Source organism: Tachypleus tridentatus, chromosome 1 (genome assembly GCF_004210375.1).
Source record: "Tachypleus tridentatus isolate NWPU-2018 chromosome 1, ASM421037v1, whole genome shotgun sequence".
Taxonomy (NCBI): Eukaryota; Metazoa; Arthropoda; class Merostomata; order Xiphosura; family Limulidae; genus Tachypleus; species Tachypleus tridentatus.
The window spans coordinates 27,904,190-27,976,278 of NC_134825.1; the positions used below are offsets into that span (position 1 = coordinate 27,904,190).

At 33.1% G+C, this 72,089-nt stretch overlaps 1 protein-coding gene and 1 pseudogene across 2 annotated transcripts; both read right to left on the minus strand.

Annotated features, from left to right (window-relative positions):
- Nucleotides 1–1,428: 1,428 nt before the first annotated feature.
- On the minus strand, nucleotides 1,429–26,338 carry LOC143244911 (tubulin beta-2 chain-like). Its single transcript, XM_076490436.1, has 8 exons — nucleotides 26,084–26,338; nucleotides 20,411–20,519; nucleotides 16,684–16,794; nucleotides 14,324–14,568; nucleotides 13,685–14,038; nucleotides 12,798–12,937; nucleotides 11,878–12,020; nucleotides 1,429–1,863 (listed from the first exon to the last, which is right to left on the minus strand). The coding sequence occupies exons 1-8, from the start codon at nucleotides 26,138–26,140 to the stop codon at nucleotides 1,682–1,684; spliced, it is 1,341 nt and encodes a 446-aa protein (XP_076346551.1). The 5' UTR covers nucleotides 26,141–26,338; the 3' UTR covers nucleotides 1,429–1,681.
- Nucleotides 26,339–48,077: 21,739 nt separating this feature from the next.
- Nucleotides 48,078–67,852, minus strand: LOC143244912 (tubulin beta-2 chain-like; annotated as a pseudogene). The gene is made up of 8 exons (XR_013025379.1): nucleotides 67,595–67,852; nucleotides 57,767–57,875; nucleotides 54,461–54,571; nucleotides 51,974–52,218; nucleotides 51,355–51,710; nucleotides 50,501–50,640; nucleotides 49,590–49,732; nucleotides 48,078–48,465 (listed from the first exon to the last, which is right to left on the minus strand). The product of XR_013025379.1 is annotated as a tubulin beta-2 chain-like (transcript).
- Between the last annotated feature and the right edge of the window lie 4,237 nt (nucleotides 67,853–72,089).

Sequence of the window (72,089 nt, forward strand, 5' to 3'; positions counted from 1 at the left end):
ACAAATAGTGCCAAATTCTTTGGAAATATTGATAGTCACTGTCAATGAAACGGTCTATATTTTAATGTCTTACTTCGTTATTCCCAATTACTGGCATCATACATTGTTAAAACATTTTCTGTTTCGTAGGGGTTGTCCTTAACTCTCATTAGCCATATTTAGTTTCTTTGGATATATCGGCCGGCAGAGACCCCAGTCCAAGCTTTACTAAGCATCTAAGTCATATACTTTGTTTTATAAAGAATGAAAACAAAATTATTTATAGTTTATTACCTTATATGATTATTATAGTTACTTTTCTTAGTTAACTAAATAAATACAGGTACACAACCCCAAATTAGAGCATGGGCTTAGCAGGCTGAAGCCCAGGGCCACAAGTTATGATTATAAATGTAGTGCACAAACAGGTTCTGTCTTGAGGGGGACCTCTAAGTTCTGATCTCACAATAACAATTTGGGAACACTGATGTCATGATCAATGCATCTGTATCAGATTACGGACACTTGATCCGTTAAAAATTTATTTCCCTAAAGGTACAAATGCTGTTTACAAGGAAGTTTTATAACAAGTTCGGTAATCCTTAGTTTTTGCCTATGTAATAAAATACCACAACTCTACATACATGTTCTGTTGAATGTTGATACATTCTAGTACTTCTAACAAAATAGCATAATTTTGGAAACAGATGTCTTCATCCATTGCACATAAATAAATATGCAGTAAACAATTAGATACATGTAAGGCCTACTAAAATTGACTATTATGAACGTTTATTTGTTTTTGAATTTTTTGCAAAGCTTCAGGAGGGCTATCTGCACTAGCCATCACTAATTTAGCAATGTAAGACTAGAGGGAAGGCAACTAGTAATCACCACCCACTGCCAACTCTTGGGCTACTCTTCTACCAACAAATAGGGGGATTAACTACTACATCATAAGGCTCCCACAGATGAAAAGGCCAGATGTTTGGTGTTACAGGGAATTAAATCCATGATCTTCAGATTACAAGTCAAGTGCCCTAACCATCTGGACATGCCAGGCCTTTATTATGAATGCATGTCAACTTGTGTGTGTATGCATTGTCAAAAATTTAACCAAAAACTTTCAACTAGTAAAATTTTAAATCAGTCTTCATTTAAACCTTGTTACATCAAAATAATTTTTGAACTAAATTGTTTACATATATTTTTTCATGCCTACAAAAGTTATGTTTTATATTTCAACATGTTTTTGGTTCTGAGTCTGAGACAAGTTTGCTGTATAATTTCCTAATGTCTCTGCAAATTAAATATTTTGCTGAATTCTTATAATTCTGTAAATAAGTGCAAAAAACAGGATAACTGAGTTTCCTGTTTTTAACAAATGTATAAAAAGAAATGACTAATGAAATGTTTTGAAGGTAACTTAAGCATTCAAAGTATCAACAATGCCAGAGATCAATTTTATTTAAAAAGAACTTCTAAACAGAACAGGATTTCACAGAGTTTATTTTACAAATAATTTTGACACCAGATTAGTACAGATTGTATTTTACTAAATTCAAAAAATTATATTTCCTGTACAAATAATCAGTACATCTTTAAAAATGAAATAAATGCATACCTTTGTTACCAGTTATAATCTGGATATAAGGTAATGCTACCAAATACATTAAACACCCAGTAAACTGTAAAACTAATATTACTCCATTTCTTCCACAGGATCTTCTTCGTCAAACTCTCCTTCATCATCAGCAGAAGCTTCCTGGTACTGTTGGTATTCAGATACCAGGTCATTCATGTTAGACTCAGCCTCAGTGAACTCCATCTCGTCCATCCCTTCTCCTGTGTACCAGTGCAAGAAGGCCTTGCGGCGAAACATGGCTAAGAGGAAACGAAGCAATCAACTTTTAATATTTTACAACACTGCACAACTCAATTCTGGTATAAAAATCAGTTGTGCCTAAAAACCGTCTTTAGATATGTCTCAACGACTGTAAAACTTTGAACAATTATATGTAAATAGCAGTTACTTTCTACAGCCACATGTTAGCTGTAAAAATATTTCTACATATTTGAATACAAAATATGTATTCATTGCATACAGTACAAAGATGTACTGTTTTCCACACAATGATACTTTTTAACCAGCAAACATACAAACCAATCAGTACAAACAAAAAGAGTTTTTACTTAGACTTAGTTGAACAAGTACTAAATAAACTGATTTATGGAAACACTACAAATGAATTTGGCAATTTAAAATTGGTTATGAAATTAACAAAAAAATATCATTAATTTCACTGATATACAAACATACATGACTGATGTGTGGAAAACAAGTCATGTTGCAACAGGAGTAAGCCTCACTACGTGTTTTCTAAGTAGGTATCAAAGAGTAATTTATTGTGTTACAGCAAGTTACTTCATTTTTATGATAAACTTAAAGATTTTTAGTAGTCTTTACACTTTAAACTTTACACCATCCCTATTTAAATATGTGAAACTTTAACCTCTTAAATAAATTTATCACTGATATTCTTCACTGAGAAGTCAGAATTTTGAGATGAAATAGATTTATTGAAATTTAAGTAATAAAACAAAATAACTAATAAAAAGCTAGAATATAATTACATAATACCAGCTATTTAAATGTGTTTTCATACTAAAAAATAAATATTTACAACATGGAGAAATAGCATGTTTGATCTACTTGGAAAGATAGATAACTTCAAATTACTTTGTAAAATGTTTACATAAAACCCCACACTAAATCAAAAGTCATACAAAAACACAATGTTACACTAATTAGCAACAGCTACAATTAATTCAGCTAGAGCATTGTGGAATATGGTAAAAAATTGCAGATATAAAGATGTTTATTTTGTGGACTTCATCTAGTGTGCTTTGACATGATTACATATTTGTCAAATGTGCTGTCATTTCTCTGATGCACAACTTTCTGCAAGTAACTTTTATAGTTGAAACAGACTAGATGTTGTATAATAAGTAATAATAATTTTGAAACATAATTAATCAACTTTAAGATAGGATACAAAATAAGAGAGTTATGCTTCAAATATGCCAAAGCCTCATCAATCCCAAAAAGATAATATAACATGGGAATGCAAACATCTCTCCAATGCGATGGCACTTAGCCAAGCCAACCGTTTCCAAGTATTGGCTCTACCACTGAGAGTATGTTAATTTGATAACTTCAAATTTATGTCCCTGAACTTGCAAATACTGAAAATGTGTATAAGGAAATTCTGTAAACAACTTTTTTAATATAAATTTAATAGTTCTTACTTTTAGAAACTCAGGTTAAAAATACCACAGCTCTCTCTACACATTATGATATATTTTAGTCAGTCCTACAAGCAGACTAATATCATATGGTAAAAATCTAAGTCCATACACACATTATATATGTAAATAAAGATACTGTAGAAAAAAAAAATTACATGTATAAGTGTAAAGCCTAAGAGGAACTGTTACATACATATATACTAAGTTTCATGTGTATGTGTTATTATTTATCAAAACTTTTACTTTATTGCACATGCTGTAAGTCATAATTTTCATATAACATTGTAGCATCAAAAGCATTTTCTAAAATCTAATTTTCAGAATGTTTATAATTTTATTCTGGTAAAAAAAAATGTACTTCCAATAAGAAAGTTTAAATATCCTTTATTTGTGTTTAAAATAAAGTTTTAGAAAATCACAGATGAAATACATTTAAAAGTTAGCCTGAAACTTCTGTTAACACAAAAAACATAGATGACTAATTAAAACCTTTAAAGTTGTGGTGGGTACTGGAAATATGAACATTGCCAAAGCCTGTTTTTAGTTTAAAAAAAAAAACTTTTCGAAATGGCTCGCTAGTTGACAAATATTTATTTTGTATGGTTGGTTGGTTTGGTGTTTTATGGTGCAAAGCAACTAGGCTATCTGTATCAAACATCTGGTAAAAAGTTAAAATTAAAATTACAAAAATTCATAAAAGGAAATTAAAATGAGACAAAACAAATTTTACTTTTTGAAATAAAAAGAAATAGCATTATATCCAATTTTTACACCTAGTGTACAGCAATAAGAGAAAAACTACAGTAATACAAGTTGTAAAGCATTTTCTGTAGCATAATTTTAATTATCATAACTTGCCAAGATGAATAACGAGTAATTCAAACAGCAGCATTAGACACTTGAAGTTGGCCTTTCCAATCCTGGTTTCAAATTATTTGACATTACAGCCATTTTTCTAATTTCAAATCTAACTAGATGTACTTTAATCCTTGAAAGGGAATCACATTAAAAAAGATCTAATGTATAAATTAAAAAAATTAAATAATATTAAAAACATTAATGGCCTTTAAAAAACTAAACTTCTCTTAGGTGGACAGTGTCACCATCGCCAATAACACTGACTAATGTTACAGATAAACCTTGGGACAAAGCATGTTTAAAATGGTGCTGTCATTGAAAATCATGACAGCAGCAAGATAGTAAAATGTGGCTTATTGAGACATGAGTGTAACACAAACAACATATTGGTGATTCATTCCCAGATGAAAGAAAACAATGAGTTAAAAAAATGTGGCCAATGTGTAGTCTAGTTAGAACAACTTCCTCTTCCTGATCCTCAAGGAAGCAAGACGACCAAAATCCAATGTAGGGCTTTATTTGTAAAAGTTTGTTTTCACACTGCTCACTCCAAGTCAACTGCCAGCTGGCACAGAGCTGAGCCTTGAATACAGGACCATAGTCCATGTAACGAACAGGCACAGTGGTGATAGTGCCAAAACAGAAAGTTGTAGCTGCAGTGTTGGTGAGCTCATTCCTGTGAATACCAATATGGCCCAGTATCCAAAAAAACTGGATACATATTAAAAAGAAATGGGCCAGTCAGTTTTGATTATTGGTGAGAACAGGGTGTGAACTAACGTAAAGCAATTCCAGAACCAGAAGAGAACTGAATCAGTATAAATAGTGCAGTTTGAGTACTGCTTAGCTTCAATGTGATCCAGGGCAAGAGAAACAGCAAATGGTATACAGTTCAGCAGTGAGCACAGTAGCTGTAGAGGAGATTCTACGTGCAACCACCAAACCAAAACAAACCATGGCAGAGCCCACAGTCACCTGATTTTGAACAATCTGTACAAATAGGAATGGAAGGATGGTTCAAAAGATGTTCAGCAAATAACAGACAGTATTTCCAATTGGGTGTGTCTGCTTTTCTCAGATGACTTAAAGCCAAGTCACATTTGGAGACTGTAAGAATCCATGGTGGGATGGGCTGACCAGTGGATACAGAAATGATATCCCAAGGCAGACCCAATTCATCCAACTGCACCTGGATACAAAAGCCAAAAGGAGCAATGGCAGATCATCCGTTCTGAATAAGTATGGCCCAACAAGTAAGGAAAACACAACCCCAGGTGGGATTGCTTTGGTAAGGAACAAAGTTTTGATTGATTGATTGATTTAATGTTTTATGGCACAAAGCAGCTAGGCTATCTGCGCCAAACGTCCGCCAAAAAGGCAAAAAACAAATTAAATGTAGAAAAGGAAATGAAGGTAAAATAAAACATCATTGAAAAACAGAAAAGCATAAAACCAATGTTGACACCGAGTTTACAACGTTAAGAGAGAAAGCAGAGTAAAAGAAGTTGTAAAGTACTTACTCTAGCAAAATGGTAATGATCATAACCTGCCAGGAAGACTAACAGGTAAGTTCAAGAACCACCATCAGTCACCTGAAGTTGGCCTTTCCAGTCCTGGTTCCGGGTTATGTGTCATAGCAGCCATTATCAAAATGTAAAATAATAGAAGTTTTAAAAGACATGTAGCAAAATCGTAATAATGAGTAGCCAAATGTTCAGTAAAAAGGTAAATGTAAAGTAAATGTAGTAAAATTTGTTAAAGTAAATAAAGGTAAAAACAAAACAGCAATTAAAAACAGAAAATTGCATAAAACCAATGTTGACATCCAGTCTATAAAGTTGTAAAGGACTTCCTGTAGCAGAATGGTAATGATCATAGCCCACCAGGAAGACTAACAGGCAAGTACTAGAACCACTGTCAGTCACCTGAAATTGGTCTTTCCAGTCCTGGTTCTGGGTTATGTGTCATTCTGGCCAGTACCAAAGGATAAAGTAATAAAAGTTTAAAAGACATGCAGCAAAATTGGAATAACAACTTGCCAGGACAACTAACGGGTAGTTCAAATGGATAGTTCAAACAGCAGCGTTAGTCACCTGAAGTTAGCCTTTCCAGTCCTGGTGTCAAGTTATTTAATGTTCTGGCCATTTTTCAATGTCAAATTGAACTAGAGAGATTGAAACTTTGAAAAGGGAACCATAATTAAAAAGGTGTAATGAATAAATATCCAACACTTAAATGAGATTAAAAAGATGAATGGCCATTAAAAAACTAAAAACATTATCAAGGTGGAGAGTGTCACCATCACCAATAACACTGTCCAATGTTACAGATAAACCCTGGGAAAAAACATGTTCAAAATAGTGCCGTCGTTGAGAGTTGTAACGATGGCAAGAAAGTAAAATGTGGCTTACAGTAATTTGAGTGTTACACAAACTACACATTGGTGCAACAGTTCCAGATAAAAGAAAACAATGAGTTAAAAACTGTGACCAATGCGAAGTCTAGTTAGAACAACTTCCTTCTTCCAAACCTTACAGAAGCTAGATGGCCAAAGCCCAATATAGGGTTTTATTTGAAAATGCTTGTTGTTGCATTGCTCACTCCAAGTGGACTGCCAGCTGGCATGGAACCGAGCCTTGAATACAGGACCATAGACCATGTACGGAATAGGCACAGTGGTGATAGTGCCTGAGCAGATACATTTAGCTGCTGTGCCTGCAAGCTCTTTCCTGCGAATACCAACATGGCCTGGTATCCAGAAAAACTGGATAGAAGTAGCAGTTAATGAGAAATGGGCCAGTCGATTTTGAACAGGGTGTGAGCCAACGTGTAGTGATTCCAGGGCCAGTAGAGAACTAAGCGAGTCAGTATAAATAGTGCAGTTGGAGTACTGCTCAGCTTCAATATGATCCATGGCAAGAGATATGGTGTACAGTTCAGTAGTAAGCACAGAAGCTGTAGAGGGGATTCTGCGTGTAACCACCGAACCGCAGCAAAGCATGGCAGAGCCCACTGAATTACCTGATTTGGAACCATCTGTATAAATTGGAATGGAATGATTATTTGAAAGATGTTCATTAAATAAAAGATGGTACTTCCAATCTGAAGTGTCTGCCTTTTTCAGATGACTGAAAGAAAGGTCACATTTGGGGGCTGTAATAAGCCATGGTGGGATGGGCTGATCAGTGGATTCTCCAATGTTATCCAAGGACAGACCCAATTCATCCAATTGCACCTGGATGTGAAGGCCAAAAGGAGCAATGACAGATCGTCTGTTCTGAAAAAGTATGGCCCACTGAGGAAGGAAAACACATCCCCAGGTGGGATGCTTTGGTAAGGAACGAAGTTTCTAAGAATGTAGTAAAGATAGTTGCAAACGGTGAAGGTGCAGAGAAGGTTCATGAGATTCAACGTATAAGCTTTGAACTGGAGAGGCGTGGAAAGCCCCAGTGCAGAATCGAAGTCCTTGGTGATGAATGGGGTCCAGCATCTTTAAGGTCGAGGGTCTGGCAGAGCCATAGACCATTGATCCATAGTTGAGTTTTGATCGAATAAGAGCACGATATAACTTTAACATACAACATCAATCTGCTCCCCAACTGGCAGCAGGGAGGACATGGAGGATGTTCAGTGCTCTTGTGCATTTGACCTGTAGCTGCTTTAAGTGTGGTATAAAGGTCAGCTTATGGTCAAAGATAAGCCACAAGAACTTGGTATCAGGGACCACTGGCAGCAAAACTTCACTGATATGAAGTTCAGGATCACGGTGAGTACCCCATTGGCGGCAAAAGTGCATGCAAACGGTTTTGGAGAGAGAAAAAATTGAAACCGTTTGCCATAGTCCACTTCAGTACACGATTGAGGGCAGTTTGTAGTTGCCGCTCAATATATCTCATGTTCGACGACTGACACGAGATGTGAAAGTCGTCGACATACAGACCATTTGCAACAGTGAGAGGGAGTTGTTCAGTGATGGCATTTACCTTTATACTGAAAAGTGAGACACTCAAAACATAACCATGGAGGACTCCAAGCTCCTGTAGAAAAGAATGGGGAAGTGCCAAACCCACGTGAACTTGGAATCTCCTGTCCGTTAAAAAATTAATAAAAATGGGCAAATTGCCACGTAACCCATATACATGGAGGTCTCACAAAATGTCAAACATCCATGTTGTATCATAAGCCTTCTCAATGTCAAAGAATATTGGTACAAGATGTTGTTTGAGAAAGGCTTCTCTGATCGATGTTTCAAGTCAAATCAGGTGGTCCATGGTGGAGCCCTGCCATCGGAACCCACACTGAGTAGGCAAAAGAAGGTTGTTTGAAGACAAATATTATGAGAAGAGCATTAACCATCCTCTCTAGGGTCTTACAGAGACAGCTTGTCAAAGCAATTTGGCAGTAGTTTCAAGGAATCTTGGGATCCTTCCCAGGCTTAACGAAAGGCAGGACAATAGTCTGGCACCAGGCATCAGAAAAAAAGCATTCTCCCACCAGATCTGGTTAAAAAACAATCAGAAAAATAGCAAGAGAAGCAGGAGACAGATGGCACAGCATTTCATAGTGTACATCATCAGGTTCAACTGATATACTGCCAGACCAATGAAGGGCCAGTTTGAGATCCAGCAGTGTAAAGAAACGATTATAGTCATTAAGACAATTAGCCCTAAAGGAAAGAGGTGATCGCTCTGCCCGAGTCTTGATGGCTAAGAAGGTGGAGGAAGAAGTGCTATATACCTTATAAAAGCTATCACCTAGAGTATCGGCAATGCTCCAGGTATCAGCTACTTCCTGGCCAGAGAGCAAGATCGAGAGGGGAACAGAATTATATTGCCCACTGACCTTTTGAATATTGTCCCATATGACTTTGGAACTGGTGACAGAAGATATGATTGCTGTGAACTTAATCCAAGATTCCTTCTGACTTTGATGTCTTACCCACCAAACATGTGCATGGGCCTGCTGGAAAGCGATATGATGCAAGAGTGTGGGGTATCTACGAAAAGTATCCTAGGCCCATTTTAGAGCCTTCAGTGCCATTGGTAGGAAGGATTCCACCAAGGATGAGGATATTATGGAAAACATGTCGAGATTTTAGGAATACACTGAGCAGCCGCTTGTATAATAGTCAGTTACTGCTGCCACACAGTCATCTACTGACGACTTATGGACGATTGCTGAATCAAGTTCTGCAAGAGCAGTGAATGAGGGCCAGTTTGCTTGATCCAGCTTTCATCAGGCCACGCTGATTGGATACCATCGACCATGGCCATTCTCTCTCAAAATTATAGGAAAATGATGGCTACCTCGTGGATTATTGTCAACCCTCCAATAAAAATGGGAAGAGGAGCAAGTTGAGAGATTAACAGCAGTAAAGGACTGAAAAGGTGCATTAAAATAAGTTGAAGAACCAGTATTGAAAAGAAAAAGGTTGTGATCAGAGAGCATGTGCTCTATGGAGCAACCTCTCCTATCAATATCGGCACTTCCTTAGAGGGGATGATGTCTATTAAAGTCCCCTAGGATTAAAAAGGGAGACAGCAGCTGTTCAATGAGACCATCAAGGTCTGATTGATCATATGTCTCTCCAGGAAACAGGTAGAGAGAACAAACAGTGATGGTATGACCCAAGGAAACACAGATGGCTATGACCTCCAAGGTTGTTTTAAGTGGCAAAGACAGGGTGGGCACATACTGATCAACCAACAGTGCCACCCCTCCATGCACTAGTCCATCACACAGCCTGTCATTTCTGTACAAAGAAACCATCAAAAGGTGACTGTATTTGCAGGTTTCAGAAATGTTTTCTGTAAGGAAAGATATACAGGATGGTAGGAAGCAATCAGTGTTTTGATGTTATACAGATTATAATGTAAACCTCAACAGTTCCATTGTATCAGGGTGGCCACTTTTATTTATGTGCAGGCAAACTGGGTAGAGAACCCTTCAGTTTATGATCACATCTTTTTTTTTTACTGTCTTTATTCAAGGGAGGTCTATCAACCTCCATGGACCCTGCACTGGGTCAATTGGGCAGGTCTTTGTTGTTGAAAGAGGATTCCAGTGACTGATAACTTGAATGATTGATAGTTTTGCTTATTGTGGTGGGAGAAGATGTCCAAGGAAATGACCTTAAAGTTTGCTGGAATGTATATTAGGAACAGATATGGCTGTTGACTTTGGTTAATCAACTTTTTTAACCATGGAGGTTGAAAGACTTTTCATTTAGTTTGAGAACGATTATTTTGGAGGCACAGAGTACACATCCGTCTGTACTCCCACTGTAACAGTGGAATGAAGTGCAGCAGCATATGTCTGATATGAAGTGGTGGACAGCAACTTTCAAGCCTTGGAGAAAAGTAATGTTTTGATTAATCTCCAAACACTGCACCTCTTTTTTTCCCAACTATTTAGGGCAAGAACAAAAGCAAGACGGGTGAAGGCTATTGCAATTGACAGAACGAGGGTCTGATTCGGACTCAGAGGCATTCTGGTCATTCCCACTGCAACGAACAAATAAGTAACCTAGAAATGATGTTATCGAGTGACCAAACCTTCAAGACTGGAAACATCTAAGAGGGTTTGAAATGTATGGCCATACCTTGCAATTAAGATAACCTGCCTTAATAGTGGCAGGTGGATGCAGTGATGAAAATGTTGGAATGAGAACACTGGTTGGCATCATACTTCCATCTTTGAGAGTGGAGATATGCCTCACTGCAGAAACTCCTTGTGTGGTGAAACAAGCAAAAATCTCTGACTCAGGGATGTTCTTCAAATCCCTCTCAACAATGATTACTTGTGACAAATTCAAATTTGCATGAGGCATAACCTCAATAGGTATATCCCCATTTGCCTTTGAATGTAAGAGGAGTTCATTGTGTTAAAATGTGGATGTTTCCATCAACATGTCGCCAGAGCAAAGCTTTGTGACTGACTTTGGAGAGCCAGCAAGTCCCTCTAGTCACTTCTGAATGAAAACAGGAGACATTTGCCCTAGAGGTTTGTCTAAAAGAGAATGTAGTTTAAAAAAATGAGGTACAGGTGTTACAGATGTTGAAGATTGCTGCTCAGAATCTTCTACACATGCTCGTTTACTGATGAACTATTTCACTATTTAAGTTTTTATTTGAAGGATTCATAATAAAAAAAGATTTCAATGTCCACTGACCCCACCCCACCATTGAGCCCTACAAGGAGATGCACTACAATGTTAAACAAGGACACTGCAGCAACGCCAGGGTTTTGTGAGCACTATACCCAAACACCAGCACCAGATACAATGTCCCCAACACCTGTTGAGAACATCAAAAATTCTGGTACTTGGTTGACCCCAGCCCCAGTGGACCAGCTGATTGACCCCAGGAGGAGCTACCCCAAGGTTACCCATCGATAGGAATTCAAGGCCAATGTGGTGTGTGAGGATTGGACTACTCAACCACCAAGATCCTCTCCTCCCCTTCCCAAGTCCCCCACACATGGCAAATACGTGAGTGGATGTTTAAATCCCAGAGGATGTAAACTAAAAGAACAAAACCTTCCCTTTGATCATACCACGTATTCAATCAAAGACTCTGAGATTGCTGGTCTGATATATTAACACTGAACAAACCTCAGGTCCAAGTATGGTCAGATAAAAATGCAAATTAAGTGAAAAATACTACAATTCCATATACATTGTCAAATTTTAACATATTCTACTAATTTAACTATATCCAAGGGCATCTTTACCTGTAAACTGTTCTGCTATTCTCTTGAAAATTTCTTGGATAGCTGTGGAGTTCCCAATGAAAGTAGCTGCCATCTTGAGGCCACGAGGTGGGATATCACAAACAGCCAGTTTAACATTGTTAGGGATCCACTCAACAAAGTAACTGTCGGGGAAATTTAACAGCTTAAGACAACTTAAATACCACATCATTTAAAATATCCAATGATGGGATCACAAGCTGTTACCATAATCTTGACATTAAACAGTTCTATCATCATCTCAAACCTTTCATAATTGACTAAAACCAAAATAACTAATGAAGAAAAATCTTAAAATTGAATACTTTCATTAAGAGTATCAATAATTAACACAAATTTCCATCCAAAATCAATATCACTATCAACATTAATATATAAAAACAGCATAATGTTAACAAACACCCTGGCTGTATAGAGTTAAGATTACATAGTTCACATATATTTATTGTCTTTAATTAATCAACAGTACACTGATGATGTCCTCCATCCTAAATTGTAGAACCTAAGCTCAATATTACTTATGCAAAAGTAATAGAATATAAAAAAACTTGAAACATGAGAAACTATATTATGCACAATAAATAACACAAGCATTATACAGAATCAGTTACTAAAATCATTCTAAGTTCACCACTATGGCAGTAAATTAGATTGATCTTAAACTTTATTGATTTAAAATGGAACCCGAGCACATTATAAAGGAAATGTTTTACTGTAAATATACATTTAAATTTAACATGTAACAAGAACTGGTACTTATATAAAATGTAGGATTACCTAAGAATAATATAAAACATACATTCACGAAACTAACTAATTAGCATGACCAACGAGTAGTACAGTGAAACTTGGGTGATAATAGCTGTTTAATACATTTTAAGCATACAGACAATTTACAATACCTGCTGTTTTTATTTTGAACATTCCACATCTGCTCATCAACTTCTTTCATGCTCATTTTCCCACGGAACATTGCAGCAACTGTCAGATATCTACCATGACGGGGATCACATGCTGTCATCATGTTTTTGGCATCAAACATCTGAAAGATGTATGAATATTAATAAGATTTGAAAAAAATCACAAAAAAAAAGTTTGATGTTGGTTGGCCAGTTGTTCTCTAAGGTTTTTTTCTTTTAATGTGAGTTTTTTTTCTAGACTGGTCCAGCAGCAAAAACAAGAAAACTATTAAAGTAACTTATTAATACTAAATATTGTTCCTTACAACAGTTTTACACAATTTTCAATGGTATGAATTTTGTGTTTGAAAATTTAAGTGAACTAAACAAAATTTCAAACACCACATAATTTAACTTTTAGTTTTGAGTTTTCGATACTTATTTTTAAACAAAAAGTAATACTGAAAAAAAATAGTTTTTTGACACCTTATATTATATTTTGGTTTTAAGTATTTTTAACTTAAATTCCCATGACAATATTTCCTTTTTGATGTATCAGATTTAGTTCCTAAGTCAAGTAAAAGTTAAACTATTGCTTAAGGAAATTAAAACATTTTACACACACAAGTAACATTTCAGAAACAAGTATAGCAATTTAAACTAAACAGATACACTTATTGTACACTGAAAAACTGAGTTAATCATAAAAAAAAATACCCAAAACTTGTTATATTTAAAGATATTATTAATGTTAGAATACAATAAGCATTAAACACGACATACATGAAATTAATTCAGTAACTACTTCACATGGCTTCACTTTAAAATTTATCAAAAAAACTCCATCAAATAATTGACAATAAATGTTTTTGCTTTTTTCAAATTCTAACCTGTTGAGTCAATTCTGGAACTGTTACAGCACGATACTGCTGGCTCCCTCTTGAAGTGAGGGGGGCAAACCCAGGCATAAAAAAGTGTAAACGTGGGAATGGTACCATATTTACAGCAAGTTTGCGAAGATCAGCATTCAACTGCCCAGGAAAACGAAGACATGTGGTAACTCCAGACATTGTAATAGACACAAGATGATTTAAGTCGCCATAGGAAGGAGAGGTTAACTTGAGTGTTCGAAAGCATATATCATAAAGGGCTTCATTGTCAATGCAGAAGGTTTCATCTGTGTTTTCAACAAGCTGGTGAACTGACAATGTGGCATTATATGGCTCTACTACTGTGTCCGAAACCTGAAGAACAAGACAGCATTTCAAGTTTTGCAATCCTTTTTAAATAATTTTTATTACTAAAATTTATTTTACTGAAGTTTGAAAGAGAAATGGATTCTTTCCAATACCAACTTCAAAAGAAAAACAAATTAAAAGGAAAAAAACAGAATTTCATTTCAGGAAACAAACATCTAGTTAGATTTGTTTTTAAACAACATAAAAGTATTTATGGGAAATTTAATATATTTTTGCAAGACAAAATATAAAAAAAATGTTTCATAGAAATAGAGTTCCTTCATTGCTCACCTTTGGGGATGGGAAAACAGAAAAAGTGGTCATGATACGATCAGGATACTCTTCTCTCATTTTGGATATAAGCAAAGTACCCATCCCAGAGCCAGTACCACCTCCAAGTGAGTGTGCAAGTTGAAATCCCTGTAAACAATCACAACTCTCAGATTCTTTTCTGACAACATCCATCACATTTTCTATGAGCTCTGCACCTTCAGTGTAGTGACCTTTTGCCCAGTTATTTCCTGCACCAGAATGACCTGTAACAATAATTTGGTAAATATGTAAAGAAATATTTCAAAAGAAAAGACTTCTCTGAACTTGAACTACAGATGCTTTTAATATATTTTACTTTTTATATAGATAAAAGAATGAATTGTTCTGAAACACAAAGTGTATTGATGTAAAAATGTATTTCAGAATAGCTGGTATGGGTATTATCACTCTTACAAATAAATCAGAGTACAGCATTTCAACATTACTACATTATCCTCGGATTACTCTTTGTTAACCTGAAGATGACCTAAGAAGGTTGAAACATTCTCTGCTTTATTAGCAGAAGTTTTAGTACTCATACCAGTCACAGAGTTCTATTTTTACTTCAAGTGGGTTTTTCATCATCAAGACTTGTGACTTATATTATTCAGAAAACAAATAAACCTGGAGTACAATAAGTTTCTAATCACTGAAAACTACAACTCCTGTTTTCAACACAAAAACATAAATTGTGTCAAATATATTAATCCTTTTGCTGCAGAATTGTGCAATTTGCAGAAATCAAGTCATGAATTTCACTTCTACAACAATAATTGCAGTAACTAATACATCTTAACACATCCAATCAAAAACTGGTAAGACGTGGATATGGGATCGCAAGTATTTTATAGACAAAAAATGATATTATAATAAAGTGTTATTAAAAAAGTAATTTCTCTATTGTAGTTACTTGCATTCAAGTTATTAACATAAAGTGCAAGGTGTTCTTCAATATAAGTATAAAAATACTTGTTCACATCTTATAATTTTCATATTTTATTTGCATAATCTCTAGAACCTCCTAACAGATTTTACCTATAATGTTTTTAAAGTAAATATTTATTTTTTTATTTTATACCATATCACCAATTCCAAGTATTATTAACAACATACAATGTAATGAAGTAATTAAAATTAGAAAATAGAAGAAAAACATACAAAATATACATTTTAATTTTTGTGTAGGAAAAAGATTTTTCCTTATGTTAAATTCATAATTTCAAGCATTTTTTTTTAACATGCAGTTAATCTTTATTGTTTAATTCTACTTTCTTATCCTTTACCATTTATTATTCATCTTGACATAAATCAATGGTGCCCTAGAGGGATAGTACAGTTTCTTTTTGAGACATGCAATCCTTCAGCAAAACTTTACTTCTGCATTTAATACTGTGAGCCTCGAGAACTGACACAAAGAATAATGTACATTTAAAAATATGTTTAAACCTTTTAATTATGCATTTTAAATCATAACGAAGATATAATTAACTATTGTAATAATAAGACCTAAATACAGTTTAAAATGTATCAATAACTATCAGTAAGAAACAGGTGTAAGTGCTATAGTCGATCATGAAGCCAACAAGATGTAGTCTGTGACAACACCTGCATCCCAATTTTAAAATTACCACTGATAAATTATTGTGCTGAGTCTTTCTAAAGATTATACATTTACATATATGCAATAAAGCTCAAAGAAACTTGTTGATGGTGGGAGTGTCTCCTGTCAGGGGTTGTATTTCAATTGTATTCATTAAGTGAGTTTTAAAATGAATAATTCAAATGTTAGTTAAGCAACTTATTGTATATATATAACTACCATCACATTATTCAAGTTACAGATAGCATGCTAGAAAATTTTAATAGCTCATTGGTCATGTGATCATATATCTAGAGTTTTAGGTGTTTTTTTTAAAGGTTTACTTTGAAATAAAGAATTTAAAACTTGGATCAAGTAAAACTTCAAATCATAACAGATTATTATATTAATTTCATTCATATATATTGATAGTAAAGATGTTAATTAAATTTCGAATGCAACACAGTGATGTGCCTAGAAAAGAATTTAAAGAGGATCCTTATGTGAAGTGGTTCACAAAGTTGTGTTTAGTGTGTTTAGTTGTTGTAGATAAATTCAGACCATGTGTTGAGAAGTAGAGCAAGAGGTACTTCATGTAGTATTGTGAGGGTTAAGATGATTTTCTGGGAAATTGATTTTTTTTCTACTTTTTACAACATAAATCAGAATTTTTTAAATTTATTTCCCAACATTGATTCAGGCAACTGGAATAAAATTATCTACCTAACAAATACCATAAATAGCATTAACACTAACTTACCAAAGATAAAGTTATCTGGTCTAAAGATCTGTCCAAAGGGTCCAGATCGAACAGAATCCATAGTTCCAGGTTCCAGATCAATTAAGATGGCTCTAGGAACATACCTGCCACCTTTAAAAAAAACAAATTAACGTCATGAGTAACGAACCTGTAACTGGATTTAACTGAGCATTACAAACAATAAAGTCACTAATATCTGAGACAGAAATCAGTTTAAAATCACATATAAATTGCTGTAATCAATAAATGTTTCCTTGTTTGTTTGGTTCCCAAGAAAATTAGTTACTGGATCAGTGAACTACTCTCACCAGTTCATGTCTAAAGTGCAGTTTTATGAGTAGCATGGTTACAAATTCAGTACCGAAAGTGGAACCTTATTTGATGTAATAATAAATTAGAAATCACTGCAAAATAAAATTAAAATATTAAATGTTTTGTAATCAATGCTTTACTAATACCACACAAATATATATGTACTGAAACTTGTTATATGAATAATACTGCTTTATTATTGGGATTGATTATTGTTTCTGTTTATGATTTACAGTTCATGATGCTGAATAAGCAGTAGTTTCAATTAGTAAACCTCATTATCGAGCACCACATCTAAATTGGTTCGGTTTAAACTAGTTCTTGTAAAAGCTACATCTAATTATGAAACAAGAACATCTTTGTGAAAACAAGAAAAAACATGCATGTCAACCACACTATGTATGCTATACACAATGGTAAAGAGGAATTTCATCCAGTACCAGGGCACTTCAAGATGGCTGGGATATGAAAAACATAGTAATGGTTAAAATATGATATAAATTAACAAATTACTTAACTGTTATTGTAGATTAAGTTATTAGTCTAATTTTTCATACATCTTATTGATGACACAGCAGAATTAGTGCAAGAAATAGCATATATAAAAAAAGTCACGTGGGTTACAGCAGACATAAATGAGCTTTGTTAAGAACATGCTTTTATTTATAATGCTAGGAAGAAACAATGAAAACAGAACTAAAGGAAGTATAAAATACAATGCGTCACATATACATTTATTAACTTTCAATAAACGAAATAATTAATTATAGCTAACATACTACTTTTGAAGAATAATGTTACTGATAACAGTCCCAATTCTACTACTAAGGAAAACAAACAGCTACCATTCACTAATATCTGCAAAAGTTAAGATCAAGGCCAGCAATTACAAATTACTTACAAATCATAAATAAACTTAACAGCCACTTTAGTAAATACACCTGCTCTTTAAGGCTTATAGTCAAACAGCAAATCATGTGGCTGCAACTAAATATATAAAGCATGCAGACATGATGAAGAGGTTCAGTTGTTATTCAACCAAACAGAATGGCGAATATGCATGATCTAAGCAATTTTGATTGTGGAATGATTGTTTGAACCAAACATGGTGGTTCCACTATCTTAAAATCCACTAACATCCTGGGATTTTAAAGTATTATGGTCTCATTTACAGAGAATGGTATGAAAAACAAACATCCAGCAAGTGGGAGTTCTGTGAGCAAAAACACCTTGTTAATGAGAATGGTCAGAGGAGAATGGCCAAACTTGTTCAAACTGACAGGAAGGCTACAAATTTCCAATAACTACTCCTTAAAACAGTGGTGTGAGGAAGGGGATTTCTGAATGTACAACGTGTTGAACCTTGAGGCAGATGGGCTACAGCAGCAGAATACCATACTGGTTTCCTCTGCTGTCAGTTAAGAACAGGAAGATGAGGCTACAGCAGGCATACAATCACTGAAACTGGAAGACTGAAGATTGGAAAAATATCACTTGGTCTGATGAATCTCTTTTCTGCTGGTTGGGTCAAATATCCAGATGGTTGGGTCAGAATTTAGCATAAACAGCATGGATCCATTCTGCTTTGTGTCAATGGTACAGCCTTGTGGTAGTTGTGTGAAAGTGTAGGGAATGTTTTCTTGGCACACATTAGGCCCCTTAATACTAACCGAGCATCATTTGAATGACACAGTGTACTTGAGCATTGTTTCTGACAACGTGCATCTTGTTATGGCCACAGTCTACCTGTTTTCAAATGGCTACTTCCAGCAGGACATGCACCATGTCATAAAGCAATCATCATCTCAAGCTGGTTCAATAAATATAACAGTGACTTTAGTATACTCCCAGTGGCCTGCACAGTCCCCAGCTCTCAATCTAATAGTACACCTTTTCAATAAGCTGGAACAGGAGGTTCACAGTATGAATGTATGGCCAAAAAATCTGCAGTAACTGCATGCTGATATCAAGATCAGCATAGATTAAAATTCCAAAAGGGGGGGGGGTCTTATCCAATACCAGAAAGGTGTACCTAATATAGTGGCCACTGAGTGTGTTTTAATTGTGAACACATACCAAGTTTATTTACAAAATACTAATACATAAAGATCTTTTTAATGATGCTATATGGCCAAATAAAAAAATTAACCTTTTAAACTCCTGCAAGGTACTGGCCTCCACTCTACTCTAACAACCCAAACACTATTTTCAAACAACCAAAAAAAAGATCATTTTGGCAATATTTTATTATTTTCAATTAATTTAAGTTTGATCAGTTTAATCAATTTGTCATAACTTATGAAAATAATCAACTAAGCATAATTTAAATGTTGTCACTCATTATTGTTAAACACAAAGCTACAGAATATGCTTTGCTCATCCTACATACTGAAACCTAATTTTTGTAATTGTCTTTCAGTTAACTCTTATCGGAATAATTTATTAATAAGCTATAGAATTAGTTTATTAGTAAATTTGACAAATCATCAAAGTGTAGTCCACGTCAATTCCTAGATAGGGAGACGAAAACTGTATGCATACACCAAGTGAAGACTAACAAGTGATTTGCATAGATTTGCATATTTTCACTCAAAGTTAATGCCTATAAATACACTAAAAGTTCTATTACCTTCAATAACAGCAACAACATACTTCTCTGATACCTTAAATAAATTATCCAACATTATCTTCCTCTGTTACACCATTAAGAGTTCCTCTCTATACCAAATGGATTTAAATTATAATACACTTATCAATCCAAAAACCTTTATTAATACTTCAACATCCTCAATATACTAGAAATATACAGATTTAATGTTTACCAGGAAACTTCACATTATTTTCATGAATAGTGATAGAGGTATATCAATAAGACTCAAGCAGTGACCCCTGAAGTACTACTAGTAACAAGAGTCCATGTTGAAATTAAGGTCAATGGATGACAATGATCTGTTGGAGAAACATAAGCACAGAACACTTGAAATGTCAGCTGCTTTTTGTCTTCAGAGGGAAGACTTCTGTCACATTGTTCTTTATGCATGTGTTTCTACAACAGGTAGTTGCCATTCTTTCAACTAAATTTTATCATGAATACTCTACCTAAACAATCTATTAAAGAACAAGGATCCAGTTTGACTGTATCCTATTATTAAATACCTACTGCTTCTTCCAATAACCATTCTATCCTTTTTTCCAATCCTTTCTAATGTGGTATTCTTTAATGTTTTGTGTAACCTCACAAAAATCTTTGAGAATTATGTATGCAAATAAAATTTCTTTTCCACCCTCCTTACAAGTAGCATGTTAATACATCTCTTTCCTTGATAATACTGTTCATTTAATTTTAGAAATATTACCTTATTATAATCAAGGTGTAATGTGATTATCCTTAAACTGGGTTATTAATGAACCTCACCTGAAGCTTCATTATAGTACACATTAATTCTCTCTAGTTGCAAGTCGGAATCTCCATGATAGGTTCCAGTTGGATCAATACCATGCTCATCAGATATCACGGACCAGAACTACAAAAAAGAATACATTTGTTGACTTTAAAGAAAATTTAAAAAATTTGTATTGTACACTCAATTTACTGACCGTAAGAACAGAAAACATGTTAAAAATACTTTGTTACACATACCGATAAGAAGGGAAAAACAATTTTCAAAATTCTCATATTATACTAAACACATCAAGTAATAAAGTTTTATCAGTATTTCTACTTCTAGACATAATAGCACTAAATTACACACACACACACACACAGCTATTGCAGAACACCAACAAAAGAAAACACCAAAATTTCAATTTCCAATAATTTGTTTTGTGTACAACACACAAAGACTTTTTAAAGCTCATATCATTTCATTGAATAATAACATAAGTACAGATAATCTCTCGTACATCATTATTATCAGTGACTCAAAAATATTATGGAATATATGCAGAGAGAGGGATAGACTGAGAGGTCAAAAGAAGACGTGTGTGATATACTAAGAAAAGTTTATTTAGGAGTATGAACCATTCCTACCAACTGTGGAACCCCCTGTAACATGGGGATCCTTTTTATTTAATTTTTTTGCTTAGGCTTTTTTTTTCACACACACACACAAATATGTACAATATCTAATTCTAACCCAATTATATCAAAACCCATATATCTATCATGTATACAAGTTTACTGCCAAAACAACATCAAATTCAGTTGATATCTTAATTTCTTTCCAGATTATTATACTTCATTAGTTATTGATATCGAAAATCCACAAAATGCTATATATTATCCATCTTTAATTGCTTTGGCCCTATCATAACTTACAGATAGGTTTCAATCTGTGGATCTCAGAAGCATATATCAACTACAGAAACAACACAAGTTATCAAAATAAAGAAGGAAACAGAACCAACAATATCATGTTTTGAGACAAATCAAACCATTATTAGAAAATATCAAGATACTATATTTCTTACAGTTTTTGGTCAGTTATAATAAACTTTACTCATAAAATTGTTTCCTTTAAAAGACTAATGCAACCAAATGTATGTTTATAATGAAAGGACAATAAGTCACAACTATAAAAAAGTATTCTTCACCACTATATTGGCTTTTCATTAGAGCTGACTGTTTACTCAATTAACTATAATGGTTGATTAGTGTCATGTAAAATAATTATACTAATCAATATTTGGGTTTCTAATTACTATTGCTTCAACTATCTATGTAATGAAAATTCTATTACTATTTATTTTTATCAACTCAAGAGTTGTTCAACTTAATCAGTTACTATCATAATTCATGAAAATAAATCAACAAACTGAAATTAGTTTCAAATTATTATGTTTTTGATTATTCATTCTATTCATATTTCATTAAGAATAATCAATTAACAATTTCAATGATCATTTATCAAATGTCAAATTATTTAGCTCTATTTTTCCTCATTATTTAACACAACAATGTTTAGGAACAATGATGGACTTACACCGTCACAATGACAGCCTTGTTGGGTCCATCTTGGCTGTCCCATCCTCTAAGCCAAACTAAAACTATTCAATAAAAAATACTTAAAGCCCTTACTATTCATATATCGATCAAGCTTTCTGTTTAAATTCTCAAATTTACTGCCTCTACAACATCTGAAGGAAACTATTCTTTTTTAAAAATAAAACTGTCTCAGGTGAAGACATCTTTCACCTTTCCTAAATCTATATTTGTCCCCCCTAGTTCTACAATTCTCACTGTTAAGCATGAAAAATTTTGATGCATCAACATTATCAATTCCCTTTAAAATCTTAACCACTTCATTAAGATCCTCACTGACTCCTTTTGTCAAGAGAACAATTTTAAGGATCTTAATCTCTCCTCATATAACATTGCTTCATAATCCAATTAACCACAACACCAATATCATTTTCTCTCATGACAATGTTAGGGTTATTCCCATACAAGTTATACTTTATAATTCAAATTATGATAACCCACATGCATTGTCTTGCATTTATTATAAATAAAACCAATCTGTCATTTATTGCACAGATCAATAAATGATCCAAATCCGTATGTGAAATCAGCCACATCCTCTTCACAACAAGCAACATCCAAGAACTTGATATCATCTGGCAAATTTAAGTAATTTGTTAACTATTCCTCCATCTATGTCATTGATATAAATCAAAAATAGAAATGGTCCTAAGACTGAACTCTAAGGTAAAATCCACTTGCAACATTAATCCAGTTTGAATGAACTCCATTTATAACCTTCTGCTTTCTTCAATCAAGCCAATTTTATATTTAGTTACCTTATCCCCCACACCTAAAAATGTTTCTTTAAGTCTTATGTAGCACTTTGTCAAATGCTTTCTGACAATACAGATACACCAAATCCACAACCTTCAGCATTGTCTACATATGCAGTAGCATTTTCAAAGCATGTCAAAAGAAATTCCCTCAGTGAAACCATGTTGACTATTCGATAAAACTCGAAACTTTATATAAATTACTTTGTAAACTATCTTATTAGGTTTCCAAAAAGTTTCCCACAACTTATGTAAGAATAATAGGCCTATAATTACTGGGACAACTTCCATTATCTTCTTTGCAGATAGGAGTGGCATTAGCTAATTTCCAATCGGTTAGTACTTGTCCACTATTCAAGAACTTGTAAAACAATTATGCCAAGTAGCTCACATATCCAATCCTTAACCTCCCTTACTTCCATTAGGAATATATTATCTGGCCCAGTAACCTTATCATTCCTTAACATTCCCAACTTTATTTTAACAGTCAAAAAACTTAAGGCGTGTGACTCGTAATCTGAGGGTAGCAGGTTTGCATCCCCGTCGTGCCAAACATGCTTGCCCTTTCAGCCGTGGGGGCATTATAATGTTACGGTCAATCCCACTATTCGTTGGTAAAAGAGTAGCCCAAGAGTTGGCAGTGGGTGGTGATGACTAGCTGCTTTTCCTCTTAGTCTTATCTTACACTGCTAAATTAGGGATGGCTAGCACAGATAGCCCTTGAGTAGCTTTGTGCAAAATTCAAAAACAAACAAAATACTTAAAAATTGTTTACTGTTAATTTTATGTTTTCAACAAATTTTTTCATAAATTCATTTGTATGTTGTGTTGACCAACTTTTTGATCTTCTACAATACCAGACAATTTAAACTTTTTACATTTGTGATGTTGTTATTTAATTTTATCTCTTATACCCTTTGTGAGCCAACCCAGTTCTTTCACTTGTAACTACCATCTTATTTAAGGAATTATTTCTTTTGAATATTGAAAAGGTTTTCTTTAAAAGTTTTCCACACTTACTCAGCTGCCCAATTCACAATAACTAATTCTTGTTGCATAACTACAAAATTTTTTTTCAAACATCAAGCTTAATATGTACATACCTGTTTCCCAATTCCCACCCTCTCAACCGTTTCTAAGAAGTTAACAATAAATCTAAAATAGCATTATTTCTAGTAGGTTCCTTGATAACTTAAACTTTACAGTGGCAAAAATTTTAAACAAAGTATTTCAAAGCCCTCAAAACACACACACACTCAAAAATAAAAGACTGCTAAATATTTAGTTATTCTCTAAAGTACTTAAATAAATCTTATGTAATGCAGATATCCAGAAAATATATGCAACAGTTCATGTAAATTAAAAATAGGTCAACAAAACCAGTTTTTCTCACATCACAGGCTAAAGTGCTTGAGTACAGACTTAAAAGGACATAGAATGCAGTTGAATGCCTCTCATAAAAACAAGTCTTGTCTTCAGATTGTATCAGGACATTCACCAGATCCCACATCAAAAATGTTTTAGTTACATGTATTTGGCTAAAAGAACTTGAAATACAGTGTACTTGCAAGCTCCCAACTCAGCATGAACATGATGTGCACAGATTATGTAATATTACACAAAACAAAATAAACTACTCTTAAAATCTACATCAAATCTTTTAATGAGAATTATAAAAACTATTTGCAAATTTATGTACAAATTACAGTAGTGATAATTTCAATGTTAAAACAATAAGGAAAAGTACTTTGAAAGAATGATTTTGAAAATAAATCTCTAGCTAATAAACATTATACATACATTTTTCAAACTACAGCACTGCACACAAATGGAATAAGCACAAAATGAAATTGGAAAGAGATTTCACCTCTTGATAGCCACAAAGAACTTACCTTTGTTGCAGGAAGGAATAGAAAAAGCGAGGGAAAGCAGGTAGGCTAACACCATGTAAAAAACATAGGCTTACACCATAAATCTGTTCATAAAAATAGCAAGATCACACAGTCACTTCACATAAAAAGACACAGAACAAGTTAAAAATTTAAACCACTAATTGATATTTCAGGAAAATAAAAGCCTACAGGAAATCCTTTGTTAGTTAAAAATCTTTCTTGCATAAAGTTACTAATTAAGTAAACACCACAATTAATTACTTTTGTGAATGTAATCATAGTTACTTAATATAGATAAATTCCTTTATTTTCAGGTTCTTATTTAGCAGGAACTGGTATAAAAATATTTAAAATACACCAGGAATACACTAATATATAGATACAGGTGGACTATAGTTTCTTTATGCATTCAGTTATTTATAACTCTCAAACCATAACATGGATATTTATAAAAATACAGATGTAATCAAATGGGGTAGATAACTTGCCAGCTTGAGGTACTCATTAATTCTTAGTGATGTTACTTCTGATGTTAATTTCTTTGTGTCTAAGCTCAAACAATTGTCAGATGTATCAGTTCACTCTTGAAACTTCTCTCCAAGATAGAGTAGCTCTTGTAGAGTTTTGTATCGTGATGAGTGTAAAGTATTCATGACAGAGGTTTTCCTGGTTCATGTAGTATTAGGACTTTGCTTATTCACATATACAAATTTCATACGAAGCTCCACAAGGACTATCTGCACTAGCCGTTTCTAATAAAGGCTTGAGCCAAGGGAAGACATCTGACACCAACTCTTGGGCTACATTTTACCAACAAATAGTGGGATTGGCCATTGTTTATAATACCTCTTTATTTGGTGGGATGGGGATTCACACTTGCCACTCTCACACTGCAAGTCAAATGCCCTAACAACCTGAACTTACTGGACCAGGACTTATTTGCTGTGTTTTGTCATTTTAGGTTTTTTCTCTTTCAAAAATAGGTTCACTTCACCCTCTAGTTTTATTGAGGGATATTTCACACCTATTCCTTAGAGGTTACCGTGAGTTTTAGTTTTGTATTTCATTCCTCATCTCTATAACTATAACGAAAAGTTATTTAAATTTTAATCAGCTATACTCAACCAGTAACACTTTCAAAGTTTCCGTTTAAGCCGAACTTCAACTTATATGACTTTAGTTAAATAGCATATCAAGCTCTCATACTTTTAACCATAATAATTAAGATTTACTACTCAAAAATAATTAAAAGCAATGGTAGTTAATATTCATCTGAACAGTTGGGGCTAATAATGGTACAATTTACAACTTAAGTTCAACAGCCTAAGTAACGCCAGTTCATACTAAGATGTGTTTTCGGATTAGAGAATATTTTTAATCCAGAATATAACTATAATTACCTTTGATCCTATCTGGTTCCCGCACTGTCCAGCTTGTACGTGCACAATTTCCCTCATTATACGTGTGTAGTATTACTGTTAAGAATTTAGAACTAGCACTTAAAAAGTATTACTTATTATCTGTTATGCTTTCGATCCACCATTAACACAGCAAGTGAAAAATGGTTCATACAGCGGTTTGTAACGTTCAGGTTACGTCATCATCAGCGTCGTTTAATCTGTGTACGTCTAACCAATTGCGTTTCTCGTTACGAAGCAAAATGAAACCGGTTCGCATACTGAAATCATGCTTGAGAACCTGGATAAACACTTCATAGATTCTTCACTCAAGTTTCTACGTTATTGTTATTTTTCTCTAATGATTATTACCTTTGAAATTCGATATTTGCAAAATAATCCACATTATGAATAGGTTTATCAATTATTGTAAGCGTGTAAATTAACAAAGGAACACGTTTCTGGATGAAACATTTTCTTTTAAATTACTAAACAATTAATAATGACATATAAGTAATGGTAGGTTATTATGAATATATAATTATGACTTATGACGAGAAAAACACTGAACACAAGTATTCTAGCTTTTTAACATCTTTAGTTCTTAGAGAATAAATAATAACTCTCACACAGTTCCTGGAGCCAGACCTAGCCTTCAAGATTTGTTTTATTAATTAATCAAATAGAAAATGGTAATTTTCATTTTACCTGGTTGACTTTTTTCGGATAAATGTGTTCTAATATATAAATGTGTAGAGAATACATGTTTAAATTATCGCAAATCTTCTATTATTGAGCGAAATTTTTGTTCTCTTCACTGACTCTTATTTGATGTTCTGATACGCGTGTGAAAGTATCGTCACTTTGTCGAGAAAACCCACTTGTAGAGAAATATATATGCAAAAACGGCTCGTTTGGGTTGAGAAAATATTTTACATAGAATAACAACATTCATATCAATACAATTTAAGATGCATTCTTGGAGATTATTTCTTGAATTGTAAGTTCGTAAACCTGCCGCTGTGCTACTGGAGGTAACTGTTTATTTGTTGTAGATGGGGCTTGATGTGCAGAGATTACTCTCAGATTTTACATATGTTTTGTGACGGATATTTTTATCATATATTTATTTTTTTAATATCGATATTTGTTTTAGATCAATATATATTGAGAAATGCATGTAACTTATAGTGTTAAATATATATTGCAAAATTCCCGCCTATTCTCTGAATCTGTAGAAGATTCTCGCGTCTAAAATTCAAAAATGTATTCTGTGCGTAAGTAAAATGTTGTTGCCGACTGAACTTTCGAGAACTTCACATAAATATCATATATCGATATGCCAAGAGACAGTTTAATATTGTTGGTTTGCTACAATCAGTATACTACAAACCTTGGAAGCTATTATTGTCATTAACACTTATTAATCGGAAAAGTGCACTACTTGACCACGAACATTTATAGATTTCAAACATTACAAACAGTTCAACTTCAGAGAATTAACTTCTAATGATAGTATTTCTACGAAGACATCGCGTAACTTCAGCAGAAAAACTTATGTGTCAGCAGCGAGAGATAACTTAACTGTTATTAAAACAGAATTATTCGTTCGTCGTGAACCGTCGATAAAATATTCTGTACCAGACCAGATAGAAGACTCAGAATTGTTTGTAAATGTATATAACTTTTGTATATAAATCATTATTTGTAATAACCATTGTTATAAATTTTATTGTTGTTTCTATATCAAAGTATATTTGTGTTGAGGAAGAAAATTGTGTGTATCAATCTTGTGGCAAATATCATAGGTTTCATACATATTGACATTCAATTAACTTCTAATTTAAATTAAAATTTCTGGCTGTTTGAAATTCTAATAAGTAACAGTTTTAATAAATATACATATTTTTTTAAATAAAAGAATTAGTTTCATAACCGAACATCTTTTCTTTTTTTCTCTGTTTAGGCTGAGTCATGAAAAAAGTTGAAATTTTGTTAAATACTAGAGGAAAAAACTTTTTCTGTATTCTTATAAAGAAATAAATACTTTTATCCGTAAAAACCAGTATTCTTTGTGAGCACTAAAAAAACAACAAAAATTTACTAATTTTTTGGTTTGTAATTAAATGTATATTAAAGAACCCTGAGAAGACAAAACAAAGTTGTTAAAAATGTAAATCCTTGCAAATTTAATCTATTATGCTCTGGTGGTGTAATACCTGAATTTTTAAATATGCTTAGATCTGACATGATAGCTGAAATGCAAATAAATGTATATATACCTGTGTTGTAACATGTATAACAGGAAATGACTTAAACATAATTTTGAAACTGTGAACTTTTGAAACTTATACTCAAATACACATGGACAGCGCTAGAATCTTCCGTGACGATCTGCACTCAACAATTTTGGAGCACACATACTTTAGTATTTAGAAAGTAAGATAACTTAAGGCTAAACACTTAAATTTGGGCCTGGCATGGCCAGGTGGTTAGGGCACTCGACTCGTAATCTGAGATCCGCGAGTTCGAATCCCCTTTCAGCCGTTATAATCTTACGGTCAATTCCACTAGTCGTTAATAAAAGAGTTGGCGGAGGGTGATGATGATTAGCTACCTTCCCTCTAATCTTACACTGCTAAATTAGGGACGGCTAGCACAGATAGCTTTCGTTAAAAAAACAAACCCCTCTTTCTTTCTTTTTTCTCTTACACCGGAAATAGTTGTACTTTGCGCGAAATTCAGCAAAGAATCTTAAACTTGTGTCAAACACCATCCAAATAAAAGTAAAATAATAAAATTTGAAATGTTCATTGGATTCGTTGAGGCTGTGACAGCTTCAGTCCTTATTATTGCACCTGCTGTTGAAATACGTAAAAGAAAAACAAGCATTCTATAGAAGAAATAAATCATCTTTGTTAACCACATCTAGCATCAGAAATTTTTAACTGAATGCCATATTTCATTATAACCAAACACTAGCTTCATTAAAACTGTTTTTGTCAATGTTGAATCATGTGAGATAATAATCATAAACATTATCTGTTATTTGAAAGAAACCCATCACTGACACTCAAAATGTACAGATCAAATCATTGATAAACGTTATGCTGCTGTATCTCCAGATAATCGTTAGCTTTCTTTTTTTTAAAAAGAATACTTCATTACATTCAAAGGACATCACGTAATAACCTTACTAAATATATTCTTCCTTACCACAACACTTTTCGCTGATTTAGTTCTTAAAAATGTACCAAATTCTATACTTTTTACATTTTCTTCAGTTTTGTTTTGTTGTTGGTGGGTTTATTACTTTCAGTTAAATAATGTTATTTGTTATATCTACAAGTCATAAACATAGTCTCTGTAAGGATTGTTTCATGTTATCAACACAAGTCACAAACATAATTGATCTCTGTAAAAATATTATTGTCAACCGGAAATCTTTGTGATGATAGCGTGCCACAACAGTCCTCAATTGAAACATTTTTTTAAAGCATTAGCTATACATGTACTTTTATCAAGTATAAACAAATTATATATAAACAGCTGCTCAACTTATAAATGAATGCTACACAGTTTTAGCTTACACAGCTAAAATATACACAGGCGCTTAAAGTATTCATAACTAAATTAAACTTTTTACGGGCGTATTATATATACAAAAGTCTTGCTATCTATGATTAAAAACATAATAAGGCTTATAAAACTATTATTTTTTCATAGTTTTTCACATTTAAAATTGTAGTTTAATATACTGTCACAGTAATCAGAAAAAAAGCTTAATTCAGAAAATAGCAAATTAAGGAAAAATGGCAATATCGTCAAAAGATTTCTTTATGATAAAATACGAATTTGTTTCATGTAGTTAAGCACAAAGCTTAACATAGGCTAATGTTCTGTATCCACTACGCGTATCGAAACACCGTTTCCACCATTCTAAGTTCGCATTGTAAATTTACAAACATTATTTTTTCTTCGAACTTACAACAATTATTTTTTTATGTTTTTTCCAGAAAAACACTGATTTGTTAATCTAACAATGGTACAAGTTGTGGTTTTGGCACAAATATCTTGACCAATAACCATGAAATGAGATCACGTATTTGAGATGAATATATTTGGCAAAAGGCCTCGTTATCACTGGAAATAGCAAATATAATGTGGTTGGAATATCATAATGTACTCTCTTTTGCTTTCACTCATGGGTTCTTATTAAAACTTGTTTATATGGTTTCTAACGTGAGGTAGGAGGCATGATGTGATTGATACCACACACGTATAACATTGCAAAACAGAACCCACGCGTAATAAACTATTTATTGTCTTCGTGTATCCTAAAACGATTTCATAAATGTACATTGGAAGATTTCCCGGCTACAGTCCAGACGTTGCGAAGCTACTCTGACATCTGAAGTAACATAACATAAAGGTATCGCGGACAGACGCTCAGTACGGGTTTTTTCACTCCAGTACTGAAAGCTAACTAGTTTAGGTATATAGGTCTGTAATATTAAAAAAAATAAACGGCACGAGTTTCAGAAAATAAATGTATATTACCAAACATTAAAAGACATGCGCGCGATAACTATACAACAATGCAGGATTGGATAACATTCCAATCTAAACAAAGATATCTATAAGAAACTTTTTTTTAATTGTTAGTTCAATGTTTCATATACATGAGATAAGCTAAGGTTAATACAGCATTAATAGAAAAATATAGAAGATATATATATATATTGTTTGTTTGTTTTTGGAATTTCGCACAAAGCTACTCGAGGGCTATCTGTGTTAGCCGTCCCTAATTTTGCAGTGTAAGACTAGAGGGAAGGCAGCTAGTCATCACCACCCACCGCCAACTCTTGAGCTACTCTTTTACCAACGAATAGTGGGATTGACCGTCACATTATACTCCCCCACGGCTGGGAGAGCGAGCATGTTTAGCGCGACGAGGGCGCAAACCCGCGACTCTCGGATTACGAGTCGCACGCCTTACGCGCTTGGCCATGCCAGGCCCATATATATATATACATTATCATTAAACTAATTTGTCTTTAGTATAATATAGCAGGTATAATCAGTATATTTAATTCGGTAGTATTCTTTAAAAAGTTAGATGTTATTTTCAGATAAAAATTTAATTGTAGTGAAAATAAATATTTGTCAACATTAAATGTAAAAAAAACAAAAGAAAATGATAAGAAAGCGTAAATCTTTATAGTAATTGAAAGCAAATTTTGAGGTACATAACTACATTCTTTACGTAATATTATAGGGTTTGATTTGTTATGACGACTGGTTGTTTGCAGGTATTAATTACTCTTTGCTAACACCACATGTTATTTCTCGGTCTTGTGACAAGCAAACCATAAACACTTCTGTAGGGGCAAGATAAGGGTACTTAGGAAACTGATACAATAACTGCACTGTAAACTACTCGATAACAAAAACAAAACGTACTTTAGTAAACCGTTTAATAGAAATATACTCCATAATGACGCACACAACAAGTAACATACGCAGGTTAACTTTGAGGAGGAAGAGCATATACTATGAACGTACTCCATATAAGGCGGGTTAAAAGGCGTAGCAACTGTCACGAGGCAGAATGCAGTTGCCACACCGATAATTGAGCGTGTGATTAAATGCTTATAAACAAATATTTTTTTCTCTTAAACATGGCTGCTTCAGACATACAATAGAAAGTCGTTTGGGATACTTTGCTAAACTATTTGTTTTATTCAAGTGAAATTACCTCTACAAAAGTAAAAAAGAAAGTATTTAAAGCTATTGAGAAGATATTTATTATCTTTTGGCAATAGTTGTAAAAACTTAGCACACAAATTATTTTAATGAATGAAATGCTTATTTGATCTCTATTTCATTGCACCCTCGTGTGTATGTGTTATCTTAAATATTATTGACATATTGCAAAGTGTATTTGTTTCTCCCGCTAAAAAATTATGGATTGTCGTCTTCCTATATGAACCTATTTTTCTATAAGTATGAGACAGATTCACTGATAAAAGTAGGATGGAAAAGGAAACTTGCTATGTTACGTAAAGCTGCAAACTCTACAGTTTTTACATTTTCTGTGAAATAAAGAAATTCGACAAATTTTAAGAACATTGAATAAAATCTTCATTACAAACACAACAAAAGACAAGGGTTCGTAGCGGTTTTAATAAGTGGATAACCACCGCTACGGGATTAATGTCTAGATCTGTAATTTTTTATCTCTCGAGTTTAATTTTTGCACAACCAGCCACAATGAAACATGAATAGAAAAGATCGTGGAAACTAGATTTCATTCTCGCACGCAACCATCGGTTTTTCTGTTTTATTGGTGTTCACTACGTGACATATTACACTCACTTAACATTTGCAGTCGTGGACATAGAATGTCATCGTACCAACAAAATGACGCGTTTATCTTTTAACTAAAACAGGAAGTGACATTTGATTCGAAAAATAGTGAGGTATGAATCTAAAGTCCATATCATGTGAAAAACTATACTGACAAAACAACACCAACATAATTTATAAAATATAATGCAATAACTGCCACTACTTCTGTGTTGAAGAAACAAACAGAAAAAATGTAATCTAGATTCCAAGAACAGAAAAGAACATCTTCGCACATTTTGAACACTGCAAATCAAATAAACACAACATAACCATAGAAGAAACCCAGCTACTAAGTCGGGTAACAAATACAAACAAACACAACATCAAAGAAGCGCTACTTATACAACAACGAAAACCAAAATTAAACCAATGTAAAGAAACACCTTAATATCTATACTAATTAATATCCTAACATCCAACTCCAACTGTTAACCTGAAGATGACCTAGGGAGGTCAAAACGTTGTTCTCTTCTTATTAATAAAAGTGTTACTACCCATACCAGTCGTTCTGAAATACATTTTTATTTCAAGTAGGTTTCTTGTTATCATTGTTTGTTTGTTTGTTTTTGGAATTTCGCACAAAGCTACTCGAGGGCTATCTGTGCTAGCCGTCCCTAATTTAGCAGTGTAAGACTAGAGGGAAGGCAGCTAGTCATCACCACCCACCGCCAACTCTTGGGATACTCTTTTACCAACGAATAGTGGGATTGACCGTCACATTATAACGCTTCCACGGCTGGGAGGGCAAGCATGTTTGGCGCGACGCAGGCGCGAACCCGCGACCCACGGATTACGAGTCGCACGCCTTACGCGCTTGGCCATGCCAGGCCATCTTCTTGTTATCATGACCCCGAGTAATACTTCGGAAATACTGTCAGAAGCGTTGTAAAGTTAGAAAGTTAACACGTTTCCTTTTTTTGTGAAATCCGTCATAAAATGTTTTTTTGCGTATTTGAGAACTAGCCGATCCTAATTTAAAAACGATAGACAAGAAACGAGGGTGAAAGTAAACAATACCCACCGCTAACTCTTAGCTGACAAGTGGTAAGATTTGACGTCATTCTTATAAAATGCGAACGAGTTGTTTTTGTTCATAGAAATCAGAATTTTTACAAACTTAAAATGATATGGTGTGTAATGATGTGTGTATATAAGTATTTGACACGGTCAACATTTATTTGATGTGTTTATCACACATTATTGATACATTTCATAAATACACAAGTCGTATGGTTGGAGAGAACTAAAAGTGCCCATGTCGTTCGTGTGTGTACGTATATATTAAAAAACTGGCAGATTGTGTAATATAATAACGAGGAATACGTAATATTTGATAGTAATTCTGGCCACAATATGTCTAATACACCAGCTTTGCAGTAGGAATAATTAGATTTGACGTTTTTTCATGAAATATTTCTTTGCAGTAGATATTCATGATGCATTCACATTTCATGTGTAGAGGGCTTTCGCAGAGATGTTGACATAATTAAATACTTCAGTGTAATATTATCTGCATATAAACAAAAAATAAGGCGTTTATATTACGCTATGCACACCTTGTGAATCACGTGAGAAAGGTTTTACAGGTGAAACCAATAGAAATGTTATCACGAGATTTACTGGACATATATAAAAAAACAACTCTAGATATATAAATAAAAAAATGCTATTTTTCTTCTCATGGAAGATTCTAGCCATCATATCGATTGGAAGTCATCACGAGCTTTATGTAAGACAGATCATTAGATGAAATAAAAGAGAATTGTCGAAAAAATCCACAATCAAAAGTCTGCAAAATTTCAACACCTCCCAAGGTCTCCTTAAGCTAAACAGTTTCTCAAACTTCTAGCAATTTCAAATTCCAATATCATGTAGGCAGTTTTCCAGCCAAGTGATAACGTGAGAATGAACGTTTCGAAACTATTTTCTTTGTCTCTCGCTTGTACAGCGGTTAAGTCTACGGATTTATAACGCTAAAATCAGGGATTCAATTCCCCTCGGTGGACTCAGCATGTGGCTTTTTATAAGAAACACATACACACACTATTTTCTTTAGTCTTAAGATTACTGACTGTTTGTTCCATTTACTGTGGTTTTTTCACTAATCATGCTGCTATTCGAACCACGTGACTTCCATACATACGTTACTACAGCAATTCGCGGAAGTTGTTGGCATCGCAATGATTCGACATCTCTTATATAATCAATACAACAGCATTATGCATCTAGAATTTATTTTGGGGTAATATGCTCTGGAATTAATATTACCGGGTCAAATACTCCCGTTCCTTTTGCTTTCTCAAATTTGAGTATTGTGATTAGGATTTCATTCTGTGTAATGGCTGAACTAATTGTCCTATCTTACTTACTGGTATCGAGATACATGGCAGTGTGTCTTGCGGCTATAGAACAACAACTTGTATGATACAGTGTGTTATTAACAAGAGTGCTAGGCTGGCAAATTTCCACATTTTTGTATCTCAGACTATAGTGATCAAAACTATCACATATTTTTCACTGTATGTGCTCTACTCGATTCTTACATGATATACCAAATTTCAAGGGAATCCACTAAGAAATACACGATATATAAAATTTAATTTCGTACAATGATAAATCCTTAGAACCTAAGTAGGATTTCCATTTGGTATAAAACGCACGTGCAAAGTTAAAAAAACAAAAATCGCTCAAATTTAACAAAAATATTTGTACAATCATACGCAAAAAGTCATCAGAGCTGTCGGTTTGACAATTTTTACTACAATTTCACATAAGAGCAAAAGTTGACCGTTTTGATATCATTGTAATTAATTAATTAATACGGTTGATTTAGAACATCAAACCTGTATGGTGAAAGCACATGCAGATAGGTAAGTATTGATGAGACCAAGAAAATTATATTAGCAATTTCTAGATCACGTTTTCAAAAGAATCATACGAGTGGACGGTTATTATTCATTGCTAATCTTTCAACATGTATTAGCTTAATCATGATGTTTGATAAAGCTGTACCGAGAGCATGTGGGCAATGACAAGAAACTGTTAAAATCTAGCTTCCATAAAGGAAGTTATTAATATTGTTTTAAAGAGGAAAACTACCTACATACATTTTAAAGAATCTGGTTGGTTATGTAAAGCAAAGGTTTGTTCGGAATAACATGGTTGCGATTCTGAAGGTAATGTGGGTTACTATCGAGTGTCACTTTTTTACTTGCTGTGGTAAGTTGGTGTGTATTGACAAAAGGCCATTATATCTAATCTAAAACACCTTTGGCGTGAAAAAAGGTGCGACACAAAATTGGTTGAACGTGTGACTTTACAGGATTGAAATCAAAATCTGCGACCAAACTTATAGCTACACCAATAGCATTGATAAAAATTTTACAATAAATTCATTCATTAGTTAGCTCGGCCACGATTGTGTTCTATATACATCCATGCACTAAACTGAACAGAAAAACTGGCTAACTAATGAATGAATATTTACTATAAATTTTTTTCAAAACTATAAGTGTAACTTCCAGTTTGACCACCAATTTTTGATTTCCTTTTTGTTGCTCGCTGAATCCTTTTTCGAACGAACATTTTTTTTTTTTTTTTTACATCTAAGGTGATTTTGATTCGATTTCTTTTTCAGATATGGATTGCGTTTGGTGCGATGAAACATACAACATTGTGTCAGGCAACCCCATTTATATGCGTGACACATATTTAAAACTGTTTACAACATCGTGAATAATGAAAATTTAGTTTTTCTAATTTTCTAACTCATTTTCCATGATGGTGTAAGGACGGTTTTGATTGTATCCTTTGCAATGCTGCTCGTTTTTGATAAGTACTTTTAGATCTTGTCAGACACAAGGTCAATGTTGGTAGTCAATAAATTCTATTTTGAAAATGGTTAGATTACTGGTTTCTGAAAAACCTAAAAATATACAAAAATCGACTCATCGTTTATGTTAATTAAGCATAGAATAGATACTGCTTTATTATAAAAATAAGTGATTTTTTACACACTTTAATAATTACTTACAAAATAACGATTTAAATAATTATATAAAGGTACGTTTGTGGTTTTCCTTCCCAAGATCCAGTGCTTTATTTGTATTTTATAAGCACACATCTGCTTAATGGACTATGTATGCAGAGCTTATGGCAGGAATCGATCTCTGAAATGTGGTGTTAGAAGCCTATGAGCTTACCGTTAAGCCACCAAATTACATTCAGTGGTTAAAAACAATATAATATTTTTTTATCAAAGTTCAGAATATTAATAGAACATAATCTTGTGAGTCAGACGGTTGGAAGTACGTAATCTTTTGGTTCAGATAACTGTAAAGGCATAATCTTATGATTTAAATTACTTGGGGTTCAGGGTCACGAGTGTGTGTGTGTATATTTTTCTTATAGCAAAGCCACATTGGGCTATCTGCTGAACCCACAGAGGGGAATCGAACCCCTGATTTTAGCGTTGTAAATCCGGAGACTTACCGCTGTAGTAGTGGGGTGCAGGGTCACGAGACCCCATTAATTGGTATTACAGTTTGAGGCACCTCTGTTGGTTGGAGATACTATATCAATACGAACAGTTAAATTGATTAAAAGACTCGACAGATTCAAAAAACTAGAAATATGATAGAGGTGATCTTTCGGTGAAGAAATAAAAGATCACATTATTGAAATGAAATGAAATCTTACATTAAAATATTGAAAAATATAAGATTATTAAATTCTGATATTGATAGGTTCAGGTTCATATTATTTGCTAACCACATATCTCAACTGATGTACAGTTTTTAATTAGGTGGTTTAAACAAGATAACTAAACGAAACAACAACAAAAATTATCCATCATACATGGTAAGATACTTTTCAGTAAAATGTGGCTCAGACAGTTGATTCACACATTCCTCATTCTTTGGACGAACTGTTCTTGGTTCTGAATATCTAGAGTATTTAGCTGTTCAAAATCCACGAGTTACAGCAGTTACTTACACAGATGGTAATATTCCAGTTAAGGTCAAGAATTCATATTTGAAAACTGTATCAGTGATTAAAGCATTGCCTGTAGCATATGAAATAGACAACTAATGAATTGGCGTATTTAAATATAAAGTTTTTATACTAAGACAAGTGATAATGAAATACAATTAACATTAAAAAATCGAAGAAATGTATTCTGGTTTAGGCTGTTTAAGACTTTAGCCTCAAAACAATGCGGATAGCCTCTCATCTTTGAGTAAAATTCAATTATTCTGATCAGCGTAAAATATTTTGCATCAAAGTATAATTATTAAATATAGAAACAGAGTATATTTTTACACAAATCATTCTCCTTTGAAATTTTAGAACGGATTAAAAATGTTCTGGGGAAGGAAATGCGTTGTGTATTCATATACTTTCTTTGTAGATCTACTGAGTATTGAAGTCAAATGTTTCAGAAATGTAATTCTTCTCATACTTTAAACAAGTTTTTGAGTATATTTCTCTTAAAGACTACTCTTTCCTTTGTTTAGTAAAGGTTATAAATTCACATATTTAAAATATTAGACATTGATTTTGATATTATTATTATAATGTAGAGAGGGTCTAAATTACAGGTCAAAAGCAAGCATTCTTTTTGAATGAAAATTCTATGATATTATCACAAAATAACATTCTGGATTTCATATTTTCAAGAGGTAAGTCAATATTATATTTTGCATACATAAATTCGACTTCAGATTTTCATACCATATAATCTGAGTAAGGTAAAATCATTCAAGAATTATTCCCGGTGGCTTCTTTAGTCTGTGTTGCTATTTCCCGGTTTGCCCCTGTTTCTTGTTCAGTATCATTATGTGAGAACTGAAGTGGACAGTAACCATGTCCAGTGGGTCGCTTCAAGGTAGAATGTGTTCCATGGCAGCAACACATCGAACTCTTGTGCCGTTGAGGACAATGTTTTGTTGGGGATGAACTATGGCGAGAGAATTCCTCACCACAGTGATGTACAGAGGAATTCATGCAAGATCGCTTTTCATGTTTCCAAGAATCAATAGACGGCCCCAAACAATATCTATGGCACTTATTCGGTTTTTTCCAAATATGACGTCTTGAATGTGGACCTCGTCTGAAACATCCGAAACTATGTCTAGAGCCACGATGAGAGAATACCTTCCCTCATTCTGTGAAAGTTTTGATGTCGAGAAATCGGCATTCACTTCAGAATTGGAGTATGAATAGTAACGATGCATAAAACAGTGTCTAGTATTTATATTGGTCGTGTTTAGACTTTCCCAATGTTGTGCAACTCTACATGACTGGGCCCAACGATCGCGTGACACGTATATAAATTCTCGCTAATATGACGTCTTGAATGTGGACCTCGTCTGAAACATCCGAAACTATGTCTAGAGCCACGATGAGAGAATACCTTCCCTCATTCTGTGAAAGTTTTGATGTCGAGAAATCGGCATTCACTTCAGAATTGGAGTCTGAATAGTAACGATGCATAAAACAGTGTCTAGTATTTATATTGGTCGTGTTTAGACTTTCCCAATGTTGTGCAACTCTACATGACTGGGCCCAACGATCGCGTGACACGTATATAAATTCTCGCTAAACTGGAGGTGATGCAATACGTATTGTTACTAGCATGCAACATTTCTGAGTCATTACTTGAAAACATTACATTATAAATCAAGATGATACTCATGCCTTGTTCATTGTTATGTAACAAATAATATCATGTAAAAATAAAAATAAGTACTTTAAAATCATATTTCTTTTATTTTTATTAAGTTATAGGAACCGATTATTATAAAAGCCTTCCAACATTATAATTTTCGAATTATGAACAAAAAAATTAAACACATGACTGACTTACTCTCCAATTGTGATGCAGCATTCATTATCCGGATTGTTGTATTGATTGCTTAAGAATAACGAAACGTTGAGTTTGTCACTTGAGTTCAGTCTCATGAAAGATGATTCAGTTATTACCAAAGTATGAGTATTTGCGCCGCATGATTAATGACGTGTTTTGCTTAACTTTAATAGCAGTAGCTGATACATTCTCCATTTGTTTGCAGTAATTTGGTTTAATACAAATTAGCAAAACATTAATTTCTAATTCATAATGGATGATTTCATGAATAACTATTTACGCTGCTCTCAATTCTTTCTTCCGTTTGGGCCCGGCATGGTCAAGCGTGTTAAGGCGTTCGACGCGTAATCCGACGTTTGCGGGTTCAAATCCTGGTCGCACCAAACATGCTCATCCTTTCAGGTGTGGGGGCGTTATAAATTACGCTAAATCCCATAAAAAGAGTAGCCCAAGAGTTAGGGGTGGGTGGTGATGTCCAGCTGCCTTCCTTCTAGTCTTACACTGCTAAATTACGGACGGCTTGTGCAGATAGCCCTCGAGTAGCTTTGCGTGAAATTCAAAAAAACGAACAAACAAATCCTTCCGTTTACAAAATAGAGACCTTCTAGATGCTAAAAATTTGACCATCGTAGGTATTGCCATCTATTACCCATTGAAAAAACTATATATCCTATATGGCTTTTTTTTAGATAATATTAAAATTGTAGATCTCGTACGAAAATAGTCGACGTTTAATAGAATTGTAAGGAGTAAATAAACTGTAATAGTACTTAGGTATATAATATAAAATTTGAGATAGATTTGGACAAGAATTGTTCGCAATAGAGATAATGCCATAATGATCCAGTTGAATGCCACAAAATGAGGTGATCTAGGGGAGAAAGAATTGGACAAAAACTACACAGTTAGTTAATTATCACTTCAAATAAGCATTACAAAAATTCTCTTTCTATTACAATCTGCAACATTAATTTAACAATACATTTTGTACATTGTTTTGTTACAACTTTATTCTCTCGAAAACAAATACATTAAAGTAAGACGAGATAGGATCCCTTTCGGAAACTTGTGCCTTGAATATGAACGTGGAATTAACTGCACTTTGTCTTTGAGAGAATTGTACGAGTTCAGAATAGTTTTGCAAAATTTCGCTGAAACTAAATCCTTTTGTCCTAATAAATTGACTACGTTGTAGTAAACATTTCTTCTCAAGGCTACATAATATTGGTAGTATTGTCGAAATAAGCGTCAGAAGGTAATGTTTCAAAACAGAATATAACAAAGCCACTTTCTGAATAAGTTTCTTTTTCTATCGGTCAGTAAATGCACCTTTATTCAATGTAGCATGAAATTAAATTTGATGGTCGATGTAGACTAACTATTAACTTGTTTTTTGTCGTCACTTGAACACAAATCAGCAAATAATGAACGTTAGGATAAGGTTTATCTTACATTTTCATTTATTCATAGAAATATAAAATTAATTTGTTATCGGAAACACTTCTACAAATTAATTATTAGTTAACGTATGTAAAGTTAAATATTGCATTTCTAGCTGTTCCTTTGAAACGACAATTGGCAGTAAAAGTTTAATACAATAAGCTCAAACAATAATATCACAATACAGTTTGGTATTCGTTCTTTGATCGGTTTTTAGTATTACGTGACACTACTAAAAAGTCTGTTTTATTGATGTTAAAGATTATAATGGTAAAGGTGAGCACCCTATGCTCCCTTAAATATTAATACACTGTAAATTTAATTACTCGATTAATAAGTCACTAATTACACAAATATTAACGTTATCTTTGCATAAAAGAAATATTAAGAATAAACTGAGAATGTAAGAGAAAAGTGGACTTCATGTTAAACTAACAACATCTGATGATTTGGTAGATATAACTGCATCAGGGGTTTTAAGATGAGGAAAAGTATATTTATTGAGTGGCGAAAAATGTGGTCACCATATACAAATTACTACTTTTAGGACGTTATTATCGTTCGTTCCCCACCCCTTCTATTAGTGGTTGTGATTATCTTTACCAGTTCAGTGTGTATTTTACCCAACCCTATTTTTTAGAACAAGAAAAAGTTTATTAGGTTATTTTTTTGTTATTAACTGTTATTCATATCCCAGCACGAGGTTAAACATTATTTTATTTTTAACGTGCAAGGGGTGTCTGGTACAAATACTGTGAATGACTAAGTGAAACTAATGCTTTAAAATTTGCAAAGATTTGTGCATAATAATATAAATAACTTGTTATTTAAACTGTATTTGAGAACTCAGGTGTTCTCACGCTTTTTATAAGATTATATAAACTGTTACGTATGACTTTGTTCAAATTTATGTGGTAGTCAAGTATGATACAGTGAGATCCAACAGAAAAGTCAAAAGTTTCTGAAAAAATGTAGATTCTAAATAAGCTAAACATGGATAGCAAGGGAGCAAAAATAAACGCAAGCGAACTAACAAACAAAATCCTTAATCACACCAATGTTTGTAATAGCATAAAATCGCTGGCCTGCTTCTGCTACTGTGTGGCTATTGTATGATTGCTGATCTTGAGAATCAAAACAAAAGATGCAAGAGAAAACAAGAGTCAAAATAAAAAGATACAGGAATGTAGAAATACCTTACGTTTATGTACAAGTTCACAGGTTACATGATACAATAATGGTGTGCAATCACAGTTCCTAGAAATCCATATTGACAGGCGTACACCTTACCCTGATACTCGTAGTACCATTAACTATGTAAAAGAAGATTACCACATGCTTACCAACGTAAATATACGCAATACCTACACAAGACTACAAAATTCAGTAAACACAAGAAAACAACAAAATAACTGAACGTTGTACACTAGACTTAAAATAGTGTGATCAAAATCACAATACATATCAAAATAAACCAAGTTAGATTAAATCGTAAGGATAAAATAACCAGCTAATTACATCATATAATAAATCTATGACTATCAAAAATATTCAAAAAATAATTTAAGCAAATTACACGCCAAAAGTCAAAATACTAAATGGAACTGAACAGATAGCATATCAAGAATCAAACATGCAAAATGAAATCCTTATACATTTCAGATACGAAAACAATCACAATAGGTCAAACACAGATCATACCAACATTTTGTGTTGTTGTATAGAACAAAATTTACAGAAAAGACAACTTTTGCTTCCGTCACCACATATATCGAAAATCGATTTTTAACGGTGGATTAACCCTGAGTTTCTTGGAGGCTGAAATTGGAGAATATATAATAATAATACTGTCTGCTGTATGCCATTATAACTACTTCGCAAGATTTGGATCTTCATCAAAATTGATATGGAAGTCCATGCGAGAATACATACAAATTTTTCAATTTTCATTTTAGGTTTTAACGGGTATTTTTTCGCGCTTTTTAGTACAAATTTGTTCCTTGTAGACGGATCTTTGGAAAACTTGGTTTGGTGGTTCATTAGGTCCATGGAGAGATACATATATAAATACTCAGTTTTTCGTCCTTTGTTGGCGTTTTTGTGATTACACGTTTTTTAACACAACTTGTCGATGGATTTTCATTTGGTGTTTTGCAGTTTGTATGGACGATTTTTTATTTTTCTACAATTACATATAACGGAAACAGCCTTTCTTGTTGCTGAGATAACCTTTTATTAAAGATTAGTTTATACAACTTGTTTCGAGGGGGAGGGGTTTATTTGTTTTGATTTTTTTGCGCAAATCTACACGAGGACTATCTACACTAGCCGTTCCTAATTTAACAATGTAAGACTAGAGGGAAGACAGCTAGTTAACACTAGCCAGAATCAACTTTAGTACTATTCGTTTTACAGACAATTAGTGGAATGGATTGAAAGGATTAGCATATTTCATGTTATTTGGACTCGAATTCCCGACCATCTGAGTGTCATGCCAGGTTCTACGGGATAGGTTACTTCAACTAGTATGTAATAAGTACATTGTCTAGCAGCTTTGACCTTTCTTCTTTCTGATGTCCCTGTGGATCAAATGGCATTTTGAAGAATCGCTTTTTAGATAACCCTGGTTTCGTTATCCCCTTTGTCAATAACGTAGTGGCATACCGATAATATCAGAAACACTTGATAAAACAGACACTAGGATGACATGTCATTGGTCTGGTTTGTTTTGAATTTCGCACAAAGCTACTCTTGGGCTATCTGCGCTTGCCGTCCTAATATAGCAGTGCAAGACAAGAGGGAATGCAGCTAGCTAGTCACCCACCACCAACTCTTGGGCTGTTCTTTTACCAACGATTGACCATCACATTATAACGCTCCCAAGGTTGAAAGGGCGAGCATGTTTGATGTGACGGGGATTCGAATCCGCGACCCTCAAATTACGAGTCTAGTGCCTTAACCATCTGGCCAATAGTCATAGGCTTTTATTTACTAAGTCACTTTGAACAGCGACATATATTTCTGAGTATGAGGTTAAGGTCTTCATATCTCATGAACAATTTACTGTATTCCTTTTACATGTAAGATACGGCCAGAAACCTCAGAAAGTTCTTCGTTCTACTAAATTCACATGTTAGGATTTCAAACTTCAAGTTAACCTGTGAAGCAGTGTAAGGTTAAAATGTACGATCAACTAGGCCATGATCAAACCGTTTTTCAGAAATGATCGTCTAGAAACGGATGGAGCACACGTTCTGCGCCTTACGTCTATCATGGAAATAGAAGATTTTTCCAAGCACAACCGAGTATGTAATATACACACCTTTTCATGGAACAAGGAAAATACAGCTGACCGTATTAAATCAATGAAATAGTCACCAGTCAGTGAGTTGAGTTATCTCACGTACGCCTGCATTTTTCTACCATTGACTAGCTTTTACAGGGACAGAGCCCAGGTTCTACTAGGAAGGGAATTTAAAACTGCAAGAACACAACTAACACTAGTAGCTAAAATTATGTCAACTATTTTACAAACAGCAACCAGTATCTTTAAGCTAGAAGGTGTCATAACGTGAATGTTCATAATTCCAGCCTGCCTTCCGATACTAGCCAAACGTAGTCTTAATGAGAGGATGAAGTCATATCTGGATTCATAGATAATTCAAGAAGAATGTTTGTACTCGTACAGTCCGCACAAAAGTTATGCCATAAAGCTACAGGTAAATATTGCCCCCCCTCCCGCTGGTACAGAGGCAATTCTACGGATTTACATCGCTAAAATTAGGTATTTGATTCCTTTCTGTGGACTCGGCAGATAGTCCGATGTGGCTTTGCTATAAGAAAAACACTTACTTGAGTAATTCCTTAGTAACTGTGTATTTTCTTCTATAATTCTATAGCAGCTCTGTGTATTTCTTTCAGTGATTCTATGGTATTCTAGATATTTTCTTCACTGATTCAATAATAACCGTGCATTTTGTAAGCCAAAATGGTTTATTTGCCTAAACAAACTGTACTCTTAGTGTGTGCGTGAAAACAATTTATATACACAAGTTGTTTGTGTAACGGAAAACGCAGGGACTTCTATTTTCGTATCATATATCATCCTGTGCATAATATGAAATTCATATAGCGTCACTGTTCCCTAGTTCATGGTTTCTAAAGCAACCAACAACTGCTAGTAGTTTACTGTTTATTTTGGGATTTTGAAAAGCATGATTAGATGAAACCCACAAATGACACGCATTGAATTTGAATTACCAGAATGCAAACAATACCACGAAAATACATATTGCAAATGGAAAATTGTCATAAATGGATCGTTCTGCTATCAGCATCTATACAAGACACAGTACACCTTGTCATGCACCAAATATGCCTATTTAAACGCTTTGCAGTATAATAGATGTGAAATAACCGATGACCAAATTACCTTCACTGTCGTAAATTACATCACATCTGCCTGAGTTTATCCTCGTCAGCACTGCCATCTAACTGTGATAAAGATCTCTACGTTAGATAAATTGTATTGTGTTTTCTTACAACAAAGCCACATCAGACTCTCTGTTGAGTTTACCGAGTGGAATGGAATCCCTAATTTTAGCGTTAAGAATCCGAAGACTTATCGTTGTACCAGCGAGAATTACTGAAGAAAATATAGTGTTACCATGGAATTGTAACATCGGCAAAATTAAATGTCATTTTGCCACATGAAGCTGTGAACACCTCCAAACACGAATTTTTACTATCAAATCCGGGCCCATTCATAACTTCGTAATCAAAAATATTACACTGATATAGCTTTGTATGATCCAAAAAGTCTCAAATAAAATGTTTATTCGTTATCATGTTAATATTTTTATTCATTCTATTTTGTTTCCAGGTTAAACCCTTGTAAATTTTATTCTTTCTGTAGACTTTCACTCTGTAACTGGCGCAGTATTAAATATTTTAGAAACTATTAATAAAAATGTTAGCTTTACTTAAGTAAATGTTTTTGAATACATATTGAAGGATAAAATTTAAATCAGAAAATATAAATTTCATATTGTTTATTTATTAATAAATTATTGTACATTTAACAAAAAATTGCACTTATATTGTTTGTTTGAGACCCAAGCCATATTTGACTATCTGCTGTGTCGGTTCTAGATTTTAGTGTATTAATTTCGCAGACTCACTGGTGTCCCCAGTGTACTTATAAGATTGCAAACGAGAGGTAGAATTTTTTGAAATGCGAAAGTTTCACCATATATGTTTAACTAACTGTAATTCTGCATATATTATACCAGTTAACTACATTCTGAAGATCTGTACATTACATAATTTTAAGTGAGCTAACGATTAAACTATATTGAATAAACTAACTGAAAATAGGTGAAATAAGTATTCTTATTTACGACATAAGTATTAATTATAAACTGTCTTCTTTTAACCTTATTTGTGTCTAATTTTAAGGGGTTTAAACTGTGAATAAAAGTATTTGTGGTTCGTGGCTTGTTACCTCAAAAACACCCTTTCAATTCTGAGGCATATTTTAATGATCTGTCAGACAAAAGCAGACTAAGTGTTGCCAATGGTTGCAGTTGGTCAGTTGTCTTCTCTTTACCCTATCAGTTCAAAAGTATGGACGATTGTTCACAGTTAACCCTCGCATGTAATATGTAACAGTTTGGCGCAAAACTTCTTGAACTACCAACTTTAGACAAATAACAAAAACATCAACGACCAATGTGAAGGAAGTATAATTTTTTTAAAAATATTTCTCCACATCAGTATGTATTTCACAAATTGTAACTGATATAACAATAATGAATCCAGTTTTATTCCCCTGTCCATGTAACACTTGTGGTATGCAGACGTATCTTAAATTATTTTACATGCTTTAGCTACACAAAGAATTATTAATTTTGTAATTGTTTCTTTATTCTCTAAATCCTAATTTGATATTTTACATCCAGTGCAACTGTGCTAAAGATAATTTAAACACGTCAGTTTGTAAGAACCTTAGGTGCCAAGGAGAATTCTTGAAAGACTTTTCTATTCATCATATTTTGATGGGGTTTTCACAAAGTTTATTGATTGTTTGTGAATTCAGCAAAACTACGAGGGCCATCTGTGCTTGCTATCCCTAACTTAGCAGTATAAGACTAGAGGGAAGGAAACAAGTCATCATAACTCATCGTCGACTCTTTTACCGATGTATCATGGGATTGACCACCACGTTATAACACCCCCACAGCTTGAAAAGCGAGCATATGACAAGGAATCGAACACAGATACAATATACACCCAACTCCTTTGAGGCTGTTTTATTAAAGCACTAAAACTTGTGAGATGAGAATAACTTAATCGAAATAGCCCATCTCTGAAGTTATTTCTTAAAGGATTTTATACGTTGTAGTAAAATAACCTTTCTTTATGTTGTTTTAAAAAGACAACATGAAGCCTTTCCTAGAGCTATTAGATTCCATTTAGACAGAAACCTAGCCACCCTTTACAGGTACTTTCATACCCAATGACAATTAAAGGTGCAAGCAAAACTATCTATATATATTAAACGTTTAATTACAAAATTTGCATGTTGAAATGCTGAATTTGCCATAATTACTTTGCTATTTTTTAACGCAAATGTTTTTTTTTGCTATCTGCATCATAAAAGCATCATTGAATCACATGAAATTCACTTAATTTTTTACTGCTTTTTTCTGTGAAAAAAATTGCCTGACATTTCCTACACCAGAAACAGGATGTAAAATTCACCAACTTTTCCCAGTTTCCCAATACATGGAAACCACTTGAATACGAAGTTTCTTCAAACCTAAGATGTATAGAACAGTTGAGTAAAACCTAATATTAGGTAACAATAAAGATTTTGAAGGCTTGTAATTGACAGCTTGATTGAACCTATTTCTAAATCCAATGACTATCCATGCAGATAAAAGTAAACACCATTTTAGTATTGAGCTCCTTAATAAAAATGTTCATTATTAATTTGTCCTTTTTCTCTATTTCATTAAAAACAGTGTGTTACTAGAAATTGTTAGTATTATTACACAAATCCTTACCTTCCTTGAATATCAAGTTTTGTGAATTTATAAGGTGAAACTCAAATCTACATTAAGTGTTATTGTGGGTGTGCTAAAGCAATATTTAAATTTATTTATTAAAACGTAGTTCTTGTAATTCAAAAGGTATTTTTGACATTTTAATAGCTTTTTAATAAAAAATAAATTATTTATAGTACTGCAGCACAGTACAAAGTAAACAACAACAGAATTTCACAGATAGTTTATTTTGCAGAATTTTGACACCAGATAGTACAGATCTGTATTTTGCTTAATTCAAAAAATTATATTTCCTGTACAAATAATCAGTACATCTTTAAAAATGAAATAAATGCATACCTTTGTTACCAGTTATAATCTGGATATAAGGTAATGCTAACAAATGCATTAAACACCCAGTAAACTGTAAAACTAATATTACTCCATTTCTTCCACAGGTTCTTCTTCGTCAAACTCTCCTTCATCGTCAACAGAAGCTTCCTGGTACTGTTGGTATTCAGATACCAGGTCATTCATGTTAGACTCAGCCTCAGTAAACTCCATCTCATCCATCCCTTCTCCTGTGTACCAGTGCAAGAAGGCCTTGCGGCGGAACATGGCTAAGAGGAAACGAAGTAATCAACTTTAAATATTTCACAACACTGCACAACTCAATTCTGGTATAAAAATCAGTTGTGCCTAAAAACTGTCTTTAGATACGTCTCAACGACCGTAAAACTTTGAACAATTATATGTAAATAGCAGTTACTTTCTACAGCCACATGTTAGCTGAATTAAGTACAGTTGTTTCCCACACAATGATACTTTTTAGCCAGCAAACATACAAACCAATCAGTACAAACAAGAAGAGTTTTTACTCAGACTTAGTTAAACAAGTACTAAATATACTGATTTATGAAAACACCAATTGTTTAAGTATTGGCTCTACTATTGAGAGTATGTTAATTTGATAACTTTAAATTTATGTCTCTGAAGGTGCAAATACTGAAAATGTGTATAAGGAAATTCTGTAAACAAGTTTTTCAATATAAATTCAATAGTTCTTACTTTTAGAAACTAAGGTTAGAAATACCACAGCTCTCTCTACACATTGACATTTTAATCAGTCCGTACACACATTATATATAAAGGTAGGTAATATCAGAAAAGCAATTATATGTATAGGTGTAAGGCCTACTAAGAGCAACTGTTACATATATATACTAAGTTTCATATGTATGTGTTGTTAAGATTTAACAAAATGTACTTTATTGCACATGTTGTAAGTCAATTTTGATATAACATTGTAGCATCAAAAGCATTTTATAAACTCTAATTTTCAGAATGTTTATCATTTTATTCCAGTAAAAAATGTTACATTTTTCTATTTTAAAGAAAATGTACCTCCAATAAGAAAGTTTCAATATTCTTTTTTGTTCTTAAATATTTTTCTTGTGATTTTGTAAAATTTTATTATCCAAATAGTCCTGAACCTTCTGTTAAAACAAAAAAAAACACAGATGACTAAAACCTTTAAAGTCATGGCAGGTACTGGAAGTATGAACATTGCCAAAGTCTGTTCTTAGTTTTAAAGAAAAAACTTTTAAAAATATCTTATTGACAAACATTTTATTTTGTATGGATGGATGAATATGCAAACTGAATGAAAAATCCCACAATTCCATTTTTATAATCAAATTTTAACATATTCTACTAATTTAACTATATCCAAGGGCATCTTTACCTGTAAACTGTTCTGCTATTCTCTTGAAAATTTCTTGGATAGCTGTGGAGTTCCCAATGAACGTAGCTGCCATCTTGAGGCCACGAGGTGGGATATCACAAACAGCCAGTTTAACATTGTTAGGGATCCACTCAACAAAGTAACTGTCAGGGAAATTTAACAGCTTAAGACAACTTAAATACCACATCATTTAAAATATCCAATGATGGGATCACAAGCTGTTACCATAATCTTGACATTAAACAGTTCTATCATCATCTCAAACCTTTCATAATTGACTAAAACCAAAATAACTAATGAAGAAAAATCTTAAAATTGAATACTTTCATTAAGAGTATCAATAATTAACACAAATTTCCATCCAAAATCAATATCAACATTAATATATAAAAACAGCATAATATTAACAAACACCCTGGCTGTATAGAGTTAAGATTACATAGTTCACATATATTTATTGTCTTTAATTAATCAACAGTACACTGATGATGTCCTCCATCCTAAATTGTAGAACCTAAGCTCAATTTTACTTATGCAAAAGTAGAATATAAAAAAACTTGAAACATGAGAAACTATATTATGAACAATAAATAACACTAGCATTATACAGAATCAGTTACTAAAATCATTCTAAGTTCACCACTATGGCAGTAAATTAGATTGATCTTAAACTTTATTGATTTAAAATGGAACCCGAGCACATTATAAAGGAAATGTTTTACTGTAAATATACATTTAAATTTAACATGTAACAAGAACTGGTACTTATATAAAATGTAGGATTACCTAAGAATAATATAAAACATACATTCACGAAACTAACTAATTAGCATGACCAACGAGTAGTACAGTGAAACTTGGGTGATAATAGCTGTTTAATACATTTTAAGCATACAGACAATTTACAATACCTGCTGTTTTTATTTTGAACATTCCACATCTGCTCATCAACTTCTTTCATGCTCATTTTCCCACGGAACATTGCAGCAACTGTCAGATATCTACCATGACGGGGATCACATGCTGTCATCATGTTTTTGGCATCAAACATCTGAAAGATGTATGAATATTAATAAGATTTGAAAAAAATCACAAAAAAAAGTTTGATGTTGGTTGGCCAGTTGTTCTCTAAGGTTTTTTTCTTTTAATGTGAGTTTTTTTTCTAGATTGGACCAGCAGCAAAAACAAGAAAACTATTAAAGTAACTTATTAATACTCAATATTGTTCCTTACAACAGTTTTACACAATTTTTCTCTATTTTTGGATTCAAAATGGTATGCATTTTGTTTTTGAGAATTCAAGTGAGCTAAATAAAATTTCAAACACAATATAATTTGTTTTTAGTTTTAAGTTTCAAATACTTATTTTTAAAGAAAAACAAGAAAAAGTTATACTGCAAAGTTTTTTGGTAGCTTTTTATATCTTCACTAAAAGTTGTAAGTAGAGTTAAACTTTAAAGTTTAACTTGCAGTAATTTAAAGAAATTAAAATATTTCACACAAGTAACATTTCAGATACAAATATAGCAATTTAAACTAAACAGATACACTTATTGTAAACTGAAAAACTGAGTTAATCATAAAAAAAATACCCAAAACTTGTTATATTTAAAGATATTATTAATGTTAGAATACAATAAGCATTAAACATGACATACATGAAATTAATCCAGTAACTACTTTACAAGGCTTCACTTTAAAATTTATCAAAAAAACTCCATCAAATAATTGACAACAAATGTTTTTGCTTTTTTCAAATTCTAACCTGTTGAGTCAATTCTGGAACTGTTACAGCACGATACTGCTGGCTCCCTCTTGAAGTGAGGGGGGGGCAAACCCAGGCATAAAAAAGTGTAAACGTGGGAATGGTACCATATTTACAGCAAGTTTGCGAAGATCAGCATTCAACTGCCCAGGAAAACGAAGACATGTGGTAACTCCAGACATTGTAATAGACACAAGATGATTTAAGTCGCCATAGGAAGGAGAGGTTAACTTGAGTGTTCGAAAGCATATATCATAAAGGGCTTCGTTGTCAATGCAGAATGTTTCATCCGTGTTTTCAACAAGCTGGTGAACTGACAATGTGGCATTATATGGTTCTACTACTGTGTCCGAAACCTGAAGAACAAGACAGCATTTCAAGTTTTGCAATTCTTTTTAAATAATTTTTATTATTAAAAATTAAATTTAAGTTTATTTTTTTAAAGTTTCAAGGAAAATGGATTCTTTCCAATACCAACTTCACAACAAAAACAAATTAAAAGGAAAAAAACAGAATTTCATTTCAGGAAACAAAGTTTATGGGAAATTTAGTATATATTTTTAGAAGACAAAATATATTATAAAAAGTTTCATAGAAATAGAATTCCTTCATTACTAACCTTTGGGGATGGGAAAACAGAAAAAGTGGTCATGATACGATCAGGATACTCTTCTCTCATTTTGGATATAAGTAAAGTACCCATGCCAGAGCCAGTACCACCCCCAAGTGAGTGTGCAAGCTGAAATCCCTGTAAACAATCACAACTCTCAGATTCTTTTCTGACAACATCCATCACATTTTCTATGAGCTCTGCACCTTCAGTGTAGTGACCTTTTGCCCAGTTATTTCCTGCACCAGACTGACCTGCAGCAATAATTTGGTAAATACGTACAGAAACATTTCAAAAGAAAAGACTTCTCTGAACTTGAACTACAGATGCTTTTAATATATTTTACTTTTTATATAGATAAAAGAATGAATTGTTCTGAAACACAGAAGTGTATTGATGTAAAAATATATCTCAGAACGGCTGGTATGGGTATTTTAACTTTTACTAATAAAGCAGAGAACAGCATTTCAAGCTTCCTAGGTTTTCTGTAGGTTACTCTTTGTTAACCTGAAGATAACCTAAGAAGATTAAAATGTTCTCTGCTTAATTAGTGAAAGTGCTGATACTCATACCAGCCATTCTGACATATTTTTACCTCAAGTTCGTTTTTCATCATCAAGAAAAGTCTACTGAACTTTGTACCTTATATTATTCAGAAAACAAAGAAACCTGGAGTACAATAAGTTTCTAATCACTGAAAACTACAACTCCTGTTTTCAACACATAAACATAAATTGTGTCAAATATATCAATCTTTTTGCAGCAGAATTGTGCAATTTGCAGAAATCAAGTAATGAATTTCATTTCTACAACAATCCCTGCAGAAACTAATATCTTAACACATCCTCTCAAAAACTGGTAAGATTTTGTTAAGAATCACAAGTATTTTATAGACAAAGAATGATGTTATTATAATAAAGTGTTATTAAAAATGTAATTTTTCTATTGTAGTTACTTGCATTCAAGTTATTAACATGAAGTACAAGGTGTTCTTCAATTTAAGTATAAAAATACTTGTTCACATCTTATAAATTTCATATTTTATTTGCATAATCTCTAGAACCTACTAACAGATTATATCTGTTTCTAAAGTAAATATTTATTTTTTATTTTATACCATATCACCATTTCCAAGTATTATTAACAACATACAATGTAATGAAGTAATTAAAAAATTAGAAGAAAAACAAACAAAATATACATTTTAATTTTTGTGTAAAATATCTTCAAAGGTTTTTACTGATGCTAAATTCATAATTTCAAGCATATTTTTTTCACATATAGTTAATCTTTAATTCTACTTTCTTATCCTTTACCATTTATAATTCATCTTAACATAAATCAATGGTGCCTAGAGGGATAGTATAGTTTCTTTTTGAGACATGCAATCCTTCAGCAAAAGTTTAGTTTTGCATTTAATACTGTGAGCCTTGAGAACTGACACAAAGAATAATGTACATTTAAAAATATGATTAAACCTTTTAATTATGCATTTTAAATTATAACTAAGATATAATTAACTATTGTAATAATAAGAACTAAATACAATTTTAAATGTATCAATAACTATCAGTAAGAAACAGGTGTCAGTGCATCCCAATTTTAAAATTACCACTGGTAAATTCTTGTGCTGCGAGTCTTTCTAAAGATTATACATTTACATATATGCAATAAAGCTCAAAGAAACTTGTTGATAGTGGGAGTGTCTCCTATCAGGGGGTTGTATTTCAATTGTATTCATTAAGTGAGTTTTAAAATGAACAATTCAAATGTTATATATATGCAAAAACAGCTCGTATGGGTTGAGAAAATATTTTGCATAGAAGAGCAAACAACGTTTCGACCTTCTATGTAAAATATTTTCTCAACCCAAATGAGCCGTTTTTGCATATATATTTCTCTACAAGTGGGTTTTCTCGACATCACTGATTATTAATTCAAATGTTAATTAAGCAACTTATTGTATATATAACTACTATCACATTATTCAAGTTACAAAAAGCAAACTAGAAAATTTTAATCTTTCATTGGGCATGTGACCATACATATAAAGTTGTAGGTGGTTCTTTTTTAAGTTTACATTGAAATAAAGAACTTAAAACTTGGATAAAGTAAAACTTCAAATCATAACATGGATTATTATATTAATTTCATTCATATATATTGATAGTAAAGTTGTTAATTAATTTTTGAATGCAACACAGTGCTGTGCTTGGAAAAGAATTTAAAGAGGATCCTTATGTGAAGTGGTTCACAAAGTTGTGTTTAGTGTGTTTAGTTGTTGTAGATAAATTCAGACCATGTGTTGAGAAGTAGAGCAAGAGGTACTTCATGTAGTATTGTGAGGGTTAAGATGAATTTCTGGGAAATTGATTTTTTCTACATTTTACAACATAAATCAGAAATTTTTTAATTTATTTCCCAACATTGATTTAAGCAACTGGAATAAAATTACCTACCTAACAAATACCATAAAGAGCATTAACACTTACTTACCAAAGATAAAGTTATCTGGTCGAAAGATCTGCCCAAAGGGTCCAGATCGAACAGAGTCCATAGTTCCAGGTTCCAGATCAATTAAAATGGCTCTAGGAACATACCTGCCACCTTTGAAAAAAATAAAAGTGTCATAACTAACAAACCTGTAATTGGGTTTAACTGAGCATTACAAACAATAAAATCACTAATGTCCGAGTCACAAATCAGCTTAAAAGCACATATAAATTGCTGTAATCAATAAATGCTTCGTTTGTTTGGTTCCCAAGAAAATGAGTAAAAACTAGTTCTTGTAAAAGCTACATCTAATTATGAAACAAGAACATATTTGTGAAAACAAGAAAAAACTTGTATGTCAAAGGGAAAAAAAATGTATTGGGAAAGTCAATGATTTATAATTCTTGAGCAGTTTGTGATTTAAAATCTATAAAACTTCATATTTTCAACAAAATCTACCACAACTAGAACTGTATTCAGTCTTATTCTTAAAAATAAAAAAGTCCAGAATTCTAACATTTTTAGCATTACCATGTTCATAACCACAAAATCTATATATATAAGAACCTGAAAAATACATTAATGTTTATCACTATTTTATATGATTGCACACTTACTTACAGATAAACAAATACAAGCCTTTACATTAACTCAAAACATCATCTATACAGTTAAATAATTAACAAAATGAAACTAGGAATACTCACTAAATACACATGTATATGCAAAAATGTATACTTACAAATCATAAATTCACTCAGCAGCCACTTTATTAAATACACCTGCTCTTTAAGGCTTATAGCCAAACAGCAAATCATGTGGCTGCAACTAAATATATAAGGTATGCAGACATGATCAAGAGGTTCAGCTGTTGTTCAACAAAACATTGTAATGGAGAAGATGCATGATCTAAGCAATTTTTACTGTGGAATGATTGTTTGAACCAAATGTGGTGGTTCCACTATCTTAGAATCCACTAACATCCTGGGCTTTTAAAGCATTATGGTCTCATTTACAGAGAATGGTATGAAAAACAAAACATCCAGCAGGTGAGAGTTCTGTAGGCAAAAACACCTTGTTAATGAGAATAGTCAGAGGAGAATGGCCAAACTTGTTCAAACTGACAGGAAGGCCACAAATATTTTATAAACACTCTTTAAAACAGTGTGTAGAGAAGGGGATTTCTGAATGCAAAACATGTTGAACCTTGAAGCAGATGGGCTACAGCAGCAGAATACCATACCGGTTTCCTCTTCTGTCAGTTAAGAACAGGAAGATGAGGCTACAGTGGGCATGCAATCACCAAAACTGGAAGATTGAAGATTGGAAAAATGTCACCTTGTCTGATGAATCTCTTTTCTGCTGTAACATGCAGGTGGTTGGGTCAGAATTTAGCATAAACAGCATGAACCTATGGATCCATCCTCCTTTGTGTCAATGGACAGCCTCATGGTAGTTGTGTGAAAGTATAGGGAATGTTTTCTTGGCACACATTAGGCCCCTCACTACTAACTGCATCATTTTCAAATGGCTACTTCCAAGTAGAATATGCACCATGTCATAAAGCAAACATCATCTCAAGCTGGTTCAATAAACATAATAGTGACTCTAATATACTCAAGTGGCCTGCAAAGTCCCCAGCTCTCAATCATATAATATACCTTTTGGATGAGGTGGAACAGGAGGTTCACAGTATGAATGTATGGCCAACAAATCTGCAGTAACTGTGTGCTGATAAAGATTAGTATAAACCAAAATTCCTAAGGAATATATACAGCACCTTCTTGAATCCATGCCATGAATAATTCAAGCTGTTCTTAAAGCAAAGGGGGTCTTACCCAGTACCAGATAGGTGTACCTAATATAGTGGCCACTGAGTGTTTTAATAGTGAAGCACACACTAAGTTTATTTATAAAATAACAATACATAAAGATCTTTTTAATGATGCTATATGACCAAATAAAAAATTACCCTTTTAAATTCCTGCAAGGTACTGGCCTCCACTCTACTCTAACAACCCAAACACCATTTTCAAACAACCAAAAAAAGATCATATTGGCAATATTTTATTATTTTCAATTAATTAAAGTTTGTTCAGTTTAATCAATTTGTCATAACTCATGAAAATTAATCAACTAAGCATAATTTAAATTTCCTATTATTACTATTTTGATAATTCTAACTATTCAAGTAATTTAAATGTTGTCACTCATTGTTAAACACAGAGCTACAGAATGTGCTTTGCTCATTCTATGTACTGAAACCTGATTTTTGTAATTGTCGTTCAGTTAACTCTTATCAGAATAATTTATTAATAAGCTATAAAATTAATTTATTAGTAAATTCCACATATAGTCAAGGTGTAGTTCACATCAATTTCTAGATAGGAAGACGAAAAGTGTATACATACGCCAAGTGAAGACTAACGAGTGATTTGCATAGAAATATATTAACCTATTTTCACCCAAAGATAATGCCTATAAATACACTAAAAGTTCTATTACCTTCAATAACAGCAACAACATGCTTCATTGATACCTTAAATAAATTATCCAACATAGCAAGATCATTTTCCTCTGTTACACCAATAAGAGTTCCTCTGTATACCAAATGGATTTAAATGATAATGCACTTACTAATCCAAAACCTTTACTAATACTTTAACATCCTCAACACATGAGAAATACACAGATTTAATTTACCAGTAAACTTCACATTATTTTCATGAATAGTGATAGAGACATATCAATAAGACCCATGTACTAATCCCTGAAATACTACTAGTAAAAAGGGTCCATGATAAAATTAAGGTCAATGGATGACAACAACCTGTTGAAAAAACATAAGCACAGAGAAAAACACCTGAAATATCATCTGCTTTTTGTCTTAAAAGGGAAGACTTTTGAAACATTACCCTTTATGCTTGTGTTTCTACAACAGGTAGTGGTCATTCATTCAACTAAATTTTATCATGAATACTCTACCTAAACAATCTATTAAAGAACAAGGGTGCAGTTTAAATGTATCCTATTATTAAAAACCTACTGCTTCTTCTAATACAACCATTCTATCCTTTTCTCTAATTCTTTCTGTTGTGGTATTATTTACCAATATTTTGCATAACCTTATCAAACTCTTTGAGAATCTATGTATGCAAATAAAATTCCTTTTCCACCCTCCTGATAACAAGTAATATGTTATAGATATAGCTTTTTTCTTGATAATACTGTTCATTTAATTTTAGAAATATTATCTTACAATCAAGGTGCAATGTGATTATTCTTAAACTGGGTTATTATGAACCTCACCTGAAGCTTCATTATAGTACACATTAATTCTCTCTAGTTGCAAGTCAGAATCTCCATGATAGGTTCCAGTTGGATCAATACCATGTTCATCAGATATCACGGACCAGAACTACAAAAAAGAATACATTTGTTGGCTTTAAAGAAAGAAAATTTAAAAAAATTCTATTGTATCTCAATTTACAGACAATAAGGACAGAAAAAAAATTTTAAGAATACTTTGTTATGCATATTTATCAATTGGTTGATTGGTTTGGTGTTTTATGGCACAAAGCAACTAGGCTATCAGTGCCAAACATCCATTAAAAAGTTAAAATTAAAGTAAAAATCATAAAAGGGAAATATAAAACACAAAGTTTAAGAAAAACAAACAAATAACATTAAAACCAATGTCTACATCTAGTCTGCAGCAGTAAGAGAAAATTACAGTAACACAAGTTGTAAAGGACTTTCTGTAGCATAACTGTAATTATCATAACTTGCCAAGAAGACTAACAGGAAAGATTAAAAATCACTATCAGTTAACTAAGTTGGCCTTTCCAGTCATTGATTCTGAGTTACTTGACATGGCCATTTTCAGAAAGTAAATATAATTAAAAGTTTAAAACTTTTCTTAAACTTGCCAGGAATACTAACGGGTAGTTCAAACAGTAGCGTTAGTCACCTGTAATTGGCCTTTCTAGTCTTGGTTTTGAGATATTTGACGTTACGGCCATTTTCAAATTGAACTAGATGGACTTTGATTCTTTAAAGGGATCACATTAAAAAAAGGTCTAATGTATAAATTAAAAAACGTAAATAGCATTAAAAAGATAAAATGCCTTTAAAAAAGTAAAAACAATTCCAAGGTAGACAGTGTCGCCATCACCAATAACACTGTCTAATGTTTTGGATAAAACTTGCGACAGAACATGTTTAAAATGGTGCCGTCATTGGATAGAAGTAGATGTGAAAAGTAAAATGGGCCAGTCGGTTTTGCATATTGGTGAGAATAGGGTGTGAAGTAATTCCAGGGCCAGTAGAGAAATAAGCGAGTCAGTATAAATAGTGCAGTTTGAGTACTGCTTAGCTTGTATGTGATCTAGAGCAAGAAAAATATCATACAGTTCAGCAATGAACACAGAAGCTGTAGAGGGGATTCTGCAAGCAACCACTGAACCAAAACAAACCATGGCAGAGCCCACACAGTCACCTGATTTTGAACCATCTGTACAAATAGGAATGGAAGGATGGTTCAAAAGATGTTCAGCAAATAACAGACAGTACTTCCAATTGGGAGTGTCTGCTTTTCTCAGATGACTTAAAGATAAGTCACATTTGGAGACTGTAAGAATCCATGGTGGGACGGGCTGACCAGTGGATACAGAAATGATATCCCAGAACAGACCCAATTCATCCAACTGCACCTGGATACAAAAGCCAAAAAGAGCAATGGTAGATCATCTGTTCTGAATAAGTATAGCCCACCAAGTAAGGAAAACACAACCCCAGGTAGGATTGCTTTGGTAAGGAACAAAGTTTCAAAGCATGTAGTAAAGACAGTTGCAAATGGCAGAGGTGCAAAGAACGTTCATGAGATTATGTATAAGCTCTGAACTGGGAAGGTGCAGAAAGCCCCAGTGCAGAGCCAAAGTGCTTGATGATAAATGGGGTCCAGCATCTTTAAGGCTGAGGGCCTGGCAGAGCCATTACACCAGTGATCCATAGTCGAGTTTTGATCATATAAGAGCACAATATATCTTTAGCATAGAACATCAATCTGCTCCCGAAGTGGTAGAAGAGAAGATATGGAGGATGTTCAGTGCTCTTGTACATTTGACCAGTAGCTGCTTAATGTGTGGTATAAAGGTCAGCTTATGGTCAAAGATAATCCCCAAGAATTTGGTCTCAGGGACCACAGGCAGCACAACTTCACTGACACAGTGTTCAGGATCAAAATGAATACCCCTTTGGCAGCAAAAGTGCATGCAAACAGTTTTAGAGAGAGAAAGAAGTTAAAGCCGTTTGCTATGGTCCACTACAGTAAAGGATTGAGGGCAGTCTGTAGCTGCCACTCAATGTACCTCACATTCAATGACTGGCATGAGATGTGAAAGTCATCGACACAGAGCCCATTTGCAACAGGAAGAGAGTTGTTCAGTGATGGCATTAATCTTTATACTGAAAAGTGTGACACTCAAGGCACAGCCATGGAGGACTCCAAGTTCATGTAGAAAGGAATGGGAAAGTGTTGAATCCACACAAACTTGGAATATTCATAATTAATAAAAATGGGCAAATGGCCACGTAACCCATATATATGGAGGTCTTGCAAAGTGCCATGCCTCCATGTTGTATCATAAGCCTTGTCAATGTCAAAAAATATTGGAACAAGATGTTGTGATTTGAGAAAGGCTTCTCTGATTGATGTTTCAAGTAAAATCAGGTGGCCCATGGCAGAGCACTGTTGTCAGAACTCACACTGGGTGGGCAAGAAGAGGTTGTTTGATTTGAGGAACCAAACAAGATGAGCATTAACCATCCTTTCTAAGATCTTATAGAGACAGCACATCAAAGCAATTGGATGGTAGTGTGAAGGAATCTTGGGATCCTTCCCAGGCTTAAAGAAAGGCAGGATAATAACCTGGAACCAGACATCAGGAAAAACATTCTCCTGCCAGATCCAGTTAAAAACAAATCAGAAGAATAGCAAGAAAAGCAGGAGATAGATAGTGCAGCATTTCATAGTGTCCATCATCAGGTCCAACCAATGTACTGCCAGACCAATGAAGGGTCAGTTTGAATTCCACCAGTGTAAAGTGACGATTATAGCATAGAAACAATCATCTGGAAAGAAAAGAGGTGATCACTCTGCCCGAGTCATAATGGCTAAGAAGATGGAGGAAGAAGCAAAAGTGCTAGATTCCAGGCAAAAGATTTCACCTAGAATATCAGCAATGCTCCAGGTATCAGATAGTTCCTGGCCATCAGAGAGCAAGATTGAGAGGGGGACAGAATTATAATGCCCACTGACCTTTTGAATCTTGTCCCATTTGAATTGGGAACTGGTGGTAGAAAATATGATAGTTGTGAACTTAATCCAAGATTCCTTCTGGCTTTGATGTCTTACCCAACAAGAATGTGCACAGGCCTTCTTGAAAGTGATGCAGTGCTAAAGTGTAGGATACCTGCAAAAAGTATCCTAGGCTCATTTTTGAGCCTTCTGTGCCATGTAGCAGGTAGGATTCCACCATGGATGAGGATATCATGGAAACGCGTCAAGGTTTTAGGAATACACTGACCAGCTGCTTATATAATACAGTCAGTTACTGCTGCCACACAGTTGTCTATTGATGGCTTATAGATGATGGCAGGATCAAGTTCTGTGAGAGCAGTGAAAGAGGGCCAATTTGCTTGATCCAACTTCCACTGGGGTACAAGGGTAGGGTGGCATCGAACACGGTCAGTCTCTGTCAAAATTATAAGAAAATTAACACTGCCTCATGGATTATTGTCAACCCTCCATGAAAAATCGAAGAAAAGTGAAGGGGAGCAAATTGAGAGATCAACAGCAGTAAAGGACTGATTAGGTGCATGAAAATAAGTAGAAGTGAGATAAAAAAAAAAAAAAGACAGGTTGTGATCAGAGAGCATACGCTCTACGAAGCGACCCCTCCCCAGCAATATCAGCACTTCCCCACAGGGAATAATGTCCATTAAAATCCCACAGGATTAAAAAGGGAGACTACAACTGTTCAATGAGAGCATCAAGATCTCTCCAGTCAAAAGGTAGAGAGAACAAATAGAGATTATACTTCATTAGTTCTTGATATCGAAAATCCATAATATATTACATATTATCCATTTCTAATTGCTTTGGTTGTATCATAACTTACAGATGTTTCAATCTGTGGGTCTTAGAAGCATTTATCAACTACAGCAATAACACAAGTTATCAAAATAAAGGAAACATAGAACCAACAATGTAATGTTTTGAGACAAATCAAACCATTATTAGAAAATAAAGGTACTGTTCTTTTTTCTAGTTTTTGGTAAGTTATAATCAACTTTACTCATAAAATTGTTTCCATTAGTAGATTTTAATGCAATCAAATATATGTTTCTAATGAAATGACAAGTCACAACTATTAAACAAGTATTCTTCACCACTATATTGGCTTTTCATTAAGGCTGATTGTTTAATCAATTACCTATCATGATTGATCAGTGTCACATAAAATAACAAAACTATTCAAAATTTGGATTTTTAATTATTATTGCTTCAACTATCCATGTAATGAAAATATTACTACTATTTTTTTATTAACTCAAGAGTTGTTCAACTTAATCAGTTATTGTTATAATTCATGAAAACAAATCAACAAATTGAAATTAGTGTTTCAAATTACTAAGTTTTTTATTATTCATTATTTCATGTTTCACATAAGAATAATCAATTAATAAACCCAATGATCATTTATCAAATGCCACTAATCATTTAGCTCTACTTTTCCCCATTACTTAATGTTTATGGACAGTGACAGACTTGTTGATCCATCTTGGCTGTCCCATTCTATAAACCAAATTAAAACTATTAAATAAATATTTAAAGTTAGCCCTTATCATTCATATATCTATCAAGCTTTCTTTTCAAGCTGACACAAAATGTACTGCTTCCACAACATCTGAAGGCAACCCATCCCATAGATCAACTATTCTATTTTAAAAATGAAATTGTCTTAGGTGAAGACATCTTCCACCTTGTCTAAATCTATATTTGTATCCCAAAGTTCTATAATTCTTGCTGTAAAGCATGAAGAATGTTGATGCATCAACAATCTCATTAAACACTTCATTTAGGTCCTCACTAATGTTCCTTTTTTCAAGAGAAAATGATTTTAATGGTCTTAATCTCTCCTCATATAACAACCACTCCATCACATGTACCATTTTCATAACTCTCCTCTGATCCCCTTCCAAGAATTCCATGTCCTTCCTAAGATAAGGAGCCCAAGAATGAATACAATATTCAAAATTTGGCCTAACCAGTAACCCATACAATGAAATAACCTCTTTAAACTTGTATTCAATATTTCTGTAGATACAACCTAAAATCATATTCACCCTACCACTAGCAACAGCACACTGCTTGGATGGCTTCATATTCCAATTAATCACAACATCAAAATCATTTTATTTCATGACACTGTTAAGGTTATTCCCATACAAGTAATACTTTGATTCAAATTATGATAACCAACATGCATTATCTTGAATTTATTATAAATAAAACCAATCTGTCATTTATTGCACAGATCAATAAATGATCCAAATCTGTATGTTAAATTAGCCATATCCTCTTCACAACGAGCAACATCCAAGAACTTGATATGATCTGTAAATTTAAGTAATTTATTAACTATTCCTCCATCTATATCACTGATATAAATCAAAAGAAGCAGTAGTCCTAAGACTAGACTCTGAGGTAAAACTTCTTGCAACAATAATCCAGTTTGAATGAACTCCATTTATAACAACCTTCTGCTTTCTTCCATCAAGCCATATTTGATTAACTTATCCTTCAAACTGAGAGAATTTTCTTTAAAAAATGTTTTATGTGGCACTTTGTCAAATGTTTCCTAATAATCCACAAACTTTAGTCTCATCTATATGTGCAATAACATTTTCAAAGCATGTAAAAAGATTTTATGTCAAGATTTTCCCTCACTGAAACTATGTTGACTATTCAATAAAGTTCTGAACTTTTTATAAATGACTTTGTATAATACCTAATCACTTTCCAAAACATTTCCCACAACTGATGTAAAAATAATAGGCATTTAATTACTAGGACAACTTCTATTATCTCCCTTGAAGACAGAAGTGGCACAGCTAATTTTTAGTCTGTTGAGACTTGTCCACAATTCAAGGACTTGCAAAACAATTATGCCAAGTGGCTCACATATCCAATCCTTAACCTCCTTTAAAACCATTAGGAAACTATTATTTGGCCCAGGAGCCTTATCATTCTTTAAAATTCTCAACTTTATTTTAACAAGCTCAGAATTTATGTAACTATCTTCTTCAACTTTGTTTTCATCTATCAATTGTTCAATATACGGAATACAGCTTAAGTTTTCGTCAGTAAAAATTGAAGAAAATGCAGAATTTAATAACCTAGAGGTTTCATAACCATCAGATACAAGCCTTCCTTTATCATCCTTCAAGGGTCATATCCTCATCCTACTATTTTCCTTATTCATAATGTACTTAAAAATTCCTTGCTATTAATTTTTAGGTCTTCAGCCAAATTTTTTTCTACATCCTTCTGAAGGTCCTGTTTTCCAATTTTATTAACTTTCTTGACCTTCTACAATACCAATCATTTTAAATTTATTAAATTTGTGTGCTATCATTTAATTATACCTCTTATATCCTTTGTGAGCCAACCTAGTTTTTTCTTGCAACTACCATTTTCTTTCTTAAGGAATATATTTGTTTTTAAAATTGAAAAATTTTTATTTGAAAATTTTCGACACTTACTGAGCTGATCAATTCACAACAAAATTCTTGTTGCATTGCTACAAAATTTGTTTTTGAAATCTGGAATCAAATTATTCAAACATCAACCTAAATACAGCAATGTACATAGGTGTTCCTTAATTTACACCCTCTCAACCATTTCCATACAAGAAGTTAACAATAAATCTAAAATAGCATTATTTCTAATAGGTTCCTTGACAACTCTGGCTGCCCCCTAGTAGTGGTATGTCTGCAGACTCGCATTGTAAAAAACAAGGTTTCAATACCATTGGTGGGCATAGCACAGATAGCTCATTGTGTAGCTTTGTGCTTAATTCAAAACAGACAACTTGGTGAAGAAATCCTCTTGAACAGTTTCCAAAAAAAACCATCCTCCTTCATGGTTAGACTCTAGAATTTCTCAATGTCTGAAATTAAAATTACCCATAATAATGGATTCATTATTAACAGCTGAAATCTTAATCTCACTGTAAACTTTCTTCCTAATTTAATCAGTTTCATTCGGTAGTCTGTAACAAATTTCTACAGAGATTTTCCCTTGACATCAACCAACAGAAATCCAAATTGATTCAATCCCCTTGCTGTTATACATAATATTTTCAACTTCAACAGGATGCAACTCATACTTTAAATATAAGGCAATTCCTCACCCTCTCTTTATTACTTTGTCCCTAATAACCTATAACAATGTATTTCAAAGAAATTGCTATCAAAATCATCCACATTGAACCATGTTTTGGTTATTCCCATTATATCAAAATTTGCTGTTCCTACCAATGTCCTTAAGTCATTACTTATACCTATAGTCCATAAAATGTTTGTACAATTCCTGGAACTTGTTTCCTAGGATTGTAATCCTTACTACCAACAACTCCATCTAAATATATCTCCATGATTACACAAAAATTCACACAAAATAGCTCAATTACATAAATAACTTTTATTAGCTGTCAATGAAACAAATAATAATATAATCAATCAATCAAACAAGAAAAACAATGTCTGCATTTTCCCCATAATAATTCCTACTACACAACTATATTAAATAACAATATTTAAATAATTTCAAACAATTTTTTTCAGTCAGCTTCCCAATATAAGCAAGCCATAACATTTATGAAATATCAAAAAATGAAAAATATATATATATTTATTCCACTATTATATGAACATCTGGCAAGATAGAAAACCTTAAGATTCTAAAATTATTTTAAAAATCAAGATATAAAGTTCTACAAAATGTATCTGTTCATAGTTTACAAGAAAACACAAATTACTATGACACAAGACTAGAGGAAAATATACAACCCAGTAAACTTCACAATGAAATACTTTGTTTAAAATTTTTGCTCAAGACCTCAAAACACACACACAAATATATATACATATTCCAAAATAAAAGACTTCTAAATATTTAGTTATTCTCTAAAGTATTCAAATAAATCTTGTGTAATGCAGATATTCAGAAAATACATGCAACAGTTGATGTAAATTAAAAGAGGTCAACAGAACCAGTTTTTCTGACATCACAGGCCCAAGTGCTTAAGTACAGACTTAAAAGGACATAACATATGGATGAATGCCTCTCGGAAAAACAACTCCTGTCTTTAGACCATATCAGGACATCACCAGATGCCACGTCAAAAATGTTTTTGTTACGTGTATTTGGCTAAAATGACTAGAAATATAGTGTACTTACAAGCTCTCAACTCAGCATGAACATGATGTGCATAGATTACATAATATTACACTAAGCAAAATAAACTACTCTTAAAATCTACATCAAATCTTTTAATTAGAATTATAAAAAATATTTGCAATTTCTGTACAAATTACAGTAGTGATAATTTCAATGTTAAAACAATAAGGAAAAGTACTTTGAAAGAATGATTTTGAAAATAAATCTCTAGCTAATAAACATTATACATACATTTTTCAAACTACAGCACTGCACACAAATGGAATAAGCACAAAATGAAATTGGAAAGAGATTTCACCTCTTGATAGCCACAAAGAACTTACCTTTGTTGCAGGAAGGAATAGAAAAAGCGAGGGAAAGCAGGTAGGCTAAACACCATGTAAAAAACATAGGCTTACACCATAAATCTGTTCATAAAAATAGCAAGATCACAGTCACTTAACATAAAAAGACACAGAACAAGTTAAAAATTTAAACCAGTAATTGATATTTCAGAAAAATAAAAGCCTACAGGAAATACTTTGTTAGTTAAAAATCTTTCTTGCATAAAGTTACTAATTAAATAAACACCACAATTAATTACTTTTATGAATGTAATCATAGTTACTTAATATGGATAAATTCCTTTATTTTCAGGTTCTTACTTAGCAGGAACTTGTATAAAAAATCTTTAAAATACACCAGGAATACACTAATATATAGATACAGGTGGACTAAGCTCAAAGAATTGTCAGATGTATCAGTTCACTCTTGACATTTCTCTCCAAGATAGAGTAGCTCTTACAAAGTTTTGTATAGTGATGAGTGTAAAGTATTCATGACAGAGGTTTTCATGGTTCATTTGCTTATTCACATCTACAAATTTCATACAAAGCTCCATGAAGGCTATCTGCACTAGCTGTTTCCAATAAAGGCTTGAGCAAGGGAAAGACATCTGACACCAACTCTTGGGCTACTCTTTTACCAATGAATAGTGGGATTGATCTTTGGCTAAAAGGGTGAGAATGTTTGGTGGTATGGGGTTTCAAATTTGCAACCCTAAAGCTGCAAGTCAAGTGTCCTAACAGCCTGACCATGCTAGGCCAGGACTTATTTGCTGTGTTTTGTCATTTTATATTTCTATGTATTTTTTTCTCTTTTAAAAACAGGTCCACTTCATCCTGTAGTTTTTAGTTGTTGTTGTTGCTTTTTTTTTTGGGGGGGTCATCCCTATTTATACATTTGATGTATTATAAGCCTAACATAAAAATAAACGTACTCGGTTACCGGTAGTTCCATATTTCATTTCTAATCGTTATAACTATAACGAAAAGTTATTTAAATTTTAATCAGCTATACTCAACCAGTAACACTTTCAAAGTTTCAGTTTAAGTCGTAACTTCAACTTATATGGCTCAGTTAAACAACACATTAAGCTCTGATACTTTTAACCACAATAATTAAGATTACTACTCAAAAAGAATTAAAAACAATGGTACTTAATATTCATTTGAACAGTTGGGGCTAATAATGGTACAATTTACAACTTAAGTTCAACAGCCTAAGTAACGCCAGTTACTTGTGTTTTTGAATTAGAGAATATTTTTAATAGAGAATACAACTATAATTACCTTTGATCCTATCTGGTTCCCGCACTGCCCTGCTTGTACGTGCACAATTTCCCTCATTATACGTGTGTAGTATTACTGTTAAGAATTTAGAACTAGCACTTAAAAAGTATTACTTATTATCTGTTATACTTTCGACCCAGCATTAACACAGCAAGTGAAAAATGGTTCATACAGCGGTTTGTAACGTTCAGGTTACGTCATCATCCGCATCGTTTAATTTATATATGTCTAACCAATTGCGTTTCTCGTTACGAAGCAAGATAAAACCGGTTCGCTAACTGAAATCACGCATGAGAACTTGGATGAACAGTTCACAGATTCTTCACTCAAGTTTCTACGTTATTGTTATCTTTCGCTAACAATTATTACATTTGAAATTCGATATTTGCAAAATAATCCACCTTATGAATAGGTTTATCAATTATCGTAATAAGCGTGTAAATTAAGACCGGAACGCGTTTCTAGATAAAACATTTGTTTAAAATTACTAAACAACTGATAATGAAATATAAATAATAGTAGGTTATTGCAAATATATAATAACTAAGTGTGACTTATGAGGAGAAAAACACTAACTTTTTAACATCTTTAGTTCTCAGAGAAGCATGTTCTCGAAGATGAATAACCACTCTCACAGTTCCTGGAGCCAGACCTAACCTTCAAGATTTGTTTTATTAAGTAATCAAATAGAAACTGGAAATTTTCATTTTACCTTGTTGACTTTTTCGGATAAATGTGCTCTAATATATAAATGTGTAGAGTATACATGTTTAAATTATCGCAAATCTTCTATTTTTGAGCGAGATTTGTTTTTTTTTTTCAGTGACTCATATTTGATGTTCTGGTGCGCTTGTGAAAGTATCGTCACTTTGTTTCTAGCAAATAACAATATTCATATCAATACAACTTAAGATGCATTCTTAGAGATTATTTCTAGCATTGTAAGTTCGTAGACCTGCCACTGGAGGGAATTGTTTGTTTGTTGTAGGTGGGGCTTGATGTACAGAGATTATTCTCAAATTTTACATATATTTTGCAACGGATTTTATATTATATATTTATTTTAATATCGATGTTTGTTTTAGATCAATATATAATGAGAAATAAATGTAAGTTATAGTGTTAAATATATATTGCGAAATTCCTGTCTATTCTCTAAACTTGTAGAAGATTCTCGCTTCTAAGAATCAATAATGTATCATACTATATGCGTAAGTAAAATATTGTTACCGACTGAGCTTTCGATAACTTTGCCTAAAGACTATAAATCGATATACCAAGAGACTGTTTAATATTGCTGGGTTGCTACACTCAGAATACTGTAAGCCTCGGAAGCTATAATGTGATTAATTCTTGTTAATCGGGAAGTACTCATACTTGACCAGGAACGTTTATAGATTTCGAACATTACAAACCGTTCAACTTCAGGAAATTAATTTCTAACGTTTGTGCCCCCCATTGGCTCAGCGGTATATATGCGGACATACAACGCTAAGATCCAGGTTTCGATACCCATGGTGAGCAGAACACAGATAGGCCATTGTGTAGCATGTGCTTAATTGAAAACAACATCTAACGCTAGTATTTCTACGAAGGCATCGCATAACTTCAGCGGAAAATGTTACGTGTCAGCAGCGAGATCAGTTTACCTGTTAACTGAACTGTACCGATATTAAAAGAATTATTCGTTCGTCGTGAACCGTCGATAAAATATTCCGCTTTGGCATCGAGTCCACGAGTTGATTGCAATCTTTACTAATTTTTGGATCGCGGTACCACACCTCAATTATGGTCTCAATTGGCTTATCTTTCGTAGTACAGTCTTTTTCCCGAAGTCTTTCTTCACAAATCGCCCAAAGATTTTCAATTGGATTTGAGTCTGGAGAGTTTCTAGGCCAGTCCAGCATATTTATTTGCGTTGTAGTCATAAAATTCTTCACAAGTTTCGATGTGTGGCACGGAGCCAGATGTTGCTGAAAATGCCAGATCCATTTGGAAATCTTTTTTTCAATTTTGAAACGACTTTTCTTTGCAATACTTCGATGTACTTTGGTCCTCGCATCATACCTTCTACGAGATGTAAGCCTCCGACGCCATAGTAGCTGATAAAGCCCCAAAACATCTTCTTCAAGAGATGTTTTACGACCTGATTGATGTGAGATTCTCGAATTTTCCACCTGGAGATCTGCGAACATGCAGACTTCTTTGACCCTGTACGAAGAAATTAGTCTTGTCACTGAATAACACCTTCTTCCATTGTTCTTGTGTCCAGTTCTTGTATTTCAGACCCCATTGATACTGTTTTTTCTTCATTGAGTTGGTAAGAAGTTGTTTTTTGACTGGTCTCCTTGCCCTTCTAAGGCAATTTCAAATGATGTAATATTCCTCAAAATTTCGTCATATATCCCAAAAATAGATCGATCGTACTGCAAAACACAGCTAATGAAGCCGTCTGTGTGAAAAAATGACTATTAAAGGAAATCAACGGGTCCAGCGAGACTACACCGGCCGCCATGCTGAAAATATTGTAAAATGACTATTTGTTTCAATTAATTTGCACAAGGGTTGAACTAAATTGAGAAATTAATGCTGAGCAATTAGCTTGTAACTTACTTAGTTATAATGTGCAAATGCGCTTAAAGTATTCATAACTAAAGGAAATATGAACTGAATTACAACTTTCCTGCAAAGTTAGCATATCTTTCTTATTCTGATAAGTATCTAATATTAAGAAATACAATAAGGCTTATAAAACTATTTGGATATTTATAGATTTTCATATTTAAAATTCTAATTTAATATACTGTCACAATAATACAAAAAACATAATTCAGAGAATAGCAAATTAATAAAAAATGACAATAGCGTCAGATGATTTCATTATCACAAAATACAAGTTTGTTTGTAGTTAAGCACAAAGCTAGAAATGTACCCACCACATGTGTAGAAAAATGGTTTTCAGCAAAATAAGTTCGAAGACTTACCATTGTGACACTGGGATGATAAATGTGTGTAGGGGTGATTAACGTATGTCTAGTCTACTGAATTAAGTTTACTGCTTTTGACATAAAACAATGATAATGACTTTCAAAATACTTTTAAGAAAGATACTGCAGCTTAAAATGTTAGTGAGTTTATCGATATATGCTTTACAAACGTTAATTTTCCTTCGTTTTTACAACAATTGTTTTTATACGTTTTTCCAGAAACAGTTAACACTGATTTGTTAGTCTGACAATGGAATATATTGTGGTCCTAATGCAAATATCTTGACTAATAACCATGAATGAGATTACGTATTTGAGATGAACATGTTAAGCAAAAGGCCTCATTAGTACTGAATATAGCAAATATACTGTGGTTGGAATATTATAATGTATTTTCTTTTGCTTTCACACATGGGTTCTTATTAAAACTTGTTCATATGGTCTCTAACGTGAGGTAGAAGGCGTGATATGGCTGATCCCACACACGTGTAACATTGCAAAACAGAACCCACACGTGAAAAACTATTTATTGCTCTCATGTATCCCAAAACGATTTCATTTTGGCTACTGTCCAGACGTTGCGAGTTATTCTAACATCTGAAATAACATAGCATAAAGGTATCGCGGACAGGTACTCAATATGGCTTTTTTCACTCCAGTACTGAAAGCTAACTAGCTCAGTTATATAAGTTTGTAAGATTAAAAAAAATAAAAGGCACGAGTTTCAGTTTCAGTTGCCAAACATTAAAAGACATGCGCGCGATAACTAGGCAACAATGCAGGATTGGATAACATTCCAATCTAAACAAAGATATCTATAATATACTTTTTTTTATTATTGTTAGTTCAATGTTTCATATACATGAGGTAAACTAAGGTTAATACAGCATTAATAGAAAAATATAGAAGATATGTATATACATTATCATTAAACTAATTTGTCTTTAGTATAATATAGCAGGTATAATCAGTATATTTAATTCGGTAGTATTCTTTAAAAAGTTAGATGTTATTTTCAGATAAAAATTTAATTGTAGTGAAAATAGATATTTGTCAACATTAAATGTAAAAAAACAAAAGAAAATGATAAGAAAACGTAAATCTTTATAATAATTGAAAGTAAATTTTGAGGTACATAACTACATTCTTTACGTAATATTATAGGGTTTGATTTGTTTTGACGACTGGTTGTTTGCAGGTATTAATTACTCTGTGCTAACACCACATGTTATTTCTCGGTCTTGTGACAAGCAAACTACAAACACTTCTGTAGGGGCAAGATAAGGGTACTTAGGAAACTGATACAATAACTGCACTGTAAACTTCTTGATAACAAAAACAAAACGTACTTTAGTAAACCGTTTAATAGAAATATACTCCATAATGACGCATACAACAAGTAGCATACGCAGGTGAAGTCTGAGGAGGAAGAGTATGTATTATGCACGTACTCCATATAAGGCGGGTTAAAAGGCGTAGCAACTGTCACGAGGCAGAGTGCAGTTGCC

What these genes read in the sequence shown, in the direction of transcription:
- LOC143244911 (XM_076490436.1), bottom strand. Translation starts at nt 26,140, where the DNA reads ATGAGGGAAATTGTGCACGTACAAGCTGGACAGTGCGGGAACCAGATA. An exon ending in GGAACCAGATAGGATCAAAG is followed by an intron (nt 20,520 to 26,083) that starts GTAATTATAGTT and finishes TCTTTTTTGTAG; the next exon opens with TTCTGGTCCGTGATATCTGA. An exon ending in TTCCAGAATTGACTCAACAG is followed by an intron (nt 12,938 to 13,684) that starts GTTAGAATTTGA and finishes TACATCTTTCAG; the next exon opens with ATGTTTGATGCCAAAAACAT.